At 44.2% G+C, this 68,190-nt stretch overlaps 7 protein-coding genes across 11 annotated transcripts in view; 5 read left to right on the top strand and 2 right to left on the bottom strand.

The window, feature by feature from the left end:
* Nucleotides 1-1,964, top strand: part of G6PC1 (glucose-6-phosphatase catalytic subunit 1) — a 49,594-nt gene extending 47,630 nt beyond the window's left edge. The window contains exon 5 of the transcript XR_006506068.1: nt 1,885-1,964. The gene's annotated coding sequence lies outside the window, so the exon portion shown is untranslated. The remainder of the gene's footprint in view (nt 1-1,884) is intronic.
* Nucleotides 1-17,150, bottom strand: part of LOC123244162 (alanyl-tRNA editing protein Aarsd1-like) — a 19,852-nt gene extending 2,702 nt beyond the window's left edge. The window contains exons 1-13 of one of the 2 annotated variants that reach the window (XM_044672478.1): nt 16,900-17,150; nt 16,734-16,800; nt 16,535-16,633; nt 11,505-11,594; nt 11,259-11,312; nt 5,785-5,922; nt 4,001-4,160; nt 3,753-3,810; nt 2,166-2,322; nt 1,958-2,074; nt 1,518-1,648; nt 852-918; nt 474-565 (exon numbers count right to left, since the gene is read on the bottom strand). In XM_044672478.1, the coding sequence (XP_044528413.1) occupies nt 474-565; nt 852-918; nt 1,518-1,648; nt 1,958-2,074; nt 2,166-2,322; nt 3,753-3,810; nt 4,001-4,160; nt 5,785-5,922; nt 11,259-11,312; nt 11,505-11,594; nt 16,535-16,633; nt 16,734-16,800; nt 16,900-16,967 (1,298 nt within the window). In that variant the 5' untranslated portion in view covers nt 16,968-17,150. Of the gene's footprint in view, nt 1-473; nt 566-851; nt 919-1,517; nt 1,649-1,957; nt 2,075-2,165; nt 2,323-3,752; nt 3,811-4,000; nt 4,161-5,784; nt 5,923-6,057; nt 6,178-11,258; nt 11,313-11,504; nt 11,595-16,534; nt 16,634-16,733; nt 16,801-16,899 lie in introns of those variants that run through there. The other variant, XM_044672479.1, reaches the window with a different exon arrangement.
* TAF9 (TATA-box binding protein associated factor 9) lies at nt 6,328-9,302 on the top strand. Its single transcript, XM_044672480.1, has 2 exons — nt 6,328-7,196; nt 8,827-9,302. The coding sequence occupies exon 1, from the start codon at nt 6,340-6,342 to the stop codon at nt 7,162-7,164; it is 825 nt and encodes a 274-aa protein (XP_044528415.1). The 5' UTR covers nt 6,328-6,339; the 3' UTR covers nt 7,165-7,196; nt 8,827-9,302.
* A 1,285-nt stretch (nt 17,151-18,435) lies between the features above and the next one.
* Nucleotides 18,436-27,535, top strand: RUNDC1 (RUN domain containing 1). Of its 3 annotated transcripts, none has more exons than XM_044673886.1 (6): nt 18,436-18,954; nt 21,496-21,501; nt 23,611-23,769; nt 25,622-25,820; nt 26,004-26,111; nt 26,190-27,535. In XM_044673886.1, the coding sequence occupies exons 1-6, from the start codon at nt 18,451-18,453 to the stop codon at nt 27,053-27,055; spliced, it is 1,842 nt and encodes a 613-aa protein (XP_044529821.1). In that variant the 5' UTR covers nt 18,436-18,450; the 3' UTR covers nt 27,056-27,535. The 3 variants fall into 3 exon arrangements, with proteins under 3 accessions (XP_044529821.1, XP_044529824.1, XP_044529823.1); XM_044673889.1 differs by lacking the exon at nt 21,496-21,501 and adding an exon at nt 22,067-22,078 and having other exon boundaries at nt 18,451-18,954; XM_044673888.1 differs by lacking the exon at nt 21,496-21,501 and having other exon boundaries at nt 18,451-18,954.
* A 5,170-nt stretch (nt 27,536-32,705) lies between these two features.
* On the top strand, nt 32,706-35,181 carry RPL27 (ribosomal protein L27). Its single transcript, XM_044672779.1, has 5 exons — nt 32,706-32,762; nt 32,996-33,078; nt 33,815-33,984; nt 34,875-34,985; nt 35,088-35,181. The coding sequence occupies exons 2-5, from the start codon at nt 32,998-33,000 to the stop codon at nt 35,134-35,136; spliced, it is 411 nt and encodes a 136-aa protein (XP_044528714.1). The 5' UTR covers nt 32,706-32,762; nt 32,996-32,997; the 3' UTR covers nt 35,137-35,181.
* Nucleotides 35,182-45,792: 10,611 nt separating this feature from the next.
* IFI35 (interferon induced protein 35) lies at nt 45,793-54,732 on the top strand. 2 transcript variants are annotated; one of them, XM_044672131.1, is made up of 8 exons: nt 45,793-45,906; nt 50,447-50,527; nt 50,831-50,929; nt 53,090-53,237; nt 53,333-53,439; nt 53,674-53,860; nt 53,974-54,080; nt 54,227-54,732. In XM_044672131.1, exons 1-8 carry the CDS (start codon nt 45,865-45,867, stop codon nt 54,416-54,418), a joined length of 963 nt encoding a protein of 320 aa, XP_044528066.1. In that variant the 5' UTR covers nt 45,793-45,864; the 3' UTR covers nt 54,419-54,732. The 2 variants fall into 2 exon arrangements, with proteins under 2 accessions (XP_044528066.1, XP_044528065.1); XM_044672130.1 differs by having other exon boundaries at nt 50,447-50,929.
* Nucleotides 54,733-54,827: 95 nt separating this feature from the next.
* Nucleotides 54,828-65,945, bottom strand: VAT1 (vesicle amine transport 1). The gene is made up of 6 exons (XM_044672132.1): nt 65,469-65,945; nt 61,725-61,932; nt 61,256-61,426; nt 61,081-61,170; nt 57,310-57,551; nt 54,828-56,617 (listed from the first exon to the last, which is right to left on the bottom strand). Exons 1-6 carry the CDS (start codon nt 65,880-65,882, stop codon nt 56,534-56,536), a joined length of 1,209 nt encoding a protein of 402 aa, XP_044528067.1. The 5' UTR covers nt 65,883-65,945; the 3' UTR covers nt 54,828-56,533.
* Between the last annotated feature and the right edge of the window lie 2,245 nt (nt 65,946-68,190).

Here is a 68,190-nt window from a genome sequence, read left to right as displayed (position 1 = left end):
GAGCCCATATGGGGCAGAAACTAGGGAGAGTAGGTTGTGTGCTATCTGTTCCCCAAAGGTAGCTGTCTATGAACCACAAAACCTCAGCCTTCCCCAAGAAAGAAAAGTATACTTGAAGTTGGAGAAAACATGATTCTTCCCCAGCCTCAGCCGTTAAAGTTTTGAGTTTACTTTTTCTTAAATGGGGCTCCCTGGGACAACTGGAGCTTTTCCAGACAGTGGTAGAAATTATGGGACCATGAAACGGAGGCTGGAAGAAGATTCCAGGAACATGTTTCTCATACTATCCAAACCAAGAAATCAGGCACTTGACACTTCTCCCTCCTCCCCTTAGATTTTATAATATCATAAAGAAATCGAATAAGCACAGACTTGTCTTTCTAATATCTCTAAGCAGACTATTGCCACAGCAGAAACGTTGGGGCACCAGTGTGCCTGGTCCTCACCTATGTTGCCAGTTTCTGAGTCCTCACCTGTGTAATGCAATCATTCCTCCCCTGTCTGGGCTGTCCCTAAGACTATGGGCAGTGAGAACGGCCAGGTCCCTGAGGAGATTCAGGTTATTCTGAAAAGGACATTATAACTTAGCAAAGTAGGAGGCAGGGAGTAAAGGTGACACAAAAGGGAGAGACTACACGCATTGGGTTCCCCCTACCTCACACCCCTGACTCCCTTCTCTCTTACCACTGATCCATATATCTAGGGAATCCACTTGGTAAAGCAGCTATGGAAATCAGGGCCAGACAGAGGTATTACTTATACTCTCCCAACCCTGGCCCCAGGGGAAGCCCACTGTAGGATAGTCTATTCCCAGCCCAGCCTCCCCTCCTTGTAGCTCTGGGATAAGTCACCTTCTGGAGCAGCTTGGTCGAGTTCTGCAATTTCTGAACAGCCTCTGCATGTTCTTCCACTCCACACCTGGAGAGACAAAGAAGTCTGGAGACCCATCCTCCAACTTCCCACCCTACTTCCTAGAAGAGTTGCCAGGAAATAGTGATGCCTGGGCTCAAAGAGTAGCTCCTCCCAAGACTGAGGACTACAGGTTATTGTTGGGGATAGTAGAGAGAGACAGTAACATTAGGAATAAAGCAGGAGGGTGGAAGGTCATTTATTCACAAGACACCTGGGGGCAAGGAGGGGCCATTTAAGAACAGCTGGCATTTGCAGATTATATTAAGGTTTGCAAAGAATTTGGCATTCACTGTCTCATTTGATCCTCATAAAAATATCTGAGTTTCAGAGAGGTTATATCATTTGCCCAGGGCCACAGGTCAGCAGTGGCAGGATTGGAACCCAGGTCTCCTGACTCTAATCCCAGCATTCCTCCCACCAGGCTGTTTTGCTTGGGTATATGTGAGAAATTCTGCCTTCAAGAAAACTTCCACCCCTCTGAGCTCATTTGATCCTTGACCTGAGAGAGAAAGTAAAGGGGTTTATTCCACGTATTGCTGATGGGGAAAATGAGTCACCTCCTAAATATCATTTAATAAATCCACCAGAAGAAGACAGTTGCCTACTTGAGTAATGAGGTCAGAGCCTTTTCTGATCCATGGCTTCTCTCCATCCACTTTAGTACCCGGTTGCCTGCTAGAAACACTAGGTTGGTCTTGTTCTTTTTCCCCTTCTCAGTACCTAGGATCTTAATGACCTGGATAGGGTTTGGAAGGAATGTACAATGAAGTAGGTTCTAAGAGCAAGTCAGATTCACATCATCCAGAATAAGTGACTGGTAGGGTCCTCTGGGGGTCCTATAAGGAATCCCTCATATAGAGACTCACTCAATGCACTTTGCCTACAAAGAAGAAATCCCCAGTAGAAGTGGTGGGGCTATCCCTTTGTCCATGGGATTTCAATATTTCTGAGCTTCTCCTCTCTTCTCCCCAGGTTCTCAGGCTCATATCACTGATAGGCCCTTTCTGGAACTCCAGCCTTTCCCTTCTCCCCCCACTCCACTCACCTGCAGATCACTGAGGTTTCCCACGTGGGTTCCACAGCACATATTGGAGTCAACACCCTCAATGGTAATGACGCGGATAGGTCCTGCATGGTCATCTGGCAAGCCCCGGCCCCTTACCTGGGATGGGTATGTATGTCTGAGCTCCTTGAATAGACCCCTTTAGACAACCTAGCATTATCACTGGCTAGCTCTCCCCAACAGATTTTACCTTCTCCACCTCAGGATCGTCTGGGCTCAGTTCCCTCACAATCACAGGCAGCCGACTGCGGATCTTCTCGTTGACGCTTTGCTCAATGGCAACTATCTGTTCTGGGAGGACCATGGGGCTATCCAGTTCTATTGTGCTCCGACATCGTCCTAACTCCCTAACCAGAGAAAGTGGGGTTCATGGGATGAGAATGCAATATAAGATTGGCAGCTTAAAGGAGTAGAGTTTGGAGGGTTCTTAACCTTTGTTGTATCCCAGATTCACTTTGGCAGTCCAGTGAAGCCTTTGACCTCCCCTGCAGAATAATGTTTTTAAATACATAGGATTACAAAGGGACCCAATTATATTGAAATGCAACTCACAATACTGAAAACAGAAAATCACAGACATGCTAAAAGACAAGGGAGTCCATCAGCCCTCAGTTAAGAATGCCTGGGTTAGAAGATCTCCTTCCCCTGTCCATCTTCAGAAACTGAGATATCACCATACTCTATCTTCTGGGCCAGGGGTCGGCAACCTTTTTGGCCGTGAGAGCCATAAACGCCACATTTTTTAAAATGTAATTTCGTGAGTGTCGTACAGTGCTCACAGTGCCGCTCCTGTAACAGCGCCTGAAAAAAATTTGACTTTATGGCTCCTGCAGAAAGAGCCATATCTGGCCCTCAAAAGAGCCAGATATGGCTCAAGAGCCATACATTGCCAACCCCTGTTTAGGAAAACAGAAGGGCACTGAGAAAATGATAGGCAGCATTCTATTCCGGGAAATTCCTCTTTCTCTAGCCTCCATTCCTAGGAATAGAGCTGGAGAAGTCAATGGTTCAGATCAAATAATCCATTATAAAACTACAAAATGAAAATGGAGCACACACTAAAAGTACAACTTTTTTGTTTGTTTGTACTTGTAATTTCATCAGAGTAATGGAACTCCTCCGAGAAAACTCCCTCCACCAATGCAGTCTGATAACTGTTCTGAAACTGACGGTCTTAGATCCTTGACTGGGATAATGGAAAGTTAATCAACTTTCCCAGGGCCACAGAGATAGTTTACATCAGAGACAGGACATGAATATAGACCTTTCTGACTTCAAGTCTCACCCTCTAACCATTCATGCTCTCTCTCTAATTAGGGACAGGGACTAGACTAGTGGTATAAAAAACTCAAGGATGAGGAAAATCTATCAACACAGATTCTTTGCAATTGAATCCTTGAAGAATTGCTAAGAGCACTAAGTGGTTAAGTGAATTGCCCAGCCAGGTTCCTACAGTGAGTATGTAACAAATGCAAAATTCAAACCCTGGTCCACCTTGATATGAAGTCGTCTCTCTAAACGATATATCATATGCCCTCATGATCTCTGTACAAATGACTCTATAAGAACAAAATTAATGAGAATAAATGAAAAAAGAATGCCAATGAGGATACCTTTGTAAAAGGGAGTGATTCGAAGTATTAAGACATCTGTGTTTAAATTAATTCAAATGTAAATATTTGCTAAGCTAGTTTAGTTGGTTGTACTGCTGATATTCAAAGTTAAGGTTTTAATAAAAATTTACATTTTAAGAGTTAGTACAATGCTTTTCACTCACCACGATGTGGTTTTCAACCCAAACAGGTGGTCAGCCACAGCTGTGATGAGATGCTGCCCTGGGAACAAAGAGGTAAGGAGAAAGAGAGACATGAGAAGAGTCTAACATACAAAGATACATGTTTCAGAGTCTAACACAGCTCTCCCTACATAAATGCTTGGCTCTAGGTAACCATGCTGTTATGATCATCTAGACTGATTTCCCAGAAATGAAGCTAAATTTCTTCTCCACTTCTATCCCCTAATTACCTGAATGCTGCTGCATGTGGTCAAATCTCCGTTCCCAGTCCAGCTGTACTTGGACTTGGCTTCCTGGTGCCAGAGGAGTAAGCAAGAAATGATCCGCTTCAGATCCCCGACGGGTCACTCTTAGCACTGGGATGTTGTCAATGGAACCTCGGTCATCCGGCTGGAAGAAAACAGTTTCTACTATAGATTTAGAGGACAGCTATGTGTCAAAGTGGATAAAGTGTAGGGCCTGGAGTCTGGAAGATCTGAGTTCAAATCTGTCTCCAGACACTTACTAGTTTTGTGACCCTGGAAAAATCACTTAGCCCTGTTTGTCAGTTTCCTCATCTGTAAAATGAGCTGGAGAAAGAAATGACAAACCACTATTCCAGTATTTTTGTCAAGAAACCCTACACGGATTCATGACAAGTTGGACATGACTGAAATGACTACATAACAAATATTTAGGAAGGGAAGAATGAAGCAGTAATCATACTTACAGAGCAATTTAGGAATTAAAAGTATACACTGACCTGTAAGATAGGAAGTAGCATTTGTCTAGGTTACAAATAAATTAGAAGGAAAGGTGCAGGAATGAATACTCCTAGGTTATTGTCAGTGGGCTTGAGCTCGAATAGTGTCTATGCCACATACTTGTATAATTTTAGACAAGGTCACCTAACGTTTCTGGGCCTCTGTTTCCTCTTTTGTAAAATGAACACATCAAATGAGATGATCTCAGGGGCAGCTGGGTAGCTCAGTGGATTGAGAGCCAGGCCTAGAGAAGGGAGGTCCTATGGTTAAATCTGGCCTCAGACACTTCCTAGCTGTATGACCCTGGGCAAGTCACTTGACCCCCATTGCCTACCCTTACCACTCTTCTGTCTTGGAGATACACAGTATTGACTCCAAGACAGAAGATAAGGGTTTAAATTTAAAAAAAAAAGAGAGAGACTCTTTAATCTATGATCCTTTGAAAAGTAATTGGTTCTTTGTTGGGGAGAGTGAAATAATGCCAGAATGCCAAATAGAAGTAGGGGAGGAATTAATTCCCTCTATCTTCCTTCTCTGCCAGATTTAAAAACATTATTATGAAAAGGGCTCTATTGACTTCAGACTGGCAAAGGGGTCCATAACACAAAAAAGGTTATGAACCCACAATCTAATCTAATGATTTCCTTTTACAGGTAAGGATAAGGAAATGTTAGATCCAGAGAAATGACCCAAGGTAGGAAAGGGAAGGAGTTGGTAAGTATTTCTCAGTCAATAAAATAAGTCATCTGAGACACCCCCAAAGGATTCTAGGAAAAAGTTAAAGGTTTAAAAATCTGGGTTTTCCAGTGGAATTTCTCATTGGCTAAGGGAGGGGGGAAGAAGAAGGGGAGGGAAAGAACATGAATCATGTAACGATGGAAAAATACCCTAAAATAATTAAATAAATGAATGAATATACGTTATAGGACTTTCTGAGACAATTTAAAACATAAATAAATAAAACGGGTTCTAAGTCTTGGCTCCGCCACCTACTGGATGTGTAACCTTGGGCAAGTCACTTCCCCCTCAGTAAAAAGAAGTGATCTCTAATGTCCCATTCAGCAGGAGCCTTCTCTCCTGCCCTCCAGGAGATAATCCCAAAGAAGTGGAGAATGAGCTTGAAGACAATATTGGGACACAAAGGGAGGAGCTGGGAAAGAAGTGTGACTCTGAGGGCGGGGCTATTGCAGGGGCGTGGTCTGGGCGAAGAACTGCGGGAGAGTGGCTAGAGCGCAAAGGCGTGGTCTAAACTAGGAGCGGGGCTTTCGCACCTGGCCCCCGCCCTCGGGGAAAAGTAATGTATCTTCCAAGACCACGAGGTAACCGCTTAGCTTTTCCTTGTTCTTGTGGTTGCTCGAACCATCGATCAGCAGCTCCGCAGGGCGGCAAGAAAGCACCGTGGTGCTGAACTGCGGAACAGAAGGAGGGCCGTAAGGAGGGGCTTGCTGGCCGAGCCTGCACGCTCCACCCCCGCCCCTGCCCCCTCTATCTCGAGCCCCACCCCCACCCCCACCCCAGCCTTCCTTCCCTGCCGCTGGTCTCACCTCTCGAGCATAGCTGTCCCGCTGGCACCGGAACGCCATGGTTGCTGGCTCTCTGGCCGCGCGGAATGCTAAACAGAAGGACCTGGCAAGGGCGGAGCTCAAGCCCTAGGCAAGACCTGCGTTTCCTCTGCGGCGGCAAACTATCCTAAAAGAGATTAGGGACGGTAGGCGGCGTGGGCCAAATTAGCGAAAACGGAAATCGGGGACTCTTCCTTCCCGGTCGTTTAATAACCTTTGGCGAAGCTTTCAGAGATCGGAAGTGAAGTGCGAACACCGGAAATCATGGAGCCGGGCAAGATGGCGTCCCCCAAGAGCACACCAAAAGACGCACAGGTGATGGCCCAAATCTTGAAGGATATGGGGATCACAGAGTACGAACCAAGGGTCATCAACCAAATGCTGGAGTTCGCCTTCCGTTACGTCACCACGATTTTGGACGATGCCAAGATTTATTCGAGCCACGCCAAGAAACCAGCCGTGGATGCTGATGATGTGCGGCTGGCCATCCAATGCCGGGCCGACCAGTCGTTCACGGCGCCACCGCCGAGGGACTTCCTGTTAGACATAGCCCGGCAGAAGAACCAGACCCCACTGCCGCTGATCAAGCCCTACTCGGGCCCTCGACTCCCGCCAGACCGCTACTGCTTAACGGCACCCAACTACCGGCTGAAGTCCCTGCCCAAAAAAGTGCCCTCCGCGGCGGGCAGAATCACCGTGCCCCGACTCAGCGTGGGCGCCGTCAGCAGCAGACCCGGCACCCCGACCCTAGGCGCGCCCTCTTCAGCGCCTGCAGTGGCCGTGGCCGCTGATGTCGCGACCCCGCTGTCCCTGGCCGGGCAGAGGTTCACCGTGCAGATCCCGGCCTCCCAGAGCCCCGCGGTCAAGGCCGCGATGCCCGCGGCGCCCTCGGTGCAGAATGTTCTGATCAACCCCTCCCTCATCGGGTCCAAGAATATCCTCATCACCACCAACATGGTGTCATCTTCGTCGTCGTCTTCTTCGTCGTCGTCGTCCTCCTCCTCCTCATCGTCGCAGAGCACCCCTGCTGAGTCCTCGAATTCATTGAAAAGGAAACACGAAGATGATGACGACTATGACAATTTGTAAAGGACAGAAGCCGACCTGGTGTCTTGTCAAAGGTAAGATGTAAGATTAGACTGGAGTGCCGGCTTTCCGACACTCTGGCTGTGGCAGGTGTCCCAAAAGTCTTACTATAGCTAGAAGGTACTAAATAATGCAGGAGCGTCCCAGGCGTCATAGGGTGACCTAAAAGTCTTGGTGCAGGTTTAAATTGATAAAGATAGAAGTCTCGTGCTATACAGGCAACAATAATATTCCTGGGCAAGTCAGCAACTAAAGCCTAAAATTTCACTAGGACTTTAAGAATATCATATATTATAAATCACAGTAGCTGGCTGCAAAATGTTTCCTCACCATAACCCTAGGAGGCAGGTGCTATTATTATTCGGGTTTTACAGGTGGGAAAATTGAGTCAGAGGTTAAGTGATTTGCCCAGGTAAGAGAGCTAGCAAATGTCTGAGACTGGATTTGAACCCAGGCTTTGCTGACTCCAGGACCAAAACCCTCTCTACTATACTACGTGGCTACAGCTAGTTCTTTAAAAAATAATAGTAATGAAGGAGAGGTGCTATGGCAACAGCATTCTTCGGGGGAAATTAAACTTGAATTTTCTTTAGAAGGATCAAAATTTTTTTTGTTGTAGAGTGAAGTTAGAAAATATAAATTAAGATGAAAATGAGGGAAACACTTTCAGTACTTAAGTGGACCTCTTAAGCCCTTTGTACCGAGTGTTCTTCAAAGAACTATTCTTAGCACTGGTTCACAGTATTTTAGAATTTAGAGCAGGAAAAGACTTTAGAAATAGTCTGGTATATTCTTTTCAATTTTTAGATGCAGACTGGCCCAGAGTAGTAAATCGCAGATAGTAAATAGATTAATTACAACTGAACCCAATTACTGTCTGAGCCAACATAGGACTGCCTAAGAATATTAATTCCCAAGCATGGGGAAAATTCCTGATTCTACCAACTTCACAGAATCTGTGTCAGAATTGAAATACTAATCATAATTAAAATAGTGATTAGCATTTGTGTAGCTTTTTAAGTTTGCACAGCCCTTTATGTATATTGTCTCATTTGATCCTCCTAGCACTATAACCTGGGTACTATTATTCCCATTTTATAGATGAGACTGACTAGGGTTAATTGACTTCCTTGGGGTCACAGCTAAGTATCTGAGGCAGGATTTTATTTATATGCAACATCTAGGGGCCTGACTTGAAGGGGACCTCAGTGGCCAGATAGTCCAACCTACTTCCAAAAAGGATTCTCCACATTAAAAAGTAACAAATGTGATTTTCCAGCCTCTATTTTTTTTTGAGACCTTATTTTCTGTCTTAGAATTGATACTAAAGCACAAGAACAGTAAAGGCTATGTAATTAGGTTGAAGTGATTGGCCCAGGGTCACACAGCTAGGAAGTGTCTGAGCCAGATTTGAATGTAGGTCCTCTGGTTCCAGGCCTGGCATTCTATCCACTGTTCTACCTAGGCCCCTGTCCAGCCTCTTCTTCCAGACGCTCCCTTCCCCCATTCCCACTCTATAACTTCTACCCATTGCTCCTGGTTCTGGCCCCTGGGTATAAACAGAAAATGCTAATCTGTCTTTCAAGTGATATTCTTCCAACATTTGAACTTGGCTATCATGTACCATTCTCTCTCCATTTCTCTCCCCTTTCTTCTCTTTTCCAGGCTAAACATCTCCAGTTCCTTCAATTATCCTCATATGACATAGACTCAAGACCCTTCACCGACATGCTTGCTCTTTGGAAGATCTCCTGCTTATCAATACCCTTCCTAAACTGTGGTGCCATGGAGGAATCAGCTTCCAGCAGAATTCTTGACATTATTGATGCTCCCCGAAATGTTGTTTCCTTTGAAAAATAAGTATTTCATTTTTTTTTGCTTATTTGAAAAAATAAGCATTCCTCTTCTCAGAACTAGATCACTATCTGGCTAATGCCAGTCATGAACCTCATCCAAATGAATGTCTTCAAATAGCATTTTTCACAGATAACCACATCATGTTCTGGGTAGAGTAAAATTAATACAAAATTATAGCAGCCCAGTTTTGAGAGAAATGCTTTGTGGTGGTATGGAGATGATCCTTGTTTGTTTGGGGGTTTTTGTTGTTGTTTTTGTTTTTTTACCTCTTCTGTCTTGATTCCAAGGCAGAAGAGTAGTAAGGCCTAGGCAACTGAGGTTAAATGACTGCCCATGGTCATCCAGCTAGGAAGTATCTGAGGATAGATTTGAACCCAAGACCTCCCAACTCTAGGCCACTTGGCTGCCCAACCCTTGTTTTTTTGGTTGTTATAGTTTTTGTTTTTAAGGGCAAATAAACATACATTCTGGCAGTCCTTCCAACCTGGAAAGGCTTCAAATATGTCCTCAGAGATAAATTATACCTGCTGTCTAAGGACCAGCCCAGCTAAGTACAAAAGAAGATCATCCTAAGTTTATAAAATGACCCTCTGCCCTGGGCAGCAGACATAACTTCCTTGGTTATGGTGACAGAATGGTAGGAAAGGGAAACTTTTAAGAATCAGTTCTTTGACTGTCTAGACAATTTAACTGTTGTTTAGGTCTGCAATCTTTGTTTGCCAACTGATAATATTGGAGGAACTGAGATATCCCAGAGCACATTGTCATTACAGATATAAACCAAAAGACATGAAGCTGTTAAGTGGAAGGCTGGTTTCCAGCTTGAGGGTGGAGTGTGTTTCATCATGTGCCCAAAGGCAACAAGGAAAGTTATTCTGTGGTATGTAACCTTAGAAATTTTGTCTCCTCCTCCCTCAACTTGGGAGAGAAGTCACTGCAGGTTCAGAACCTAAATTTAGGCCTAAAGGAGAAATGGATTGTTAAAAGCAAAAGCTATAAAATTGCACATATCTTGTGATCAAGTGATTCCACAAAAGAGAATATATTCCAAGGAAATAACTGGAAAAAATAGTTGTTTTACAAAAGTGGTTATAGCACTGTTTATAAAATTGGAAACAGCCCCAATAAGCAAGAATAGGGGAATGGCTCAATAAACTGTGGAAACTAATATACCAGTAGTTTGTATTTAGATAGCACTTTACAGAGCACTTTTTTCACAGCTTAGTGACAAAGGAAGTTTACTGTTACTCCATTTTGCAGATGATGAAACAGGTTTAGATATATTGAGTGGTCATACTGTTGGTAAATGTCAGATGTGGGACTTCACAATTTTTTGGCTTTAAATCCAATGTTCATTCCACTATATGATGATTATGAACTATGTACAGTATATTGAAACACGCAAATAGTATATGTGAAATCATGTTAAGTTAAGAAACAGACAAAAACAAAATATACAATGATTACAACTCTTCAAAAATGTACATGGATTTACAAAGGTGGGAAGGAAATATGGAGGGATGAAAATTGCATGTTCATTCTCTTCTGTAATGTTGCTTAAGTTCCTAATAAAAAAAAAAGTTACAAAAATTTTAGTGAAATATACCTGGCTCTTTGCCTTTTCCCTTGCCATTTACACATATATAAGAACTCTTAATGATTGGCCAAAATCCAGAAATTTAAAAGCTGATAATAAAAGTCACCAAAGGCCCTCAGCAGTCTCTTTACCATCCTGTTTAGAAACACTATCCAAAATCACATCCCTGGTGGAAGGCCTAAGAGAAGGGGCTCCCTGGGAGTAGAAATATTAAAGGTAGAGATAAACCCAGGACCCAGGATTGTTTCCCCTTAGGCCTATGATACAACCCAAAAGAGACAAGGCCCCAACATTTTGTAAAAAATGGTTTTCAGATCTCTCCCTCACCCATTCATCTTTTTCAGAGACATTACCTGTCGTGTCTTCACCATTGGAGTCATCCTAGAAAAGAAATGAGCCTAATGTTGGGTCAGAGAAGAGAAAAGGCATTTACATTTATATAACCAAATGGGGTGGGAAGGAAGAAGGCCCTGCTGGGAAAACCTATGGAAGGAAGGGGAAACTCCATTCAAGCAGCCTTTTCTGCTCTCAAGAAGGAAACTGGGAATTCAGGAAGCAGGCTTTGCTCTAAGGGCTATGACCAGAAAGAACCAATTTCACTGACTAGAGTCTCATAAATGAAGCTGTTAGCAGCTGCACTTACATCCAGGTCATCCATGGCAGGTGGAGGTCCCTTTGTACTGGCCTTCTTTAGGAGCTGGAGAAGAGACAGGAAGTCAGAGGGAGAAAGGAGAGAACAATGTCTAGATGTCACTGATCAAAGAGCCAACAAACCCCAGGGTGTTAGATGAGGCCAAACTCTACATAACAGCAAACCAGATAGAAATTGGAGAAAATGACAGGAAGGAGGTATAAACTCCAGGACATCTACGGAGCTCTGGCATCTTACCTCTGCATAATGTTCCACCTGAGCTAGCTCCACCTCTTCATCCCCTTCCCAATCTCTCCAGTTATCAAAGTCCACAGATAGCCACACTGGCTACAAGAGGAAAGAAACACTGAAAATCACTTAATAAGCATTTATTAAGTCTGCTATGTGGCAGGCAGTCTGAGAGGTCCTGAGAATTTGACTTCCCCCACCCCCCAAAAAAAATTGTGCAAGAGGCTTGTGTTCCATCATAAGAAATGACACATACATATAAGTAAATACAAAATATATAAAATGTAAATGCCCCTTTGCAGAGGTTGGAGACTATGGACCTGGAACTGGAACATTACATATTTTGTCAGATTTGGCTGATGGGTTGGATGGTTTTGCTGAACTACATTTTTTCTTTTATTCTTTGTTATAAGGGATAGCTCTGAAGAAAGGAAGAGACATATTTGGAAATGAAGATGTTAAAGAAAAGATAAATACAAAATTTAAAAAAGTAAACACAAGGTAATTTCCAGAAGAAGTAATAACAGGAATATTAGAGAAGGTCTCATGAAGATGACCCTTGAACTGAGTTTTGAAAGAAGATAAGGATTTTAAGAGACCAAGGTGAAGGGAAAGTTCATTCTACACACATAACAAAGTCATGTTGATGATAGGAGGAAGTCATAGTTATAGGAGCAACATTTACCTCTTTCAGGCTAGGTTTGTTTTTCCTTAAAAGGGTTGTGAGAGGGGCAGCTAGGTAGCTCAGTGGATAGAGAGCCAAATCCGAAGAGGAAGTCCTTGGTTAGAATGTGCCCTCAGATACTTCCTAGCTGAGTGACTGGGCAAGTCACTTAACCCCAGTTACCTACAGCCCAGAGCCCTTACTGCTTTTCTTACCTTGAACCAATATGTGGTATTGATTCTAAGAGAAGGTAAGATTCATTGGTTTTTGTTTTTTTTAAGTATTATGGGTGAGGGAAAATTTGGAACTCAAATTTTTTTTTATTTTTTTTTTTTTAACCCTTGTACTTCGGTGTATTGTCTCATAGGTGGAAGATTGGTAAGGGTGGGCAATGGGGGTCAAGTGACTTGCCCAGGGTCACACAGCTGGGAAGTGGCTGAGGCCGGGTTTGAACCTAGGACCTCCTGTCTCTAGGCCTGACTCTCACTCCACTGAGCTACCCAGCTGCCCAATGGAACTCAAATTTTTTTAAATGGATGTTAAAAAATTTTTTGCATGTAATTAGGAAATATTTAACAAAATAAAAATATTTTCTCAAAGAGGTATTGAAACCATCCTAGAAATGTAATTGGTCCGGAGAAGTAAGACTCAAACCATCAAAGTAGGTAGCTGGTGACTTAAAAATATAAAGAATTTAGAGGTCTTCCCTCAGGCAAGACATCTGGTGTTGCCACCATTGTAGATGGTGGACTTAGGAAAGCTGCACTCAAACTGAATCAAAGCAGTACCCTTGCTAAAGATCCTTTCCATACTAGACTAAGTGAACTTTCTTTTCTTTTCTTTTTTTGAACTTTCTTTTCTTAACTGTCAGATGAACTATAAAGTGTCTTATTTCCTTCTAATCTGGAATGTGAACCACTGGGCCAGACCTAATTCAGGCTAGTCAAAGGCTGCAGAGGACAGGAAGAATGAGGACTGAAAAAAGGCCACAGGATTTGTCACTAGAGAGATCATTGGTAACTATTAAGAACGCTGATGGCAAAGCATTGAGAATAAGAAGTAAGATGCGTCAAAAGAAATTAATATGATGAATTCAGAGAAGCATAGAAAGGCATTCTCTGATGCAAAGTGAAATCAGAAGAGTCAGGAAAGCAATATATAGTATGATTACATGAATATCAGTAGCCACAAAAGAATCTAGCAAAATTATAACAAACAAATTTGGCCTCAAAGATTTATAAAATACTAGAGGGAGAGGAGGGTTTGAGGGGACTGAAAGTACAGTCATGTGAAACATTGTTTCACATATTTTCACATAATCTCATATTTTTCTATGTATTATTAAATTTTGCTGATTTTTTTGCTTTTTTCTTGTTTTGAATTTCTCTTTTATAAAGAATGGATCTCTCTGTTAAAAGGAAAGAGGAGTTGAGATAGAGGGGGAAATCTAGGCTATGTTAAAAGACATCGATAAATTTTTTTTAAACGACAATAAGTTGATACAAGTATTGACAAATGTTTCCTGGTGTTTGGCTGTGAACTAGAAGAGAGACAGGATGTTTTTATTTTTGTTTTTTAGGGAAGGGGGAGACTTGGTAATGGCTTCAGGGAAGGAGCCAGTAGGTAAGGAGGCAGCAAAGAATGGTGGCTGGAAGATGATTCTGCCTTAAGGAGTGTAAGGGGATGGAATCCAGAGTATAAGTGAAGGGGGGAGAGGGGGTTGGCCTTATGGAGGAAAAAGGCCACTTCTTTAGAGACAGAAAAAAATAATGGGTGATGAAGCAAGATGTTTTGAGATACCAAGAAGAGGAGAACAGGGAGCTCAGAGTATGAGACTGAGATATCTGCTGAGAGGAGGATCTAGGGGTAATGTGGAAGACTTGGGTTGCACTTTGGAATAGCTGTTGTGGAAAATGCATTAAGAGTAAATGGTGTGTGGAGGGGATGCAGCTGGTGGCTGAGTGGATTGAGAGCCAGGCCTAGAGACAAGAGGTCCTGGGTTCCAATTTAGCCTCAGACACTTCCCAGCTATGTAACCTTGGGCAAGTCACTTAACCACCATTGCCTAGCCATTAACGCTCTTCTGCCTTGAAACCAATACAGAGTATTGATTCTAAGATGGAAGATGAGGGTTTAAAAAAAAAATTGATACAAACACAGAAGGTAAGGGATTGTTTTTCATTTTTTTTAAAGAACAAATTAAAAAAGTAAATTAGAGAGAAGCAAAAAGTTATCATGTGTAAAAGAGAGAGGAGCTACTTTAGACTTTGGGGAAGCTCCCTCCATATAGTCTACAAGATCATCAGTCAAATTTATTGAGCACATAGTCAAGTGCAGGGCCTTGCATTACACATGTCTCTCTCTCTATGTATATATATTTTTTATTTCCTCAAAGATGTGTAAGCCTGGTCTCTGCCCCCAACAAAGCTTAAGGTCTATTAGTGAAGATAAAGCACGAACACATGAAAGAGTGCATGTTGTAAGCCATAAAGAAACAGCATAATCTGTAAATCCCATCAGATCCAGGTATAGCTGATGATTATAACCACTCTCTGTGACTCCTCTCATTAATAAAGTTTTTAATGTTAATAAATCACTTCAATTTAAAAGAAAAGGGTGAATATGTAGGAGGCCAATAAGAAACAGAGTTTCAAATAGATATTTTTATCTGGACCCCATCAAAAGCTACTCTGCTAGTCAGAGCCAGACAGGATGGGCTATCTAAGATAAAAATCTTGACTCCTCTTTTGACCCCTTTTATGATCCACACCTTTTCTTATTGGAAAAGCATTATAGTCTTATTGGAAAAGTTTAAGCACTTAGCAAACCAACAGTCAAGAAAGAGGTTAACATTTTCACCCTTGGTCAAGAATGTAGTTGCTTGGGTCTCAAAAGCTGTTTCAGACAGTCAAGGTCAAAAAGTAGGACTTCCCAGGGGCAGCTGAGTAGCTCAGTGGAGTGAGAGTCAGGCCTAGAGACAGGAGGTCCTAGGTTCAAACCCGGCCTCAGCCACTTCCCAGCTGTGTGACCCTGGGCAAGTCACTTGACCCCCATTGCCCACCCTTACCAATCTTCTACCTATGAGACAATACATGGAAGTACAAGGGTTTAAAAAAAAAAAAAGTAGGACTTCCCGCCCTAACAAAATATTCCCAGACTTAGCTTTCTGATAACGAGGTGGCTACAATCCAACCTTGAAGCTACTGAACTTTCTTTGTATTGTCTAAGTTGAAACTGCAATTCTGCACAACTGTAAAACTCTCTCTGTTCTGGGTGAAAGGGATTTTGAATTTTCATATATAATAAACTTTTGACTCAATGGCACTTCAGAGAAGCAGCTATGAGTTGATAGTAAAGATCATCTCCCACCTCTTTATTAATTAAGCCAGCCTTATCAGATTATCTGGAGATGTTGGATAGCTTTCAACAAATGCAGACAGTACAAACTCCCTCAGATGAGACCTTCAAGACTGAGGAGCCTGGAGTGCTGACCCTGATGCTCAGCCTGGAAATCGACAACTCCTCTCTCACCTCCAAGTCTCCTCAAGCCTACTCCACAGCAGCGCTGTCCTCTTCACTCACTTATCGGCCACCCTCCTGTCTGTGCCCTCTCCATCTCTAGCCTAGACCAGTCTCTAGCCTCTCCCTCTAATCTCTCCCTCCTCCCATCCATGCTTCACACAGCTGCCAAACTGATACTCCTACATCGTGGGACACATTATTATTATTAGCTATGTGACCCTGAGCAAGTTAATTCCTGTCTGCCTCAATTGTAAAATGAGGGGTGATAATAGCATCTACCTCCCAGGGGTATGAGGATCAAATGAAATATCTATAAAGTGCTTGACACTTAGTAGGTGGTTAGTAAATGCTTCGTCCTTTTCCTTCTTTTCCCATAGGTAGAACAATGTCACTCCCCTACTCAGTAAACTCCAGTGGCTCCCAGTTACATACAGGAGCAAATACAAAGTGGTGTTTAGCATTGAAAGCCCTTCATAACCTAGTTTCCTCCTGCATTTTCAGTCTTCTTATAGCTTGCTCTTCAACATTTACTTTCTAGTGACCCTGGACAAGTCACTTAACCCCCATTGCCTAGCCTTTGCCTATCTTCTACATTGGAACGGATACATAGTATTGATTCTAAGGCAGAAGGTGAGAGTTGGGGGGGGGGAGGGGGAACCACATGGTCCTCCCAGCTGTTCCACAACTAAGCCACTCTGGCCTCCAGGCCTGGCTCTCTGTCCTCTGTGCTATCCAGCTGCTCTTGCCTATTTTCTTTTGAAAGGCTTTGTGTTCCGTACTGTACTAAAGGCTTCAGGAAGGAACTAGCAGCACTAAGGGGATCTCTGCGTGCTTAGGACGTGCTGCCACTCACCTTCACGTCTTCTTTGGTGAGCCGGGGCCAGGCTACCTTCTCCTTCCACTTTCTCACGAAGCAAGTTATGGAGCGGCTGGAGCGTTTATCCTGCGAGTCCTGGGGCGAGGCAGAGGACCCGAGACAGGAGACTTGGGGGGGCTGCACTGGTTGGACCCCACTGCCGCCCTTTCTGTCATTCCCCCCAAACCCCGCTTACCTTGGAGTTCACCTTGGCATAAAACTCGATCTCATTGTACATCTCCACCCCATCTGCGTTCTTGCAGCTGCGGAGACACGGGAAACGGGAGGGGAAGGGGCTGAGGGGAATAAGAGACCAGCAGCCGTAGGAGATGCGCTGGCCAGAAGGCAGGGGTGGCCATTACCTGAAAACAATACGGTGGTCCTCCAGAAGCACCTGGACGTCGGTGCTGTCCTCTACACAGAACTCCATGAACACATACTTGGGACGGTCATACCACAGAGTCCGGGCGTGCTGTCTGGGGAGGAGGTGGCAGGGGAAAGGGGATGGGTCAGTCTTGAGGAGGGGCTATGGGAGAGATCTGAATCCTGCCACCCAGAAAGGAGAGCAGATGAGAGACAATTGTGAGAAGTCCTGGAAACGCAGATTTCAGCTTCTGGCTAAACCACTCACCCCTCGACCCCCACATTCTGGTCTCCGGGGTCTTGGGCTCAGTGAAACCAGACTAACTCGAGGTGCTGAGTCCTGGGGTTCTGGGCTCCCCTGGGACATTGGGGGGGGCGCTGGATACACTTGGGAAGGCAGAGGTCTAAGGAAGAGAACCTGGCCGACTGGGCAGAGGACACTCACCGGGCCATGGCGCTTCTGGTCGCCGCGTGTTTTGTGCAGCTGAATGCAGCCCCTTCCCCCTCTCCCCAGCTATCTTTAGAGCCAGGTGCCGCCCCCAACAGCTGCTGCTCCTTATATGGCCCTGGGAAGAGCAGGCAAGGAAGCAAAGGACTTTAGCGTCCAGCCACCTAGGGGTAAGGGTTTTAGATATTGAGGAGAAAGGTAATGTCTCCCCACTGCCATCTGCGGAGCAGGAGTGCTCTCTCCTATCCCCTACCACGCCTTCCTGAATCACCAAGCACTGATTTTCTAAGATACAAATTTTTATTGGCATATTTTGTTTTAACATCACCTACATTTCCCACAGTATTACTCCCTCCCCTTTTCCAACAGAGTGAGTCCTAATAATGATTTTTAAAAAGAAGGGGGGGAAGGTTCCGCAAATTAATCAATTTATCAAAAAAATTTAACGGCATGTGCACTTGCATTATATACACCCATGAACACTCCTACTGCAAAGAATGTGGGAGGGGTGTGAGGTGTTCTTATTTTTTTTTTCTTTAAGCGCCTACTATGCGCACTCCAGAAAAAGGAAACAGAGAAAAGAAAGAAAGAAGAAAAGGAAAAATCTGCCTTTCGGGTCTTTATATCTAGGACTACGAATGGAACAAGAAAAAAATTCTATTTCTGGTAACTCGAGGCTCTTAGCATAGATTAAGGGCTAGAAGAACACATAACTATGAGAATCCCACAAAACTGAGCCTTAAAGGAAGGAAGCAAAGGATTCTAAGAGGATGTACATTCCACGTTTTGGGAAGTCTGTATACAAAGGCTCAGAGGCGGTAGATGGAATGTCTTTAGGACCTCTTCTAAAAGGCCAGAGTGGGTAGTAAAAGAAGGTTTTAGTGTGAAGTATATCTGCAAAAGGGGTCCTGAGAACTGCCCCATTGGTGCAATTCACAGCCCAGCTTCTCCAGAAGATCGACCTTCTGTACCCGGTTTTGGAAAGAACGCCCCGTTTCGATGACGCCACATGCCCAGGCTCCGCCCACTACCCTCAGGCTCTTGCGCGCGCCGTTGCCATGGCAGCGAGGGGGCGCGGTTGACGGGCAGCTCTTCCGGGAAGATGGCGGCTGTGGAGAGGATGGCTGCTGCTGAGGCAGCTGGAGCGGTGGCTGCGGAGATCAAGGCCGAGGCTGAAGGGGAGGAGGCGGAGGCTACGCCGCCGCCGTACGAGGCGGTGAGGTGGGGGCCAGTGGGCGCGGTGGCCGAGGCGCAAGCAGTGCTATGCGAAGAGGAAGACGGCTCGGAGGGGTGCGTGGGTCCCGGCCCAGCCTCACCCCCGGAGTCCCCGGGCCGGGCTCTACGGCGACTTCGGGCCGAGCGGCGGCGGCTGGACTCTGCGCTGCTCGCGCTGTCCTCGCACTTCGCCCAGGTTCAGTTTCGTCTGCGGCAGGTGGTGCGCGGGGCCCCGACGGAGCAGCAGCGCTTGCTGCGCGAACTCGAGGACTTCGCCTTCCGCGGCTGCCCCCACGTCCTGGGCTGGGGTGCCCCCGGGGACTCCTCCACCGACGAGGTCGAAGGAGACCGGCCGCGTGAGGGTCTGCCGGGGCTGCGGCCCAACGAGCCGGTGAGGCGCTCCCGCGTGCTGGGAGGTGGGCTAGGGAGCCGCTGCTGGTAGACGATGGAGAAAGACACTGGTATTCTTGGAGGTGGCTCTTTTGAAGACCTGGCCGCGGGACAGTGGGGGAGTTAGTGGGGGACCAGGATGGCGAGAGATCTGTGTGCATGGAGGTGGCCCTGCCAAAAGAGACAGGCCTGGCAGCAGGAGAGGGCCACCCCACTTATAACTGCTAGAGATCCGTGTTCTTGGAGGCGCCTAGCTGAAAGGGAATAGCCCCAGGCACCTTAATGGGAGATGGAGTCTCATGGAATGAGACCAGTATTCCTGGAGGCACATTGCCGTAGAGAACTGGTCGGACAGCAGATCTAGCTTCCATTCCCTTCTGCTGACCTTAGGAATCCCATAGGATACACTTTTACATCTCGAGGGGATTTTAGATGCCATCTAGCCCAACCCCCTCCCTTTACGAGGAAGCTGAGGTGTATCCAGAATCTCCTGAATCCAGTACCACTCCACTCAGCCCCTCTATGCCTCAGGCAACTCCCTGCCCTTGTCTAATGAGTCATAGGTAGTTGCATTTACCTTGGTGCAGAGAACCCACACACCTGCAGTTACCCAGGCTGATGAAATCCTGAGTGACCGAATGCAGGGAACAAAACATTAAAAAGTGTTGGAGGGGGCAGCACAGTATATTGGAAGGAGTAACACTGGGACCTGGAAAGAGCTGGGTTTTGTCCCAGCCCTGCTGCTAATTAGTTGCCCCCTTGGGCAGGGCTCCTTACCTTTCTGGTCTTGTTCTCATCCCTAATAGGAAGGGAATCTTTAAAGGTCTCAAGTTCTTTCTGATTCTGTGAGTGGTTGTATGAAAGTGAATCCTGTGACTTGGTCAGGCAAGCCTGCTGCTCTCATCCCTCCAAAAGTGTTGATTACCCTCCAAGCCAATTTGACCTTGGCTTGGTGCAAAGAGAAAAATTTATAAAAGCTTTGGAGTAACAGTCCATGGAATCAGGATGAGGGCTGCCATGATTTCCTAGAAAGATCTGGAAGACATTTAATCCTAAACTCTGTCTCTGGGTTAGGATTTTATGTAAAATAATCTGACCACTAAAACTCATATCCTGACTGAATGTTTTAGGCATTTTTATCCTCCATTTCCCCTTCCCCATACAAGCATTCACAGCTTAAACTGAAGTCCTATTAGTTAACAATTAGTTAATTCCTGTAATAATCTAACCTTGTGTTCTTTACTACAGGAAATTTCCTTTCTAGGTTGACTCTGGGATGACCCAGATGTACACATCTTGATATGTTGAGGACTCTGTATCTCTTAGACATTCTTTTAGTTTGATGTTAAGTTTGTTAAGTCACATATACACTTCCACATATGGCTTCCTTCCCACCAGAAAGTGAAGTCCTAGAAGCTTCTTATCAGCAAGGAATGTTGACCTACTTCTTTTAATCTGAAATTTGCCCAGTTTAATCCCTATTGTTTGCTCTCCCACTCTCCCTTTCTCCACGGCCTCTGGAGGAAAAAGGGCTAAATGAATCCATTCTCTCCTCTCACCCAAGCTTGTTTAGCCTCAATCAACAAACTCCAAGAAGGCCTTCCTTCCTGGAATAGAAGTGGTTACTGTGATCAGGCCACTTGTTCCGGGGGCATTAGCAACAAATGTCCCACTTGCATTTGATAGAGTTTTTGATATTTGTTTGTATTGTATTTAAGAACAATGAGAACTTTTAAAAATCAACACTCTATCACTACCACGTAGTTTCTCAAATCCTTTTAAGTGGTTTTGAGCTTGTGAACAAAGGAGCTTATAAAAGGATATGGGAAGGCCAGTGGACAGAGCCAGAGAACCTGTGATTGAAACCCTGCCTTTGCCACTTAGGTCTCTTCACTTTGCTGGACCTGAGTTTCCTTTTATATTAAATGATCTAGATGACCTCTGAGCTTATTTCCAGCTCTAAATATGTGATCATGAGACCTGGTGATTGAGAGTGCATTGACTGCTTTACAAGATATTATTTAGAATTCTTTCTACAAGAGTTTTCTATGTCTTCATATTAGTGGTGAGGAGGTCTCAACATTGTTTTCTGCCTTGCCACATTTTTCTGATGTTCATTATAACTTATTCTCTGGTTAACCTTGTCATGTTGATCCCCATTCCAGTAAGTGCCATATTGTTCTTGCCCTGGAGGAGACAGTTTTCTTCAAACTGTCCTACAAGCTATTTTTGTTTTGTTTTGTTTTTGTTTTTATCTGCAAAGAGTTAGGACACTGGGAAAAAGAAACTTCCCCCTTCTCTCCTGTGACTGGTTAGACAACTTTTCATGGCCAGGGTTCAAGACTAACAGAAATTTGTGGTCATATTTACAGTTAACATTGCTGTGATTCCCCTAGGCTGTGGTCATTATTTCTAGAGAAGAGGAGATTACAGCATTTTATTTAGAGCAAAGTAAAAGTAAATATAGTGTTTATAAAAATCATGACAAAATCATTAATTTACTGTTTTTACCTTTGTTCTTTCTCATGCCTTACAACTGCAGGGATTGGTAAGTGCCATTTTAGGGCTAAATCCTATATTCATATGACAAACTAAAAATAAAGGCTTAGAATTCTAATTTTCATGTGTTTTTTAAAACATACATAGCTTTCTTATTGAAAAACAAGGAAGATTTGTTGTCCTCCAGAATAAGTCTGAAGTCTTAAGTGTGTGTGTGTTTGGGGTTTTTTTAATAATTCCATTGCATAAATTGGGGGTCTCTGTAGACAAGCTATAGTTGGATGAATACTGGATAAATTGGAGAAAATATTAGAGGAAATGTACTAAGATTCAGGAAGACTGAGAAAAGCTTATAGCAAAAGGGGAGTTAAAAAAAAAGCCACAGAGTTTAGAAGAATGGAAGAAGTGGTGAAACAATATCTGTGTATCTGCTGATATGTATTTTTCTATTAATATTTCCCTCAAAGAAGTATAGTAATTTCATTCTGACTCATGATGGGCCATTAATGCCATAACTACCCATTGCCACATGTAAACAGGAATGACCTTCTATTCTTTCCTCCTCCCCAAGACAGAAGTTAATGGGAGTTAGAACAGCCCAGGAACTAAACAAGGGGGAAACCAGGGTGTTGTCTCCAGAAAAGGTTTGTGGAGGGAGAAGGAACAAGTAATGTACCACCTCAGATACTTGTGCCAATCCTTCAGTGACTGGATTATAGTTTGACTAGGATGAGATAACCTGTGCTCTGTAAACTCAATTTTTTTTCTTTTGCATTTTGTTTTATTTTGTTTTTCTTTTAGTTCCCTAGAAAATTCCTTTAGAAATATTAAACCTTCCAGGACAATTGTGTAGGACATACTATTTTTCACTTTAGTTTATTTAGATTTTTATTTGGGGGTTTCGATTTTATTTGAATGTTCTCTTACAACAATAACATGAAAATGGATTTTGCATGATAATACATATATAACCCAGATCAAATTGCTTATCAGCTCCAGGAAGGGAGAAGGAGGGAGACAATTTGGATCTTATAATTTCAGAAAACTTATGTGGAAAATTGTTATTACAGGTAATTGGTAAAAATAATTTCAAAACATTTATTAATAAGATACAGAAAAAACAGAGGAAAGGTTTGTATATTCATCAAAGGTCTTGAAATATGGTTAAAATATCTTTTAGGGGGCAGCTGGGTAGCTCAGTGGATTGAGAGCCAGGCCTAGAGACAGGAGGTCCTAGGTTCAAATCCGGCCTCAGACACTTCCCAGCTGTGTGACCCTGGGCAGGTCACTTGACCCCCATTGCCTACCCTTGCCAATCTTCCACCTATAAATCAATACACAGAAGTTAAGGGTTTAAAATTTAAAAAAAAAATCTTTTAAAAAAATGAAAGCCATCAAGGAGTTTTATATATATGATACATATTTTTTATATAATATATATATATATCATGGAGTTATACTTATTGTGGTATGTTATTGGCTAATGGAATGAAAGGTTACCAACCACAGCACTGTGTTCTGTATCCTGAGCACTGATTGACTCAGTTACTGTAGGTTAATAAGAGTGTGGAAAAGGTTTATAGGAGAGTGGGAAGGCTTTGTAAAGCCTTAAAGTAGATATAAATAATAAAATAAATTTTCACTTATTTGGGGCGGGGTCTCTGTAACTTAACTCCCATGATAGATAAGGGATCACTGTAATCAAATTTTAGCTAGGATGAATAAGGGGCAAAGGAATGGTTCATGCTCTTCCCTAGAAAACTAGGATAAACAGTGCATACCTCTAGAAACTAGGTATGGTGGCAGCCTGAGATAGAACCCATTAGAGGTGATAAGGAATCAAATTAAAACCATTTTCCCTACTAGCTTGTTACTATTTTTCCCCCCAGGCATCCCAGAAGTGTGAGTATGAGCTGGAAAGCACACAAATGGTAACATTGCCTGAGGAAATTTTGGAGAGGATAATCATGTCTAAGACCCAGGAAACCTTGGCAGCTATATCCAGCTAGTTAGTTTAGCCCCAACGGTCCAGTTTGAATGAAGTAATTCTAATAAAAGACTCCACTGTGTCTCTAGACTTTTTTGCCACAAAGAGGACACTCGGTGTCCTCTGCACTAGTCCTTTTCTTATTCAACATAAGAATATTTCTTATTTTAGAGCGAACAGGAAAAACAGGAACGTGTAGAAGCCCAGAGAGAGAAGCAGCGTGAGCTCATCATTCAGCTCAAGACCCAGCTAGATGATCTGGAAACCTTTGCCTACCAGGAGGGCAGCTATGATTCCCTGCCACAGTCCATGGTCTTGGAAAGGCAGCGGGTAAGTATATCCTGTCATCCTGGGTGTTCCGCTAGCAATGACCCTGATTGACATGTTAAATCCCTCCCACCCCATGAAGCTTATCAGGCATTGTTTTAACTGGCTCTTTGATATGATTCTAGCACCAGAGAAATTCTGGGCTTTATTTGGAACTTGTGGTTTTTACATTGATTAACAAAATTTTGCAGTATAATGATTTTTTTTTTTCCTGGATAAATATTTTTACTTGGAAATTAGAAAATGCCTACATCACCTGTGACACTCTTAAAATTAAAATCCTAAATTGAGTTTCTCCCCAGAATTCTTTTGGGCTACTTTCCTATCCCAATTACCTGTTGGTTAAGGAGAGAACAGATTTTGTTACAGCATTAGTTTAAGCACCATAGACATGATAATTTTGCTGTATTCTTCTTTATACATACACACATGTTCATAGAACTCTAGTTCAAACTATATAATATATGAGTATGTAACTTATCAATCAGCAGGTTTATCTTCCTACCTATATCTTCTTTAATGTACTACTGTATTAAAATATTTTGCAACTTTACATGTATTTACATTTGCACACACATGTGGGAAATAGTAATTTTCTCTTGGAATACTCCTGCTCCAGAAATATGGTAGGAGTTGGTCACACTACGGCTACACAACTGACCCAAAGTTTCAGAAGCCTGGAGTACATTTCTCAGGTCCTCATAAACACCTTAGAGGGAAAGCTCTACGATCAAAGAGGACTGGGAAAAGCTTACAATAAAAGGGTAGTTTTTAAAAAAAAAAAAGCAGTAAGGTTTAGAACAGGGGTCGGCAACGTATGGCTCTCGAGCCATATCTGGCTCTTTTGAGGGCCAGATATGGCTCTTTGTGCAGGAGCCATAAAGTCAATTTTTTTTTCAGGCGCTGTTAACAGGAGCGTGCACTGTGAGCACTGTACAGCTCTCACGAAATTACATTTTAAAAAATGTGGCCTTTATGGCTCTCATGGCCAAAAAGGTTGCCGACCCCTGATTTAGAAAAATGGAAGAGATAGTGAAAGGATATTTGTGTATCTGCTGCTATATATTTTTCTATCAATATTTCCAGATTGTTTTTCTCTCAGACTTGCCACAGTATTCCTCAGTGTTAATGAATTTTTTTTCTCTAGTTACATGGAAAGGAGTTGGTGAGAAAATTGAAGAAATCAGAATAAGTCTATGCTGGGGCATTTGGGAAGCAATAGATGCTGCCTAACCTGATTACCCGATGTTATAAAAAAAATATATTAGGAAAAACACAAAGAGGCAGATAACTTATTCTCATACGAACATCATCTAAATGAGTGATTTTCCCAATGGAAGTAAAGGACATGTCTTGGCTTTATGATAGCATTCAAGTATATTTACATTGTTATTGTTTTTGTTTTGTTTTTTAACCCTTACCTTCTGTCTTAGAATCAATACTAAGCATTGGATCTGAGGCAGAAGAACAGTAAGGGCTAGGCAGTGGGGGTTAAGTGCCTTGCCCAGGGTCACACAGCTAGGAAATATCTGAGATCACATTTGAACTCAGGACCTCCCCTCTTCAAACCTGGAGCCCTATCTATTGGGGCTACCTAATTGCCCCCACAGTGTTATTGTGTAACCTCACAAGCAGCCTCATGCAGGGTACATATAGGCTTATAGAATGACCCTCTCTCATAGAGACCACAAGAGAGATGAGGTCTGGAGACTTTGGTTAATTAGCTGTAGTGTCATTTCCACTGGTCATGGATTTGTGAATGTGTATGTCTCCCCCTTGTGGAACTCCATTTCAAGTGGAAAGCATGCCAGGCTTCCCCTGTGGTGAGCAGTCTGTCATTTGTGGCCTCATGCAGGTGATCATAGATGAACTAATAAAGAAGCTGGATATGAATCTGAACGAAGACATCAGTTCACTGTCTCCTGAAGAGCTACGGCAGCGTGTGGACGCAGCCGTGGCCCAGATAGTCAATCCTGCCCGAGTAAAGGAGCAGTTGGTGGAACAACTAAAAACCCAGATCCGAGACCTGGAAATGTTCATTAATTTCATTCAAGGTCAGTGGGTCTGCTGAGGCAGGGGGCAAAGATCTCAGAATCACAATTCCAGTACTTGGAGCACCAGTGACCAGTCCTTATAACTTCATAAGTGATCATAATAAACAAAAAATGATCTATCCTCATCCCCAGCCTCTTCCTCAGAGAAGCTAAGTGCTCTCTCCTTGTGGCTTTGTTTTCTAGATGAAGTAGGAAGCCCTTTTCAGACAGAAGGTGGACACTGTGAGTGTAGGACTTCAGGGAATGGTTCCTCTAGGGTTGGTACCCGATTGCCTTCTGGAAATAAAAAAGGTGAGTGTTGCTTCATTATGTCTCCCTGTTATGGATGATATGTACCTCTTGCTGACAGAAGCCTGTTTCTTTCCCCAGTGAACCCTGAAGAGGCAAAGAAGATCCGTGATACAGGGCTTCATTTAATGCGGCGAGCACTAGCTGTGCTCCAGATGTTTGCAGTGAGTCAGTTTGGTTGCACCGCTGGTCAAATCCCCCATACCCTATGGCAGAGGGACCAGGCTGATAGGGACTATTCTCCTCTGTTGAAAAGGTTGGAGGCCTCAGTGGACAGGGTAAGACAGCTGGCTTTGAGGAACCAAATGAATGATCATGTCATCAGCAGCACTAGCCTTCAGGACATCCCCCTTGGGGGCAAAGATGAGCTAACGATGGCGGTACGAAAGGAGCTCACTGTGGCCATGCGAGACTTGCTAGCCCATGGATTGTACACGTCCTCCCCAGGGATGAGTCTGGTGATGGCACCCATTGCTTGCTTGCTCCCTTCCTTCTCTTCTACCCCCCAGACCATGCACCCCTGGGAACTCTTTGTGAAATACTACAATACCAAGAATGGCCGAGCTTTTGTGGAATCCCCAGCACGAAAGCTCTCCCAGTCCTTTGCACTGCCTGTGACAGGGGGTGCTGTTGTGACGCCCAAACAAAGCTTGCTCAGCGCCATCCATGTAGTATTGACAGAACATGATCCCTTTAAGCGCAGCGCAGACTCAGAGTTGAAGGCTCTGGTATGCATGGCGCTGAATGAACAGCGTTTGGTGTCTTGGGTCAACCTGATCTGCAAATCTGGGGCACTCATTGAACCACACTACCAGCCTTGGAGTTACATGGCACACACTGGCTTTGAAAGTGCCCTCAATCTGCTCAGCCGCCTGAGCAGCCTCAAATTCAGCCTCCCTGTGGACTTGGCTGTCCGACAGCTCAAGAATATCAAAGACGCCTTTTGATGACCAGGCTTTTGCCCCCGACTAGTGCCTCTCCATAGGGATGAGTTACCACTTTACCATGTGAGGCTGAGGGGGTTGGAGGAAGAAGCTTCTGGGTTACAGGTTATCCCTAGGCCTTGCACAGGTGGCCAGTCCTAGTGCCTCTAAAGTCTGTTACCCACATTTAGCACCTTAGAAATTCACACTGGAAAACCCCTGGCTAAAAATGTCCTGCCCTGTTGTGTGACTGCCTGTGTGCACATGTGGATGTGCATGGGCTTTCTTCCAGAGGCCTCTTTACCTTCCCAATTGCTCTATTGACCCATAGGGGCTTTTCAAAAACTTAGCAAGTCTAGGTGTATGTTAGTCCAGTGGTAATGAAAATATGGGTTGATAAAGATGTCTTTCCTCTCAGGTGGGGAGAAGCCCAACATTTTGTTGCTTAAATGAGAAGCTCCTCCTTTTTTTAAATTTTAGATTTGACCAATCAGCAATAAGATGAACACTTCCCACATACATAATAGAACAGAATAAAGAATTGTACATGAATTCCTAGATCACTATGTTATAGCTTGCTTTTACATTTAATCTTTTCTTTCTTTTTGAGGCCAAAGGCAGCTAGGAAATACATATAATACTAGATTAGAAGTCAAGAAGACTTGAACTCAAAACTTTCCATTTACATTCTGTGATTCTGAGCTAGTACCTTAACCTCTCTCTGCCTCAGTTTCCTCTTCTATAAAAATGGGGATAACAGCACCTACCTCCCTGGAGGTGGTTATTGTGAGGGTCCAATGAGAGATTGTTAAGGGCTTTGTCAGACTAAATCACTATATAAATGTTGGTCATTTTATCATTGGGGGTGGTGGTGTTCTTAAAGCAGGTTTGAGTGATCCAGGGCCAGGTCATCTTACAACCATCATTTCTACTTTGTACCTAAAGATGCTCTTTGTGCCAGAGGTTTCTGTACTTTTCCTGTGTTCTAAGTCAGTGAAAAATTAAGAAAAATTGCATTATCTGGAACCCTTTGGCAGAAACCCAGGCAGGGCTGTAAGGGAGTTAGCCATATGTCTCATTTCTTTGTTTTTATTTTAAATGAAAGTTTGAAAGCATCTTTTCTTGCAGAGATCAGAGCCTAAATTTTGGTGGGCAAACATTTTGCTAGTGTGTGCCATAACAAATATTTTCCAGCCCTGTGTGTTTTCTTCTACCTACTTGCCTTCCTTTCAGCAAGACTCTTTTATCCTTAGGGATTTGAACCCAGTATTGCAGAGGCAGTGCTGTTACTGATCTATTCTGTCAGAAGCCCCCATGCCAGGGCAGACTCATACATATGAAAATACAACATTCATAATCAATATCAACTTTTCCTTAATTCAGGAGCTACTTTGATACAGCCTGTCTTGTGGAATGAAGGAGAAACAGTCAGAACTGACACTAGCCTAGTCTCCCTCCAGGGAAAGCTTTAGGTTGACTGAAAGCAGTAAGTCAGAGGTGTTGATGTTCATCTGCTGATTGTTCCTAAGAGTGAAATAGAAGGAGCTGAATATCTTAATTCTAGAATATTCCTATTTAAGCTTTGGTATCTTTAAGTCTTTTTATTTCACTTTTTTTTTTTAAAGTTGGCTTGTGGTAAATGCCAGTATATAACCTAAAGCTGTGAATGTACAACTTTCTGGACAAGCCTCTGAGGTTTTTTTTTGTTTTTTTTTTTTTAAACCTTTACCTTCCCTCTTGGAGTCAATACTGTGTATTGGCTCCAAGGCAGAAGAGTGGTGAGGGCTAGGCAATGGGGGTCAAGTGACTTGCCCAGGGTCACACAGCTGGGAAGTGTCTGAAGCCAGATTTGAACCTAGGACCTCCCATCTCTAGATCTGGCTCTCAATTCACTGAGCTACCCAGCTGCCCCCAAGCCTCTGAGGTTTAAAAAAGCTTTTGTCTTCATTTACATGTGTTCAATTGTGGGATGATCTTGTGTCTGCTGGGATAGATAGACAGTGTGTTTTAACTTAATTTTTTCAGCAAATGTCTCTTATTTAAAATTATGTTGATTTTTATCCTAATTTATCCAGTGTGTGTGACAATAAATGTAAATGTTGTGGATGAAACCTTTTGTTGTTAACAAAATCATAGTGTTTTGTGAAAACTTTCACAAAGTCTTTAGTGGAAAGTGTGGCCTTGAAAGCTAGCGTTTCCATTTCAGATTTGAAAAAGTCTCATTTTTGACAAGAATTAGGCATTCTAATCCCTGCAGCAAGCAGCTTCATCCTTCGGTAAGCTCTGCCTTTTGTAGATAGAATGTCCAGATAAGTAGGGCCATGTTGTATACTGGAGTAATGTTGATTAGAAATAAATTGTGCTTGTGGCATCTAGGTGGCATAGTGGAGAAAGCACCAGGCCTAGAGACATAAGATCATGGGTTCACATGTGGAGTCATATACTTCATTAGCTTTGTAACCCTGGTCAAGTCATTTAACTCCTATTGCCTAGCCCTTGCCCCCTTCTATCTTAGAGTTGTTATTAAAACAGTAAGGGGTTTAAGAAAAACTAAATAACAAATTGTGTTTCTACTCCATAGTAGGGCCCCCAAACAATAGGCTCTCTTAAGGGGAGTCTACCACTTGCTGCCCAAGTTAATTTTTTACTGCTATCATCAGGAAATAGGGGACAGATTTCCCCAGTGGCCCAGGAAGGATACCATGGTATTTAGATTCTTCTCTAGCAAGACCTCTTCCACCATTCTCCCTCTCCTACAATCCAGTCCCTGTAGTATGTATCAACTCTTAGCTGATATGCACAGCTCTTGGTGACACACCAAAAAAATCTGGAGTACAAAAACTATAGAGAGGATTTAACAGGCATTCATTCAACAAACATTAAGCATTTGTTATGTACTGTCCCAGACACAGGACAACATGTACAGATAAAGTAGGGGCAGGCCCCTGCCTTGTCTTTGTATATATATTAAATGATAATAAACTTCAACTAGGCATAGGTTTAAAGTATTTAGCATTGTTGGTTTTAGCTTCTACTGTTATTACTTCCAATGTGTAGGTCCCCTCCTCTAGACTTTTTTCATCAGTGTTGCCATTTAGCTGTTGCTTCTTACAAAGGGCTGAGCCCTCTTTCAGTCCTCTAAATCCATTTTTTTTGCTTTCAGGAAAAAATTTTTGCAGTAGCCACTTGGCCTGACATAGCTGGCTTTCTCTGGATTCTACCTACTTACCTTTGATTAGCCTTTTAGCTGAGCCTTCATCTAAACAAAAACATTGTAGGATGAGTTTTTTAGCTTTGTTCTTTCTCTTTCCTTTGTTTACCCCCAGCTCCTCCAACTCTGGATCAGCTTATTTCCCTCCCCCGCCAAAAAAAACCTTAAATTTCACCCAAAAGCCACTATAGTTCTTTATAATTTTATTCTTTAGCACCACCAGCTGTACCCACTGGTTTTATTTGCCCTGTCTCAATTAAGGCTTGCCACACAACCCTCCCCACAATCTCAGACAAATGAACACCACTGAATTTTATTGGGCTAACCACAGTTCTAGGTACCCATCCCACATAGCAAAAGGTCGCTATATTGCTCTGAGAAGAACTGACACTACAATCTTTAAACTATTTTGGTTAGACCTATCACTTCATCCATATAGAGGAATTCTCAGCATGGAAGCTCCCAAGAGAGGCAGCTTGGCACACTGTTACAATCTGTCTTCTAGTATGCATCAAAGGCAGGACTGAAGCATGTCTTGCTGACTCCAAGGTTGTTTTACTTTACCCACTATGGTTTTCTACCTTCTTTGTAGTCCTTTGCAACATGTAAAACATTAAATCTCTGTCTCCTCCTTAAGTCCATAGCTGCTATTTTCAGACGGGTGTTTTTGCTTCCTACCTGTGGAAAAATACAGGTTCCAGGCATTAGGCATTGTTTGCCTGTTTCCTAGATCTCTTCCCAGGGCACATTCTCAGAACCACTTATTACCAGACACAGTACTTTTCTGTCAATAATGTGGCCTTCCTGAAAGGTACAGAGGAGGTGGGGTGGGCCAGGAGTTAAAAACAAGCATTAAGCATTTGCTGTGTACTTAAGCTCTGCACTAGGCACTTTACAAACATTATCTTCTTTGATCTTTACAACAGCCCTGAGAGGTATCTCCATTTTATTTTATTTTTAAACCCTTAATTTTCCATTCTAGAATCAGACAATGTATTGGTTCCAAGGGTGGTAAGAGTTAGGTAATGGGGGTTAAATGACTTGTTGCCCAGGATCACACAGCTAGGAAGTGTCTGAGACCAAATTTGAACCCAGGGCCACCCAGCTGCCCCTTTTCCATTTTGTAATTGAGGAAATTGGGAGGTTTTGAATGACTTCACCAGGCTCACAACTAATATATGTGAGGCTAGATTTGAACTAAAGTCTACATCAGTGGTTCCCAAACTTTTTTGGCCTACTGTCCCCTTTTCGGAAAAAATATTACTTAGCCCCCTGGAAATTAATTTTTAAAAATTTTAATAGCAATTAATAGGAAAGATAAATGCACCTGTGGCCATCACTGCCTCCCTATATCGCTGCAGCACCCACCAGGGGGCGGTAGCACCCACTTTGGGAATCACTGGTCTACATGCTGAGACACCCAGAAGACAATGTTTTCTCCTTAAATAATAGATACTCCTTTAGAGCATTGAATGAAGTAGTTTTAGAACAATCATTTGTTGCCAGGCACCACGCCAAGTGCTGGGAATACAAAGTCTGAGACAACTTGCAAATAGCTATGTACAGAAAAGGTCTATAATGGATAACTTGAGGATCATCCCAGAAGGGACTTAAGATAAAGGAGAAACAATGGGAAAGGCTTCTGTCCAAAGGCGAGACCTTAGCTGAGACCTAAAAGGAAACAGGGAAGAAGCCAGGAGGCCGAGATGATGGAAGACTTTCCAGGCAAGAGACAGCCAGAGAAAACACGTGGGAGTGTGGAGATGGAGTGCCGTGTGCAAGTTACAGCCGGGAGGGGCCAGGTGATGAGCTCTGAGAGCCAAACGGGGTTTTATATTTGATCCTGATAGTGATCAGAGGCCACAAGAATTTAGGAAAGGGAGAAAAGGGGGGCGGTCACGTGGTCAAACCTGTACCAATGTCAGAAGAGTGATGAATGGACAGGAGTTGGGGAAGGACTAAAACAGAGGAAGGTGGGACTGGACCCCGCTTCTGGTCATTCTTCTTCGAGGCCATAGATTGTCTTCTCTTCACATCCACACGTTTAGCACAGTCCCTGGCACATAGTAGGAACTTAATAAGCGTTTGTTAACTAACTGCCTGACCTCCGTGAAGGGGCTAGTTGCAATAAAGAAAAAAACAAGTGGAGGGATGGAGGTCTTCAGATTCTACACTCCCCCAGTCCTATCTGTTCTCCTGGGTAAGGGAGGATGTCCCTTCATTGCCTCTAAATCCTGAATCCGGCCCTAACTCCAAATCCCAGGGACAGGGTAGCAGTTCCGTGTCCCTGTCCGCGAACTGGGCTGCTAATAAAGCCTAATTTGATCAGATAACTCGCCAGGCCCCGCCACCAACCCAAAAAGTTTCTTCCGCCCACAACCGGTCGGATTCGTCGGGCGCAACTCGAAAGCCTAGGCTCGGAGGAGTGGCCTAAGGCGGAAGTGACGTTAACCTGGTGTGAAAGGTCAGCGGAAGCGTGCAGTCTTCCTTTTGGCTCCAGCAGCTACCCGCTTCGTGTCGGTAAGTGCCAGGCTCCTGACTACGGTAGGATCCGATGCCATCCGCGCCCTACAGGATGCCAGGGGCCCTGGAGGCCCCTTCAACCAGAACCCGGAGGCCTCCGGGCCTGCAGGCTGGGAGGGGGATGTGGACCCGAGGGGAAGCTGAAGGAGCAGGGGCTGGTTTTGAGGCCGGCGGTGCCCAAGGCCTCCTCCGCGCTTAGGAGTCTGTCTATTGCCACTTTCTCTCCACAGAAATGGGCAAGTTCATGAAACCTGGGAAGGTGGTGTTGGTCCTGGCCGGGCGGTACTCCGGGCGCAAAGCTGTCATCGTGAAGGTATCGGCAGAACCGGGGCTGGCGCGGGGAGCCCGGGGAGGCTGGCTGGCCCGGTCTCAATCAATGCCTCAAGCATGCATTAAGCATTTTATGTGTGCTTGACCCGGTGCTAAGCTCTGGGGAGACTAGAGAAGGCCGAAAACAGCTCTTGCCCTCAAGAATGCTCAAGACACTTATAAGGCAGACAGCGTGCAAACAGTCCGATATTTACAAGTTCGAGACCGAACTATAGCATTAAGGAGGAAGTGGAATTTCAGCTGGGATTTAAGGAACAGAGGGAGAAACTTCTTTTATGGCATGGGGGACAGCCGGGTAAAATGCACAGAGTTTGGCTATAAAAGTGGCTTGTGAGAGGAAGAGAAGAGAGTCCTGTTTCACAGAATGTTAAAATAGTAAGTGGAGTCAGAAAGTGAGGTCTGAAAGGCCAGATTATAAAGGCTGTGGAAATATACAGTCTTAACATAGATCTTCATTTTTCTTGGCCACACAATGTTTTTCTTTTAGAAAGAGAACTGGGTTCTAGGTGAAGCTGATCTGAAGGGTTGTTGAGTTTGGGGCCAAAATCTCAGCAGTCAGTGGATGGGAAACACCCTTAAGCATTCTTCCTGCTGAGGTCTTCCAACCCTTATTATTAATTTAAGCAGCCTTCAGGGGAGCCAGGTCACCAAAACCTATGTATAAAGTAAGTTCCAGTAGTAGCATATTTCAACCTTCTGTTTTTTCTTGTTTCTCTCAGAACATTGATGATGGGACTTCGGACAGGCCTTACAGCCATGCCCTGGTGGCAGGTATTGATAGATACCCTCGAAAAGTGACCGCAGCAATGGGCAAAAAGAAGATTGCCAAAAGATCAAAAATCAAGTCATTTGTAAAAGTTTATAACTACAACCACCTCATGCCTACCAGGTAAGCCTCTGTAAAAGGAGAGGGGAGGGTATAGTTATTCTAAAGTTAATTCCCTTGTCAGTTTGACTTGGTATAAATTACAACGTGCAAGTTAGCTAAGAAATATAAATATTGTACTCTTCAGGTGAAGGTCTGCCAAAAATGCTTGATTTTAAATTAATGTATTAAAAACTTATTAATGGAACATTCTATGTCCAAGCCTTTCTGTTTAGAGAAATATCCAAGGGGTCATAATCCTTCCCATGTCCTCTGATATCTTTCTATCCCAGGACAATTTGAGGTGGCATCAATAGGAATTTAAAACAAGGAAAAGGTAGTTTAGTCTTCCATTAGAGCTATTCCTTGGCTGCTCTTTTAAGATTAGAAGGTTCATTCTCCCATCAAGATCTTAATTCTTTCTAAATAAAAGTAAAAAAACATTTACTAAGCCCCTACTGTAGACTACCTTTTATGCTAATAAAACACTTTACAAATATTAATCTGCAACAATTCTAAAGAAATAGGTGCTGTTCCATTTTATAGTTGAGAAAACTGAGATAGGTTATATGGCTTACCCAAGATCACACAGCTAGTAAAGTGCCACAAGCCAAATTTGAACACTTGTAATTGACTTATATCAAAACTTGCACCCTACTGCCATTATTTATACTTTATTCAGCAATGAGTAATTAATTAGTAATAAATTAAGCTAATTTTCTCTGGCTTGTATGGAACTCATGTGGTACTAGCAATTCAAAAATAGGTTTGGTGGACTCTAGATAGGCTACCTATGTTATAAAAGTACAGAGTAGCCTTCTTAGTTTTGGGGGGTTGTGGGAGGGGCTGGGTCCCAGTTGTTGGTGTGACCAATTCCTCTACTAGCATTCATGCCAACTTTTTCATATCTCCAGATACTCTGTGGATATCCCATTGGACAAAACAGTTGTCAACAAGGATGTGTTCCGTGACCCTGTGCTAAAACGTAAGGCGAGGAGGGAAGCCAAGGTCAAGTTTGAGGAGAGGTAAGTAATATCAAGTAGTATGATACTAAATGATCTTCCTTGATTTGAGGGCTGCTTCTCTCTTGCTTATATTCTCTTCATCATTACCCTTTTTCTCTCCAGGTACAAGACAGGCAAAAACAAGTGGTTCTTCCAGAAGCTACGGTTTTAGAACTACTCTTCCTGCTCAGTGAATAAAATGTTTATTAAAAATAAACATTTCTGCGTCTCATTCTTAGAGTACATTGAGATCAAAATCATCTTTTCTAGATAGAAGAGAATGAATTTGATTACTTGTTTCATTAAGTGAGAAAGGGAGCAGAGAGGAGTAGAGTGGGATAGGACATGTATGTGCATATACACATGTAGCCCTTTATTGAACACTTGCTTTGTACCTGTCGCTGTGCTAATCCCTGCACATGTACAGAAAACTGAAACCTCTCTTCTCAGGGGGCTTACATTCCAATTGGAATCATGGACATAGATATACAGAGAGGTGGTTCTGAGGAGGAAATACACTAGTAGCTGAGGAGACTGGGAAAGGTTTCATGCAGAACCAGAGGTTCATAATTTGCAGTCCATATGAACTTGTTATTTAAAATATTTTTATGACTTCATTTCAGTATACAGGTATTCCATCCACATGGCAACTCTTCCCCGTTATGATTTTGTTATATACAGGTTGGCATTAAAAAAAAATCGGAATTTGGGGGAGTTTTGTGGAAGCTGCAGATGACACAAAAAGTTTAGGAATTCATTTTTACTTAACATTAACCTACATATATAGCCTTTGACCAAATACTTAAACCCAAACCCAAATTTTACAATAAGGTATTGTAAACATCCCATAAAAGAAAAGGGAAAAAATTAAGCCTTCTTTGATCCCAAGAGAGGGCTAAAATTTTTTTTGAAGATTTTCTAGATTGAGGGGGTGCCTGCCCCTATTCCCCTCAGTGTGGGAGGGATACTTGTGCATAGTGTCCTTTGTAATTGTGGCTCCTATATTTTAAAGCATTCTGAGAATGATTCTGTAGGTTTCACCATAAGAACCCATGACCCATAAAAGAGTAAGAAGAACTCTTAGTAAAGGAGGTAATTTAGCTAAGTTTTGAAGGAAATCGGGAATTCCAAGAAGTGTAGGAGTTTATTCCAGATGTGCTGCTTTTTCACATTTGGGGTTTTCTTGGCAAAGATACTGGAGTGGTTTGCCATTTCCTTCGGCTAATTTTACAGTTGGGAAGACTGAAGCAGACCGGGTTAAGTGACTTACCTTGGATCTCATTGCTATTAAGTGCCTTGAAGCTGAATTTGAATTGAGGTTTTCCTGATTTAGGCTGGGTGCTCTAATCTTAGTAGCTGTCCCATTCCAGCCAATATGAAGGTATAAGGAAGTAGTGTTAAGTGTAGGCAACAGTAAGTAGGTTAGTGGTGCATACTGTAGGAGGCAGTAAAGGTATAATATATAAGAAGACTTCACAGATAGGGTAGAAGCCAATTTGAGGTACATTTATTTTAGAGCTTCCTGTTACCTTAGGAACCCCATTCTCTTCTCATGTACCTAAAAAAATGCCTCTGTAAAAAAAGGAATCACTTAACACCTTAGTCCAGCTTTAATGAACTTTTTTAAAAAACCCTTCTGTGTATTGGCTCCTAGGTGGAAGAGTGGGAAGTGTCTGAGGCCAGATTTGAACCTAGGACCTGTCTCTAGGCCTGACTTAATCTTACCCAGCTGCCCCCCTGAATGTGTTCTCAAACTGAAACTTAAAGCTGCCTTTGAGGCAAGCCCTAACTCCCCTCCTCTATCCCCCATTACCTCAGACAGTGGAGGGAGAGAGGGAGTGCTTGCATTGGGCTGCTGGGCTTTCTGTTTGCTGATTTATATATGACAATTGAAAATCATTTTTTATGAGTTGAGTGACTTCCAGCTTGGTCGACTCTGATAAAAACTTTTAAATAAGAAGTGACTACCAGGCTTGGAGACAGGAAATCTAGGTTCTTAAGAGGGGAGAATAGGAATTATTATGGTTGGACTAGACATTTAAGGTTTGGTCACCAGAAATCGATTAACTCAATTTCGAAATAAAAGAAACCCAAGTCAGGATGATTTTTATGGTGGTTTATTTACAATTAGGAAGGTTGAAGGTAAGGAAATTGAGAAACTCTGGCCTGGACAAGACGCCCAAACCAGGTAGGGATTCAGAGGCCCCAGCAGAGGGGTACAGAAGTTAATTAAACAAGGCTTCTAGCCACAAGGCCTCCTCTAAGAAGAGAGGCCTCCTTGAGGCTAGAGCCTTCAGAAACACCAAGGGAAGAGAAAGTTGCTTAACTTACCCACGTGACAATTCAAAGGGAAGCAGCCTGAGGTCTCACCAGAGCTCCTTCAACTCCCAGTTCAAAGTGATAACAGGCTCTACACAGGAAGTTTCCATCATATTTAAAAGATAGCATCTAGAGAAGGGAGGTCCTAGGTTCAAATCAGGCCTCAGACACTTCCCAGCTGTGTGACTGGGCAAGTCACTTGACCCCCATTGCCTACGATTACCACTCTTCTGCCTTGGAGCCAATACACAGTATTGACTACCAAGACTGAAGGCTAGGGCCTTAAATAAATTAATTAATTTAAATAAAAGCATCTTTCTTCACTTCCTGAGTCCACATCCAGTTTCACTTGGACAAATAGTCTACTCAGTACTGTTTTGGACTGCCCCGCCTGGGCAGTCCCTTGTTTTTGATTTATCACTATCACATGTGGGTCACAGACCTCCCCACTTAATTCTAAGTTGGGTGGGGTGACATTTCTGGTGGCTAAAATCTAAAGAATGAATGAGGGTAAGCTAATTTAATTTACACAATTCAAATGTGGCCTTAGCTGCAGGACCTTGAGTAAGTCACAACGCCAATTATCTAGCACTCGGTACCCTTTTGCTATGGAACCAATATTTAACATAACTCAGCCAAAAGGTAAAAATTTTAAAATTCTTTTAACTTTAGACAAAAATTGCATTTAAAGAAGTAGTTTTGTTCCAAAATCATTGGAACCCTGTAAAGAGATTTAAATACCAAATAGGAGTTTGTGATCAGACTTACTTTTAGAAAAATAACTGGTGGCTATGTGGAGGATAGATTGGAATGGGTTGGATGTTTAAAAAATAGGCTCTTTTATGAGAACCCGAACCAGAACAATAGCTATGTAAATGGATATTGTATTTTTTTAACAAGAAAAATATGGTATTTCCTGATAAAAGAGGGTCCCCTGCACAGAAGAAAATGCACAGAAGGGGTTCTCCCACATAACATTTATTCTCATTAATTCTATGACTTAAATTATTGATTAAAAATTGACTCACAGAGTGGGGAAGATGGTACTCTTCCCACAAAATTCTACCAGAATTAGGCTATTTTATTCCATTTCTTAATTAGTGAAATAAAAATCCAAGCATTGACAAACTAGAGATATAATCTTAACCATACATTCAAAGCTTTGAAAGGTATTAAGAGGAAAGATGAGTCATTTCAGACATCAGTAGCTGGCAGTCTAGTTCAAAGTGCCCAGGAGACAGTAGGGGATATAAGACTAGAGGGATATCAGGAGGATGTATAGATCTGATCAAAGGTAATTGGACTCATGAAACTGATGAGGCCACCAAGAAAAGGGGTCTAGGAAAGCCTTGGAAGTGTACGATCAGTGTGATATTGATGAGTGGTTATACAGGGAGAATCATAGTCATGAAAGTCACCTGCTGCAGAGAAGTTTAGGAAGATGAGGATGGATAAGTCACAGATTTGGTCAGTAAGAGATCATTAATAAGGAAAAGAACAAAAAAATTTGTGGGGGGAGGGAATATGAAAAAGAAAGGACATACACTGTCATGGAATTGCAAATTGATCCAATCATTCTGGAGACCAATTTGGAACCTTGTCCAAAACGTTATAAAACTGCAAGGCTTTTGACCCAGCAAAACCGCTGCTAGGTCTGTAGAACAGCTCTTTTTGTGGTGGCAAAGAATTGGAAATTGAAAGGATGCCCATCAGTTGAGGAATGGCTGAACAGGATTGTAATGGAATCCTATTGAGGTATAAGAAATAATGAACAGGATGATTTCAGAACCTCTTTAAGATTTACATGAACTGATGAAAAGTAAAAAGGAGCAAAACTAGGAGAATATTGTACACAACGGTATTATTGTAATGATGAACTGTGAATGGCTTAGCTATTGTCAGCAGTACAATGATCCAAGATAATTCTAGATAAAAAATACTATCCACCACCAAAGAAAGAACTGATGGAGTTTGGATGCAGAGTGAAGCATAATTTATTTTTTTTTTAAAACCCTTGTACTTCAGTGTATTGTCTCATAGGTGGAAGATTGGTAAGGGTGGGCAATGGGGGTCAAGTGACTTGCCCAGGGTCACACAGCTGGGAAGTGGCTGAGGCCGGGTTTGAACCTAGGACCTCCTGTCTCTAAGCCTGACTCTCACTCCACTGAGCTACCCAGCTGCCCCCCATAATTTATTCTTAAAACATTTTTTTTTTGGTTTGTGTTTTCGTTTGTAACAGCAAATATGGAAATGTCTTGCATGACTGCATATATAATCTTTTATCAAATTGCTCACCTTCTCAAGGAAAGAGGGAGATAATTTAGAACACAAAATTTTAAAAAAATTAGTGTCAACTTTTTATTTACATGTAATTGAGAAAAAAAAATTTAAATTAGTAACTTTGGAGAGAACCATTTCTGTGTAGCAATGGGGTAGGAAACCTGATTGTTGGCAGGGAGGTGGGTACATGGTTAAGGAAAGAGAATAAGTGGTTGCACCAAATCTATTTGACTTTTTTTTTTCTTAAACCCTAACAGTACTGTATTGGTGTCAAGGCAGAAGAGCAGTAAGGGCTAGGCAATGGGGGTTAAGTGACTTGCCCAAGGTCACACAGATAGAAAGTGTCTTAAGGTCAGATTTGAACAAAGGACCTCCTGTCTCTAGCCTACTGAAACACCTAGCTGCTCCCTATTTGACTTTTTCAAAGAGTCTGCATGAGAAAGGGGAGATTAGATCTTTGTTAGCAGCCATAATAAGATCCAAGGTGTTTTTATAGATGGGGTTAAAGATTTGATAAAGGGAATTATAGTGAGAGTAGTCTATGGTAGATGAAAGATGTATTTGATAAGGAGTATCTTTACTTACCTTGGTAAGAAGGACCCTTCTCTTCATCAGGAACCAGGAGAAAGGAGGAAATGTTCAATAATATCTAGAGGATTATGAGAAAAGGAAGGGAAGAGAACTTTTGATAAATAGCCTCAGTTTCTTTGGTAAAGGATGAGGCAAGACCTCAGTTAAGAGGGTCATAGGGGACCTTGAGAGAAGAATTTTGGGGAATAGAATAAAAAACTAAGTAGGTGTAGAAGGAGAGCCTGACTTCAATGAGATTTCAATTGATGTTCATGAATTTGTAGTGGATCTCAGCAGCAGCAGCAGAGAAATCTATACAGCCTGGTTAAAGGGCCAGCAGGCCTCTAAGATATACTGGACATGTGATCCCAATTCAAATCGCCAGACCTCTTGATTCTTTAGGAAATCCTTAAGTTTCAGGTAAGGTTCCAACCTGTATTTGGTTGAAGGAGTTTCCTTACCAGAGAGTTACTTAGACCAGTGAAATCACAAATCCAGTTGAAAGATTTCATCCATCAGCAACATTCGGTTAAGAGCAGAGGAGGTAAATAATAGTTCTAATTCTAGGTTTGGCAAGGCTTGAGTGGTGCTGGGGTAAGGGCCTGGAGAGGGAGAAATAGTGTCGAGTTCTACTGGTGCACCAAGGAGTTAAAAGTGAGAAGGCAGGAAAGCATACACAGCCAGAGCAGATGGCCAAGCAAAATACTGAGAAAAGGATGAAGAACGGATATAATGTTTCTAAGGTAAAGCACTCCTCTGCTCAGAAACCAGCAGGGGTTTTCTGTACAGAATAAAGTCCAGGCTTCTTAAACAGATACTCTCTATGTGGTGAAATTATAAAGATCAGGATTGGCCCCACAAGTTCTCCTCCCAGTACTTTGTGAAGGTGAGAGTAGGGTGGTCAATGGGTTAGGAACAGACAAAGCAGAACTGTCAGATTTTTTTTTTTATGTATTCGTTGATATATGTGATTTTTTTCTCTTTATTCCTTTTGTTTTTTTAATTTCTTGTTATAAGGATAGCTACGGGAGGAATGTGAGAGTAAATCTTGCTAACATAAAAACAAATCATGGGTGGGGGTAGCAGCTAGATGGCTCAGTGGATCGAGAACCAGGCCTACAGCCAGGGAACCTGGATTCAAATTTGCCCTCAGATACTTCCTAGCTGTGTGACCCCAGGAAAGTCACTTAACCCCCATTGCTTAGGCCTTACTGCTTTTCTGCCTTGGAACCAATATATAATATTAATTCTAAGATGGAAGATAAGGATTTTTTTAAAAATACATTAATAAAATTTATTTAATCAAATGGGAACAAAAAATCAATTGAATGAATAAACTGCTATTCTAGGCCTCCTCCAACCTGGCCCCTTTTGCCTTTCCAGGTTTTTACTATTCTCTGTATAATATCCTGGGTGCCTGGCCCAAACTTAATTGCTCTTGGCCATGTCCAGTACTTTTATTGGGTCAATAAACATCAAATACTTGCTATGTTCCTCCTAATGGGCCAAAAATTGTGGATGCAGTTGCTGCCCTGGAGGAGCTCACAAACCTAATGGATTTGCCCACTTGCCTCTTTTTTTGCCCCATTCTTTAAGGTCTTTAATGCTCTCCTCAGCCCTACCTCAACACTCCTGTGCCCCACCCCAATTTGGAAAGGATCTCTCATCAAAATATGTCCTTTCTTTTCTACCTCTTCTATACCCTGATCAAGTTAAATATTTTTAATGTAATTCTATCACCTAATAAATCTCTCAACTCTTAGACTGTTTTCCCTCTGAGCTAGCTGGTTTGTACTCACTCAGGTGTGGGGATTTGGTTTTGAAGATGACACTCTATTGTCAGTCAACAAGCTTACTACCTAGCAACACCGGTCATCTTGGTCTCACAGGAGACTGTCCACTCGGCCAATGTCTTTCTTTCACCTGATGTCCCACATGCCTGAAATGTTCTCCCTCCTCACCTGTACCTACTGACTTCTTACAAGACACAATTGAGATCCCATCGTGTGCAGCAGGCCATTCTCAGGGCCCTGTACTGTACTCCCCTCCCCCCCAACCCTACACACATGCTTTGGTCCCTTCCCTCCAAGTTTACCTCTAATTTAACCCTGTATGGATCTTGTATGACAGTAAGGTGGCTCAGTGGATAGAGTGCTAGGACTGAAGGCAGGAAGTTTCATTTTCTTGAGATCAAATCTGACCTGACACTTCCTAACTGTGTGACCCTGGGGAAGTCACTTAACCCTCATTGCTTAGCTCTTACCAGTCTTCTTCCTTGGAACCAATACACAGTATTGATTCCAAGGTGGAAGGTAAGGGTTTAGGGAAAAAAAAACACCCTTACTTCTGTCTTAGTTTCAATTATAAGAGGGAAGAATGGTAAGGGCTAGACATTTGGGATTAAGTGACTTGCCCAAGGTCACCCAGCTAGGAAGTGCCAGGGGTCAGACTTGAACCCAGGACCTCCTGACTTCAGGTCTGGCCCTCTAACCACTGTGCTACCTAACTGTCCCCATGGCTAAGTTTGTCAGCGACTGTTGGATGGATGCTGGTCAGGGATGCCTAAGAGCCTGAGATCTCCAAACTCCATGCCAGCATCAATACAGAAATGAAAGGAAATAATCCTTTAGGAGCAGCCAGCTATTTTTCTTCTGGGCTCATGCAGGCCACTCAAGGGTTTTTGTGTATGACTAACAAAATGCTTTAATAAGAGTTAATTGGCGATGAATCACAAGGTTGCAAAACAGAAAAAGGAGGCAATAGAATTTCTAATAAATGTCAGGATTGTTTGTAAAGGAGACATCTGGACATTCTGGAAAATGGAATAATTTCAGCATAAGAAAAAGGACTTGCGTCAATATTATATCAACAAGAGAACAATGTTTGGGAAAGAGAAGCCAGAGTTGTTTGATCAAGTGTTCAAAAATCAGGGTGATTTAGGAGAATCTAGCCTCTCTGGGGGCTAGCTACTTGTGTGCATGTTTCAGCCTACATGTCTGCACTCTGGCTATTGCCTGTGACAATAAACTCATTAATTTGAGATAATTTATGCCTCCTGATTTTTATGACCCAAAACCACCTACACACACAAGATAAACAACAGAAACAAATGCCTCACAAGCCAGAAACTAAAACAGGAAGGGTAAACAAAGCATGTTTCAAGTGTCTCATGTTTTGTCAAATTCTATTCCCTTCTGAATCAATAGGATTTCCTAAAGCAAAACCAGGAGCCAGTGCCCAGCTGGAAGTCAACTAGAGCCTGCCTTGCTCTGACTCATCATTAGAGATTCACTGGATTAAAAAACCTTTGGTTTATCTAGGACCTTGGGAAGGAGTTTTGCACAAAACTCTGCCTGGCCATGCTTTTGTCATACTGCAGCTCCCTGCCACTTCCTGAAAAAAAGTAATAATACACAATACCCATCACTTTAAATTTGTTTGAAACAGAGTCAGAGAAGGAGAGAACAAAGAACCTGCTCTCCAGAAGGAAGCTTCTGGAGAGCAGGTTTTTTGTTCTTAACCAATTAAACCAGTCAGTAGCATATTTAGTTCTTTTTATGTTCTCTATGGCTTCCCCCAATTCTCCCATTTCTTTAATTTCTCTTCTCTGTCCTTTATTAACTGCCATTTTCTAAATGAATTTTTTCAATAAAAGGAAAGGAGAAATGCAAAAAGGCTTTAAACTGTTATGTAAATATTAGCTGCTATTATTATTATTGGTTGTGTGTTGACTCTGAAAAAACACAGAACTATTAGTCAGGAAAGCCTCTCTTTAATTAAGGAAAAGGGGGACAGGGCTGATTAGGCCTCCACTCCGAGCCTGGAGACACATGCCACACGCCACACACCCTATGCAGAGTCTGAGGATTGAACACTGCTTGCTCTTGTCCTGACCCCAAGGGAGTGCCACTGAGCTAGATGAGGAATCCTGGGAACAAAAGAAATTGGGGAACCTATATACCTTTTGGGAAGATCCTGGGGCAGGGAAAGGTGATTGATTACATCCTACTGACTGGATTCAATCAATCTTGGGAAAGGAATCCTAGCCAAAGGCTAGGGTGTAAAGGAAGGGCTACTTACCATGGATATTAAAGGATGGTCCCTGCCCAGGTGTGTCTTCCTGGGAAAGGGTCTCTGACTATGGGCACGACTACCTAAGACAAAAGGGTATTTAGCATTTACCCAAAGGTCCATTATTCAGTCTGCAACTGCTAGCCAGAGATTCCCTTCTGGATGGATTCTTAGGGGAACAGGGAACGAGTCCAAGTTTTGAGGTCTCCAACTTACAAGCTATTCCTAAAACTTGGGGTTCATCAGATCCCACCAGGCCACAAGTTTGGGGTCTCTAGATTCCAGGTCAACACACCTGAAAAACAACTGAACAATTTTAAAAAAGCAGTAATCAGTCACCATTTCTGTGCCAGGATCTGTGCTAAGTACTGGCAGTAGAAAGATATAAGAGAGCCCCTGAGGGGCAGCAAAGTGGCTCTGTAGCTGGAGACTGGAGGTCCTGGGTTCAGATCTAGCCTCACCGTGTGACCCTGGGCAAGCCATTTATTTAACCTTGATTGCCTAGCCCTTACTGTTATGGAGATGGGGAGCCCCTGGGTTCGGGAAGGAAACCTTTCTCAAGAATGAGAGGACTCCAAACTTAGCTTAAAAGTAAAAAGAAAGATTTATTAGTAAGATAGGATCAATGGCCAGCAAGACAAGCATGAGTGGAGTAACCCTGAGGGGGCAGGGCTTGCTCCCAAGACACGGCAGGGCAGCATGAGTGGAACAACTCTAGCAGTTGCCTAGATATTCTTTACAACCATGAGCATGTGTATGTGACTTCTAGCACTCTTGGCACTGGGTGGGTGGGGGTCTGCCTGGGGAGTCACCAGGACGGGGAGGGGGAAGGGAATTTCCCTGTTCACAGCCAGCCTGAGTTTAGGAGTACAAGGTCCCTGCCATCTCTGCACAATGCCCATGTCACTTGCCACTCTTCTGTCTTAATTGATATGAAGACAAAAGTAAGGGTTAAAAAAATTGTTTTTAAAGAAGGATCGTGTCTCTGTTAGAACATGCTGTTCTCTGTATTCCCAGTGCTTAGCACAATGGCCTGTTCAGTGTAAACACTCAGCAAATGCTTGTTTTATTTTTTAAACCCTTACCTTTTGTCTTAAAATGGATACAAATATCAGTTCCAAGGCAGAAGAGTAGTAAGGGCTAGGAAATAGGGGTTAAGTGACTTGCTCAGAGTCACACAGCTGGTCTGAAGTCAAATTTAAACCCATGACCTGGGGTCTCCAAGGCTGCCTCAGGAAATGCTTGTTGACAGCCTGCTTAAGAGGCACTTCTTATTTCTTATGGAATTGAGCGAAGTTGCAATGGTGGGAGAGGGGATTCCCAGTCCTGGGTGAGGCAGGGTCTCCTAGCCAAGGAAGGGGAGACAGTCACAGCTCTGAGGTGCCAGGGCATGGGGTATCTGGCTCCTTCCAGGGGCTGGGCCAGGGCCCGGACCGGCCCCCTCCCAGGACAGGGAAACCAGCCCCGAGGGAGGCGTGGCCACGTCGAGGCGGGTATTTCTGGGAAACGAAAGTGGAAGCACCCTTGGGAAGAAGCCGGCATCCTGCAGAGAGCATTTTCTGAGAGTATTGTGATCCAGGGAGTCATCCTGGGCAGCCCCTTCCCAGAATCCTCACCTCCAGGTGGGCCCCTGGGCCTTGGCACTGCCCCAAGTCAGGACATGGCCGAGAAATTCAATTTTCCCGTAGACGACCAGAGCCAGGTAAGTGGTGGAGAGGGAGATTGTCATCCCAGGGACGCCCACCACCCCCAGCCTATCAGGATTAGGGGTTGAGGGAGTGGAAAGGGGTCATGTGGTGTCTGAGATCAGAAACCGGGCTGCTGTTTTCTACCATCACCCCACTTTGGTTTCCTCCAAAAGGAAAGAGAAAACAGATGAAGCTCTTGCAGTTGGCCTGGGGAACACTCACTCCCATTCTCAGACTCTGAAGGTGTCTGCCTTACCCACACTGTAGGCTGGGGCTGGGCTGAGGTGGGGAATCCAAGGACAAGGACTATTTCAGGATAATCCACATAGAGTTCTATTCTCCTGTCCCAGCTGTTCTTTCCTAAAACTAACTGGTTAAAAACATTTTTGTAAGATATTTTATCCACTAGTCGTAATAACAAAATTTCACATGTTTTCTTTAGTGATAGGATCCAAATGGTCCTCCTCCTTCCCTCCCCACTTCCTGAGCTGGTAAATCATTTGATCAAGAGTCATATACATTGTTAACTTGGAAAAAACACGAACTATTAGTCAGAAAAACCAAGTCTTTAATCAGGATAGGGACAGGTCCGATACTGGGCCACCACACAGGGCCTACACCCTGGGGACTCTGGGGACCGATCCCTGGGAGAAGGCACCTCCTAAGAGGGCCAGAACTTGGGAGTCTTTTATACCCTCTGGAGACATAGACAAAACTGCTTGCAGGCTGCAAAGAGGTCTGCAGCCAGCCTCCAGGGCACCTTGGAGGGGTCAACTATAACAATTACAAAGGAAAGGGTCAAACTAAGAGCTGGGCTTCCTGAGAGGACTGTAATACTATGGGAGAAGCTTCCAAAACAAAGGCAGGCAACCCACACTAGGACTCCCAAACAGTTTAAAGTCTATAGTTCTGTATATGTACATGGAATCTAGAGACCCCAAACTTGTGGCTTAGTGAGGTATGATGAACCCCAGGTTTAGAAATAGCTTGTAGGTTGGAGACCCCCAAAGCTTGTGCTTGTTCCCTGTTCCCCTGAGAATCCACCCTGAAGGGAATCTTGGGCTAGCAGTTGCAGACTGAATTATGGACCCCAGGGTAAATGCTAAATACCCTTTTCCTTTTATCTTAGGTAGTCTTGTCCATAGTATCTGAGACCCTTCCCAGGAAGACACACCTGGGCAGGGACCATCCTTTAGTATCCATTGAGTAAGCAGCCCCTTCCCTTACACCCTGGCCTCTAGCTATGATTCCTTTCTCTAGCTTGATTGTATCCTGTCAGTATAAGGTCGATCATCTCTCCCAGCCCCTGAATCTTCCCAAATAGTATATAAGTTCCCCAATTTCCTTTGTTCCTTGGAGTCTTCATCTAGCGGGGTGTCACTCCCAGGGGGGTTGGGGATCAGAGTGAAGCAGTGTTCAATTCTTGGACTCTGCACCAGGCGCAGCTCTGCCAAAGAGGTCAAGTAGCCCTGTTCCCCCTTTCCCTTGATTAAAGAGTGGCTTTATGACTATTTAATAGTTCTGTGTTTTTTCTAAATTAACAGTCTAACCCCAAACTTGTGTGCCTGGTATTGGGGTTTCTCAAAGGGCAGGAGTAAAACAGGTGTCCATGTATTACCATGTGAAACATTTCCATATGGATCATTTTTGTAAGAGAATAATCATATAAAACCAAAACCTCTAAATAAAAACTCCATTAAAAAAAAAATCATATGCTTTGCTCTGCATTTCCACTCTGGAGGTGGATAACATTCTTTGTCCCTCAGACTTATATGATTTTTTGCTTGTTTATTTGGGTTTATGATTTGGAGTTTTGGTTTTTAAAAGGTTTTCCTCTTACAGAAATGAACACTATGGAAATGTGTTTTGCGTGATAACATATATATATAACCCAGAATGAATTGCCTGCCACACCGGGATGGGGAAGGGAAAGGGAAAGGAGGGAGGGAGAAAACAGCCATATAACTTGGAAAAATTTGTCTGGAAATTTGTTATTACATGTAATTGGTAAAAATAAAATTAAAATAAGCTGACAAAATGAGGAGCAGTATAGATGATTTCGAAAGTATCTGCTAGATAAATATTTGTTTAAAACAGAGGTATCAAACAAGCTGCCTGAAAGCTCACAACTCTAAAGTTCAGCCTGATCCAGGTTAAAATGCAATTGGGAAATATTTAACAAAATGTAATAAAATATTTGTTATAGTCTCTCAGAATTGGTCTGGATCCCTGTGTTGCTGATAGTAGCTAAGTCTATTATAGTTGATCATTCCACAATATTGCTGTTAATTGTGTTCAATGTTCTCCAGGTTCTGCTTATTTCACTCTGCATCAGTTCATGTAGGTCTTTCCAGTTCTTTCTGAAATCATTCTGTTCATCATTCCGTACAGCACAATAGTATTCTGTCATCAACATGTATCACAATTTGTTCAGCTATTCCCCAATCGACGGACATCCCCTCAATTTCCAATTCTTTGCCACCACAAAAAAAGCTGCTAAAATATTTTTGTTAAAGTAGGTCCTTTCCCTTTTTTTTTTTTTTAAATCTCTTCGGGATACAGACCTAGTAGTGGTATTGCTGGTTCAAAGGTGTGCATTCTTTTCTAGCCCTTTGGACATAATTCCAAATTGTCTTCCACAATGGTTGGATCCGTTTACAAATCCACCAAGGATGTCCCAGTCCCCAATTTTGCCATATCCTCTCCCACATTTATTATTTTCCTTTCCTGTCATATTAGCCAATCTGATAAGTGTGAGGTTGTTTTAGTGTTTCAGAGTTGTTTTGATTTGCATTTCTCTTATCAGGAGGGATTTAGAACATTTTTTCCTATGATTATTGAAGCTGTTCAGCTGCTCCAAAAGATTCCTAGGGGGTGTTAGGGTCCGAATGGATCGCCACCCAAGGAGCACACAATGGAATCCAAGCAAAGGGAAGTCTTTATTTCTAGTGCATGCTAGGGGAGCTCAGCAAAGGAGTTCGGGGGGGAGGGGGGCATAGTCAGAGTAAAGATTATATATATTTGGGGTGGCGGGAAAGGTGGGGGTATTGGCAGACTCAGGGGTGCCCTGTAGTTCTTGAAGTAGCCTTTGTAGTTAGTGGTTTTTGGCTGTCTCCCCAAGCAAGTAGGGTCTTTATGCTACATTTGGGAGCCTAATAACACCCTATTGTTAGTGACCATGGATTTCTCTAAGACATCCTGACCTGTTAGTAACTTTAGGTTTCCTGGAGCCATCCTGATCGGGGAGTCCCTAGCTTGTGTTTCTTGTGGTTGCTTAGTTTCTATGTCATAACTTTGGGGTTCTACATGGGTAGGACAATCAGAAAGGGGAACCAGGGACTGAGAGTTACGAGTTAAGGAATAATGGAAAGATAACATAAGGCGAAAATGAAGACACACAAAGTTCTGGAATCGAGTAAGCTCTGGTGGATAAGAGCTTCCTTGGTTCAGAGCTTCACCCTTAGTTGACATATAGCTGTTTACTCTGACTATGCCCCCCCCCCCATATACATAGGTCTTTTCTCCTTTTTTTCCCCATCTCCTTAGGGCATAGACCTGGCAGAAGTATTCCTGGGTCAACAAGTAGATATGGTTTATATAATTTTTTGCACCTAGTTTATATCACTAAGCCAAAATAGTTGGACCAATTCAACCAATACTATTTCCAACTTACTACTTGGGTAAAGGGGCAAGACAGTTATCGTCTTTGGTCCTCATTTTCCTCATCTACAAAATGGAGGGGTGATGTCTAGATCACAAGCTCATAGATTTAAGGCTGGAAGGGACATTGGGAAGCCAGGTCCAATCTCTTTATTTTACAAATGAGAAATCAAGAGTCTCAGAGAGCTTAAGTGACATTCCCAGGGTCACAGGCAGGATTCAAACCTGTGTCTTCAGAATTCCATGCCCAGTAATCTGTCAACTATGGCACACTATCTTGGAGGTCCATTCCAGCTCTGACTGTGACAAATCTCTGTGTAAATTTTAACATGGCATGAAATCACCAGATCATAAACTTCTCGAGGGATCATTTTTTAAAAAACCCTTAAGGGGGCAGCTGGGTAGCTCAGTGGATGAGAGCCAGGCCTAGAGACAGGAGGTCCTAGGTTCAAATCTGACTTCAGACACTTCCCAGCTGTGTGACCCTGGGCAAGTCACTTGACCCCCATTGCCTACCCTTACCACTCTTCTGCCTTAGAGCCAATACACAGTATTGACTTCAAGACCGAAGGTAAGGGTTTTTAAAAAAACAAACAAACAAACCCATAACTTCTGTCTTAGAATTGATAGTAAGTAGAGATTCCAAGGCAGAAAAGCAGTAAGAGCTAGGCAATTAGGGTCAAATGACTTGCCTAGCTGTGGTCACATAGCTAGGAAGTGTCTTGAGCACATTTGAATGCAGGACCTCCAATCTTCAGACCTGGATTGCTTTCTACTTAGCTACCCAGCTGCCCCAGGACCATTCTTTATGTATTGCCTAAGTCCTACAGAGTACCTTATGGGGTGTTTAGTGGTTTTAGGCTCTTAATACCTACTTGTTTCTTGATTGACAAGGATCAACTGACATGTGAGAATGTTTCAAGTGCAGAGATTCCTGGACCACAGGAGAAGGAACTATGGAGAAAAAAGCTTCACGTAAGTCACAGTGAGAAGCAGGGCCCTCTCCAGGAAGATGGAGGAGATTGTGTTTCAGGTGGGACCAACCAGAATGAGAGTCTCCTTTCCTTGGATAGGTACATTCTTTGGAAAGACAAGTATTATTTGCTTTTTTCTTTTGTTTGTTTGAGAGAGGCTGGAGGGAAGATGGGAAGAAGAAAGAAAAAAGGGAAGAAGGGGAAAAAGGAAGGGAGAGAGGGAGGGAATAAAGGAGGGAGGGAGGAAGGGAAACAAGTAGTTATTTCATCATTACTTCTCCCCCTCCCCCCTCTACCTGAACAGAAGCTCTGCTACCTGAAAGAAGAACAGAAAAGACTGAAACTGAGAAAGGAAGAGCTACAGCGACTCCAGACAGAACAAAATGTCCCAAATAAGGAGGAGGTAAGGGCAGGAACAGACAGCAGGTGGGGGGGGGGGGGGAGAGGGAGAAGGAGACTTTTTTGCTCTCCCTCATATTCAGTCAGGGGCCCAAGCTTGTCGGGTCTATGTCTGTAAAATCTCTCATCCACCTTCTTTCTTTCTTTCTTCCATCTTAGAATTGATACTAAGTATAGGTTCTAAGGCAGAAGAGTGGTAAGGACTAGGCAATGGGGGTTAAGTAACTTGTCCAGGGTCATACAGCTAGGACATGTCTGAGGTTGGATTTGAACTCAGGACCTTCTGTCTCTAGGCGTGCCTCTCAATTCACTGAGCCACCCAGCTGCCCTCTAACTATCAATTTTAAGACAGAAGGGTAAAGTCTAGACAATGGGGGTTAAGCGACTTGGTCGGTCGGGATCACACAGCTAGGAAGTGTCTAAGGCCAGATTTGAACCAAGGACCTCCCATTTTCAGGCCTGACTCCACACTAGTTCTATGATCTCCTGGCATTCAAGGCCTTCTACAGTCTGGATCCAACCTCCTGCTCTAGCTTTACTTGACAGAACACACTATATCACCTTCTCTATGTTGTAGCCAACTGATCAACTTATCAGTCTTATATTGAGGGTTCATTAATCCGAGGTTCATGAGTTTTTTATATTTCAATCCCTGGATTTTAACTTAATTGATACCCTTTGTAGTTCTATGTATTTTATTTTATGCATTTAGGAATATTATTCTGAGAAGTCTCTAGACTTTACTAAACCACCCAAGGGCTCCATGATACTGAGAGGTTCAGGTCCACATTATCCTACTTTTCTCTTTGTCTTTTCATTGGTCATTTCTAGAGTGGTCTCTTCTCTCATTCGTTCTCTCTCCTTTTCCCTCTCTGTCTCTGTCTCTCCTCCATCTCTCTCTCTCTCTAAACCATTACCTTCTATCTTAGAATCAATATTTATTGAATAATAAGGAAATAGGTATCAAGTGAACATTTGCAATTGCTTGTTGGCTCTGGGAGGGGGAAGGGAAGAGGGGCTGCTGAGCAGAGGGATGGGGCATGTGAAAAATGGTGTGGTGGAGATGGGGAAAGGAGCAGCCCTCTCCGGCATGCCGGGGCACACATGCCACATCTTTGCCAATGCTCGTCTAAATGGTTCCTGAGGGCCCTTCTGACCCTGAAATTCTGTGCCTCAGTGGAAGCTCTTCCATCCTTATGCAGTAGACTGGAAGTCTTATAATCAGACCATCAAGTATGAGTTTTACTTACTAGCTTTGTGACCTTGGTAACATTTCTTCAAAAAAATTATATATATAAACACACATACAAAATTGATATATTTCTTTCTTCCTGTATCTCACCTCCCCTCCAAAATATAATTATAATGTATATGAGTTTAAACCCTTACCTTCCACCTTGGAATCAATAGTATGTATAGGTTCCAAGACCTAATACTCTAACCACTGTGCCACTTAGCTACCCCTCAGGCCTTTTCAATACTAACACCTTATTGGTGTTTCCCTGTGTCAATAAGACAGCACACCAGTGCTTCTAGAAAACTAAAGGTGAGCATCATGATGGAGAGGCCCTTGGGAGTAGGTGCAACAGAACAAGTAGGGAGCTCTGAAGAACAGGAGAAAAGGAAGTCATCAATACATATATGATGGGGGCAGCTAGGTAACACAGTGGATAGAGCTGGGCTTAAAGAAGAGATGTCCTGGATTCAAATGTGACCTCAGACATTTCCCAGCTGTGTGACCCTGGGCAAGTCACTTAACCCCCATTGCCTAGCCCTTACCACTCTTCTGCCTTAGAACCAATATACGGTATTGATGTGGATGGAAGGTAAAGGGTTTTTATATATATATATATTCTCTTCCTAGCATATATGTGCTAGGAAGAGAAGATGATATGGCTATGTGACAAAAGAGGGGCACCATGATTCCCCACCAGTAGTACCCCACCAGTACCCTCTGGTGTTAGGAGCAAGCAAGGAAGTCTACACTGGGTAGATCCACAATGGGGAACTTTTGGGAAAACATGGACCCAAGCTGCACTGGGATTTATACATAGTTGGAACTCTTGAACTTCAGCTGCCTGGGATGAGGCCTCTTGGAGGTGCCTGGCGAAGTAGCCAGGTCTAGACTCCCTTGTGTCTGTCTCTACCCCCTTCTCATCTTCAGGTTCCCTTTCCAGTGCCTCAGGCAGTCCTGGTGTTCCGAGGACTGATCAAGGAGGGAGAGGAAGCGCATGAGACCGTGATTTCTGATCTCCAGGTCCATTATCCGCTGCCTGGGAGTTCAGCTTTGGTCAGCTTTGAGGACCCTAAAGGTGAAAATGAGGAACACAGGAGAGGTCTTGGGTTGGTGAGGGTCAGGGGGTTATTTTACAAGCTCTGATTCTGTCCTTCTTTGACTGCTCTTCAGTGGCAGCTGATCTCCTCCAGGACCAAGAACATGTTATCTTCTTGGAGGATTGCCGGCTTCCTGTCCTCATCCAGCCTGTGGAGTTGCCCGTTCCAACCTCCATCAAGGTTTTTTTTTTTTTTTAAAACCTTTACTTTCTGTCTTAGCAACAACTCTGACAGAAGAGCAAGAGCTAGGTTAAATGGCTTGTCCCAGGTCACACAAGGTTAAGGCCAGATTTGAACCCAAGGCCCACTGTGCCACCTAGCTGCCCTACCATCAAGGTTCTAAGAGCTTGGGGTCGGTGGGTTCTAAGACACAAATAGGATCAATGACCCCATTCTCTGCTGTCCTGTTCCCAGGTGCTCACTTGGTTATGCAACCAGAAAGTGCTGGTGGTTGGGCTGCCCACTGACCTCGATTTGAGTGAAGATATCCTATTGGACAAGCTGGAACTTTTCTTTGGCAAGCCCTCCAATGGAGGTGGGGAGGTGACAACTCGAGAGCTGCTTCCAGGGGCTGCTGTTCTGGGCTTTGTTGATGACAAAGGTAATAGGAGAGGTCTGGGCCATCACTGTATACCTTAGGGAAGTATGGATTTGGGGATCTTGGAGCTAAGGAGCCTCCCCTTCACATTACCTGTTGCTTGCCCCCCTACCCAGTGATTGAGAACCTGATCCAGACCCGTTGCTTCAGGGTGCCCCTGGGCAGTAAAAAAGTTTCTTTGAGAGTTTTCCCCTATGTTGATGGCAAGATCCAGGAAATGGAGGTAAGATGGTGGAGACAGGTGGCCAGAGAATGGGACATTTTTGAGGGTGGCCTAGGGATCTATCTCTCTGTTTTAGTGCTGGGGGAGGGCGGCAGTGCCCAGTCACCCCCAACCACTCCTAATTATCTGTTGTACATATTTTCCAGATAAGTCACTGCCCAGTCCCCAACTCAGTGCTGGTACCTAATATCCCAGACATTCTCGATGGCCCAGAATTCCAGGACGTACTTGAAATCCATTTCCAAAAGCCATCTGAAGGTGGGGGTGAGGTAGAATCGTTGATATATGTAGACCCTAGGAAACAGAGTCTGGCCCTTTTCACCCAGGAGAGAGCTTAATCAGCTGCACAACCCTCCCTAGATGCTTCTCTTTGCATCATTGTCCCAGATTTTGTTATCTGTACTTAAAGGGTGGTAGGCAGGTTTCATTCCCTTCTCTCTAGCCATCTCCCCTTTAAGACATTAAAGCAAGGAAAGCATGTACTGCCATCACTATCATGGATTTTTTTTATAGCATTTCACTCCAACCTGACTGGGGAGTAGAGAGAGGGATTTTATACCTGGCACAGAGCAGGTGCTTAATAAATGCTTTTGACTGTATGATTGAGTAGGAGAAAAACGGAGGGCTGGGCTAGGCTAGGGGGTCAAGAAACCTTGGGCCTATTTGCACCCATCTGAAGCTTTCTCCATAGTGTCATTTATCTTCCGTCCTCCACCCAAAACCCACACAAGATGCAGTGGAGCCCAGTGATAGGGACAGCGCTTTATTGACACAAACACAAAGGCAGCTTCGGCAGTGGGGAAGGAGGGGGGGGAGACAAACACACAAGCAAAAATCACATTTCACTTTAAGCCTTGCTTAGAAAATGAAGGAGAGATAGGATATGTCTACCCTTTTCCCCCACACTGGTCATTTGGCAGTGGCCAGGACAGCGAGCCACCAGCTTCTCATCCCCCAATTCAAAATTTAGAGATGGGAGAAGAGAAGGGCAACAGTCCTCAGCTTCAAAATCCTGACATTTGGCCTCCAGTTCAGGAACCCACTGGCAGGTGCCCAAATCTGCCTCCCGTTCTCTTCCCTCCCCCCTCCCCAACCAATCCCCAATGTAAACAAGAAATCCAGGGCCACCTCTAAGAAACTTGCCTCCCACTGTAGGGGTGGAAGTCAGTTGGGGCCTTATAAGGACTCAAGATGGAATGTGCTTCAAATTTTCCTTTGGTCCCAGAGTTTGGAAATGGACACAATTGTCTCTAAAAGAGCCTGGGCTAGTAAATTCCACAGTTATCTGCAAGGCTGAAAAAAAGGATCTCCCCAACCAGAAACTGACAGATAAAGATAGGCTGGTAAAAGGGTGGGGCCATCTCTTTCTCAGGAGCCTCAGAGCCTTTGGGCTGTCTGGATCCTCACCCCCTTGGACACAGATTTTTGGCAGCACAGTGGGACTGGAGACCCCAGCTCCATCAGAACAAGGCACTGGGGAGTATTGGGGGTGAGAACCTGGGTGAAGAAGCAGTTATACTCCCCATGAGCACAAGACCTTTCAGATGTTAAGGCACTGAGAACAGATCTAAGGAACTCAGTGGAAGAGGGGAGGTCAGAGGGACTCCTGCCAGGCTCCCTCAGTACCTAAGGGGGTGAGGACAGTCCAGTCCCTTCCTAGGGTGTAAGACACAAACTAGGTTAAGACTGCGGAAGAGCCCTGTGTTTGGAAAGGCTCACTTGTGCTTATAAAGTCAGGAGTATGAGGAGGGCACACTGATGGGGCTTAACCACTAAGGTAGCTTCTATTTACACAAGGTATCCCAGAAATCCCCAGTGTTGCCTGAAGGTGCTAAGCCTTAAAATGGCACTGAGACTTCTGTGACACCCTGTATATCACTCCAGAGAGCAGTCAGCTCGGGGCTTGATGGAATGGAGTGGAAATCTGGAGCACAGCTGAGATGGGACAAATGCTACTCATGGGGACTGCCTCCCTTACCCCCACCCTGAGCTGGCCTTTCAGTTTCTTTGGGGGAAGCTAGGGGTAGGACTGGGGAAGAGTAAGCAGAGACCAACTCATACACAATAGGGCAGGCAGGGTGGGAGCAGGGTAGAAGTTAACTTGGCACAAGCAGGGCAGAAAGCCCGGGGCAACAAGAGAAGGGGAGGGAAAGAAGCAGCTGGGCCCCTGGTTGGGCCCATACATCCAAGTGGTCACTTCCTAACCTTCTGGGGGAAAAGGAAGGGAGGGGAGGCAGCCATGACCAAGAGGAAATAAACTAGCCTGGAGAAAGGTCATCACGCCATCCCTGACCCTTGGAAGGACAGTGTATTTGGGAGAGCCAAAGAAAGAAGAAGTTAGAGATAATCAGTAGTAACCCAAAAGAATACGACTTACTGACCTCTCCATCCCAAGGTCCCCCAAACCCTTCTCTCTCCCTCAATCTTTTCCCCCCCTGCCAGGACCCTTCCCCCTAGTAGTTCTTCTCTGAGCTGGGCACCAGGATGACTTTGCCCACATTCTTCTTCTCTTGGATTTGCTTCATGGCATCAGCCACCTGTAGGGGAAAGGAGGTGGGAAAAATCTACTGAAGCTTAATTGTGGAGAAGACAGAATCACCAGTTCTTGTCCCCTTACATTCTGGTCCATCTATCCCCCTGCCAGAACCCCCCACCACCCCTCACCCCAGCAATCCAACCCCAAGGGGCTTGGAGGCCAGCTCAGCTTCTTCTGAGAAAGGAGGAAAATAGCCTTAGAGAGCTTGGGATGGTCACAGGGAGTGACTGGCAGAGCCAGACCTAGACCCCACCTCTCCTCACTCCATATGTTCTTTCCCTTCCAGCACAGTTATGGCGAGTGCCATAGCTATAAAGCATATTATGATGGCAAGAGTACCAAACTTGGGAATAAAGGGGACGAGTATTTGTATGGTCTGTGTACCTTTTTAATTTTACAAATATGATCTCAATTTGAGGTAATTTACATGTCAAATTGAGGCAAAGTCTCCCTATAGCATACTTAATAGCTAGTGCCTGAGATAGATTTGAACTTGGGTCTTCCTGACTCCAGGTCCAGTGCTCTACCTGCTGGGCCACCTAGCTACCCTAGCCTCTGACCTGGAGCACAGGCAGGTCCCTCTGAGCCTTGGTGTCCCAAGTCTATAAAACAGGAGAAACCTATGGCACGCCCTCAAAGCGATGCTGGCTGTCACCCCGTAAAGCCTTCTCAGTCAGCCAGTCCCCAACTCACCTTCTCAAAGGGCCAGACGGAGTCAATATGGGGCTTGATATGGCCCTGGCTATAAAGGCTCATCAGGTGCAGCACCACCCTGCTCACCAGCTCCACCTCGTTCTCCAGATAGCTAAGGTTGAAGCCACAGATGCCACGATTCGCCTGCAGCAGCTGCAAGGCAGACACGCTGAACTGATTCCACCAGGTTTTGGCCATGGCCATCAGGTTCCGTTTTGGGCCGGTTAGCATGTTGGACACCCCTGCAGAAAAGCAGAGATGGGACACATCCATCAAAAAATAACCCACTGTGTGACCCTGGGCAAGTCACTGGAAAAAAAAGATGCCTAGCCCTTACAGCTCTTCTGTTTTGGAACCAATATTTAGTATCCATTCTAAGATGGAAGAAAAGGATTAAAAAAAAAAGGGGAGGCAGCTGGGTGGCTTGGTGGAGAGAAAACCCTGCCTAGAGATGAGAGGTCCTGGGTTCAAATCCGAACTCGGACACTTCCTAGCTGTGTGACAAGTCACTTCACCCCATTACCTAGCCCTTACTACTCTTCTGCCTTAGAACCAACACTTACTATTGAATCTAAGGCAGAAGGTAAGGGTGTAAAAAAGCAAATATTCATACAAACATGAACCCCAAAACATATATGTGCACATATGTATGCTTACATGCAAGTTATCTTCATAAATGTCTGTATCATCTATTATGTCTATTAAAGACATTTAAAATCTGCTCTCTATAGTATATTTAATCATGTCTGACTGATCTCATTTGGGGTTTTTCTTGGCAAAGGTCCTGGGGTGGCTTTCTTCTTGGCTCATTTGACAGATGAGGAAACTGAGGCCAAGAGTGGTTAAGGGCCTCACCCAGGGTCATGAGGTCGGCGAGCGTGAGGCCGGCTTGGGGCCTCTCCAGGCTGTGGGCTCTCAGATACCAGATCACTTTCAGATACTTGTCAATTTCTCCTTTGACAATCTGTCTAGACCCACCCATACCTGCACAGGAATCCTCTCCTACCACATTCCTCACAAGCAGCCATCTCAAAGGCCTCCTTTTGGGCCAGCACTGTGTCATCTTGGGGATTTTATACTTTAAGCAATCCCAGATTTTGTCTCCGTAGACATGACTGCCAAATTGGCAGATGGTCGTTAACAGTTGCTTTGGCTGGAAAATCAACAAGCAAAGGCACCATTCTTTGTTGCACTTAGGCTGTTGGTTTTAAAGGAAAAAAAACAACAAACCTCTTACCTTCTGTCTTAATTCTTTTATTTTTTAACCCTTACCCTCCATCTTAAGAGTCAATACTGTGTATGGGTTCCAAGGCAGAAGAGCGGTAAGGGCTAGAAAATGAAGGTGAAATGACTTGCCCAGGGTCACACAGCCAGGAAATGTCTGAGGCCATATTTGAATCCAGGTCCTCTCATCTCGAGCCCTGACTCTCAATGCACTGAGCCACTCAGCTACCCTCTTAGTATTAATGCTAAGACAAGACGGGCAAGGATGGACAGCTAGGTAGCACAGTAGACAGAGAGCCAGGTTCTGGGTTCAAACTGTATGACTGGACAAGTCACTTAACTCCAAATGCCAAGCCCTTACTCTCTCCCTTCTGCCTCAGAACTAAGTACCAATTAAGAAAGGACAAGCTTTAAAAAAAAAAGTATTTTATATTGGGTTCAGATCTGGCTTTAGATCCATGTGACTCCGAGCACTTACCACTGTAAAGGTTAATAATAAACTTTATTGATAAACTAAACTTTCAGTTATTGAACTAATTACTAACAACACTTAACCCTCATTGCTTAGTATCGATTCTAAGACAGTAAGGGATTTTTAAATTTTTTTTAATGTGAAAGGGGCAGCTGAGTGGCTCAGTGGATGGAGAATTGGACCTATTGACTCAGTATTGATTCCAAGATGGAATTCTGGTAAGGGCTTTCTTTCTAAAAAATAAATAAATAAATGAAGTGTGAAGTTTAACAAGGGCTAGGCAACTGGGGTTAAATGACTTGCTCAGGGTCACATAGCTAGGACGTGTTTGAGGCCCTGGACTCCAGGTCCATTGCTCTAAGCACTCTATTACCTTAAGGTTGGTTCTTAAACAGCAGACAGACCCATGGCTAGGCTGAGACAGCTGCCTCCCTTCCAGCTCCAGTGGGCTTGTTGGAGACTTGGAGGCACAACACCTTCTGGCAAGAGAAGGCACCTCCAGGAGAATTTCAGCTCTATCTAATCTCCCAAACACATGACCCCGTGTGGGCAGAGTCCACACACCTATCATTCCCTCTGGGTTATTTCTTCGTGGGACAGTCATCAAAGTGGAATCGGCAAGTGGGTCAAGGGGCGATTGTTTTTATCCTTCTTGTTACACATTACCAGACTCCTTCTCTGAAAAATGGTGGCAACAGGAGATTCAGGGATCGCATTAAGGTGAGTTTGTATTCCCCAGGCAGCACTGGGAGCATGCTGGTGGATGGAGGGGAAGGAGATAAACATTTGGTAAGTATTTTCTTTTATGTGCCAGGCATTGTGTTATAAGCACTTTACAAATATCTCATTTGATTCTGGAGGAAATGTTTTTTTTTAAGCGAGCTTCAAAAGCCCCTTGTCTCTCCTCCTCTTACCAGTAATTCGAGGCAAGACACTTTGCCTATTTCTTCACCTGCAAAATGAGACATTTGGGTCTTGACCTTTGAGATTCTCTCTCTTTTTTTTTTAAACCCTTATCTTTCTTTCTTACACTAGGTATTGCTTCCAAGGCATTAGAGCAGTTCACATAGCTGGGTGGTGTCTGAGGCCACATTTGAACCCAGGACCTCCTGCCTCCAGGCCTGGCTCTCTATCCATTGGACCATCTACCTGCCCCACTAAGGTTCTTTCCATCTCAAAACCTATGATCTTATGAAAGAGAGGAAAAGGGACCAATTCCCTTTCCTTAGCATTTCAAGAATTATCTGTCCAATTCCCCCCCCCCCCCCCCGCCCTTACTCACTTCATCTACAGATTCTTACCCTACTTGGCCATTTTCTTCTTAATCCATTTGTTAAAAATCAAATTTACTTAATTTATTTAATTTTTTATTTAAAAAACAACAACAAAAAAAAAACCCTTACCTTCCATCTCAGAATCAATACTGTGTATTGGTTCTAAGGTAGGAGAGTCATAAGGGCTGGGCAATGGGGGTGAAATGACTTGTCCAGGGTCCCACAGCTGGGATGTGTCTGAGACCAGATTTGAACACAGGACCTCCTATCTCTAGACCTGGCTCTCTATCCACTGAGCCACCTAGTTGCTCTCCTAAAAATCAAATTTAAATAAAACAAGTTTAAAATTAATCAGTAATGGGGCAGCTAGCTCAGTGAACAGTCAGACCTGGAGATGGGAGGTCCTGGGTTCAAATGTGGCCTCAGACACTTCCTAGCTATGTGACCACGGATGAGTCACTATTTCATCCATCCATCTATCTATCTATCTATCTATCTATCTATCTATCTATCTATCTATCTATCACCCCATTGCCTAACCCTTACCACTTTTCTACCTTGGACCCAATATAGACTATTGATTCTAAGATGGAAGGTAAGTGTTTAGAAATCAATCAATAAGTAAAAAAAAAAGAAAGAAAAATCAAATCAAATCAAATCAATAAAAATGTACGTCAGTTAATCCCCAAGAAGGCAAATAGAGCCAGCGAGACCAAACAATCACCTAGGACCTGCCAGCACGGCAAGGCATTCTGACTCCCTCAGCGATTCCCCACCTCCTGGCCCCCCAAAGCTACTCACCATAGGTGACGACTTTACCCATTGGTTTCAGAAGGTTGTAAGCTTTGTAGGTATCTGCTCCACCCAGGGGATCCAAGACGATGTCCACCCCTGAAGGGAAGGGTGTAAGAGGTCAGTGGGGAGGAGATGGGGAAATGGAGCCCCCTCCTCTGACCCACGCCCATGGGCTCCTCACCTTTGGGGGAGATCTTTTTGACCTCATCCACATAGTTGGATGTGTGGTAGTCGATGGGGTGGCTGACCCCCTTCTCCTTCAGCACATCGTGCTTGCTGGCCGAGGCTGTCCCAAACACCGTCACGTTCTCCACTGTCTGGCACAGCTGGATGGCTGCCATCCCTACCCCTCCTAGAGCCAAGGGATGTAAGAGGGACGGTCACAAAACCTCACCTCCAACCCCACGTCCACCCATACCTCCCTCAGCCAGATTTCCATAGGAAAAGGGGCAGGGGTGAGTTGCCATGGAAACCACACTGCCAAGCCCAACCTGGAGCCTGGGCGTTGCCATGGCAACAGCGCTGCCAGGGCTTCTGGGAGGCTCCTGGGCAGTCCAGGCCAAGGTCTCCCTGGGGTTGCCATGACAACAGCCAGCTTGGTGGCTGGGGGAGGGGGAGGGGACAGACAGAGGGGGAGAGCCTGACATTACCGGCCGCCATGTGCACCAGGACGCTGTGGCCAGGCCGAAGATTGCCACAATCGAAGAGGACCATGTAGGCAGTGATGTAATTGACAGGCAAGGCAGCTGCCTCTTCAAAGGACATCGCTTCCGGCATTGGGAACGTCTGGATGGCTGGCACGGTCACCTCCTCCTGCCACATCCCAGCCCTCACCAGCACCATCACCCGGTCACCTACCTTGGGGGGTGGAAAGAGAAAAAAGACTTTTGCATTTGACAGACAGAATTCTAGGGTATTGGAGTGGAGAGAAGCCAGGCTCGGAGCATCTAGATGGTCCGGGGCACCTTTTCTTGCATCATGGACCACTCCATCCCTGGTGAAGTCTAAGGACCCCTTCTCAGAAAAATGTTTTTTTAAATTTCAGGAAATCAAACAGAGAGGATTACAAAGGAAACAAATCCTACTGAAATAGTTATCAAAACAGTTTAAAACAATTTTTTAACCCTTATTTTCTGTTTTAGTAACAACTCTAAGATGAAAGGCAAAGGGCGATTGGGGTTAAGTGACTTGCCACATTTGAACCCAGGGCCTCCCAAATTCAGGCCTGCCTCTCTATCTACTATGCCACCTAACTGCCCCACAAAACAGTTTTTAAAACAAGTCCATGGACTTACGAAAAAGAATGCTATCCACCTCTAGAGAAAGAACTGTGGGAGTAGAAATGCAGAAGAAAACCTATGATTGATCACTTGTTTATATGAGTATATGATTTGGGGTTTTGGTTTTAAAAGATTAATCTATTACAAAAATGAATACCATGGAGAAAGATTTTGGGCGATAAGACACGTAAAACCCAGTGGAATTGCTCCTCAGCTCTGGGAGAGGGGAGACAACATGATTCATGTAACCATGGGAAAAAACTTTAAATAAAATTAAAAAATAAACGAGTCCAGGTTAAGAACCTCTAATCTATCTGGTACCACCCACTCCTTTTATACAGATATAAACTAAGGCCCAAAACAAGTTCATGATCCCAGGTTAAGAACCCCTGATCTGATACAAACTACAAATTCTATATAGCAACAAACAAAAAAAGATTCAGAAAAGAAAGCGATTTACCTAAGGTCACACAGCTAGTATCATGGAGGCCCAAGGTTTTGTAAGTCTCAAGTCTTGTTCTCTTGTTTAACTATTATTCAAGGTTTACCCATCCTGTCAGAGGAGGGGGCAGAATATGGAGATGAATTAAAACCGGCCCTTCTCCCAAGCTTACAGTGGAACAGGGGGGACAAAACGTATAAGAATATCTGGAATATGAGGCACGATGTGATCGGTGCTACAGGAATTCAAAGAAGTAGAGTTCCAACTCTTGAGGGTGAGGTGGAAGTGAGAATTGGGGGCAGCTTTTCTGGAAAAGGAAGCCTTTCCGTTCCTAAAGATAGAACACAAGGTACTCAAAAGTTGTCTCGTAGTTTTAAACTACATGCAAGAAGCCTTCGGGAATACCCTGTAACCACAGAGAAGTTATTGGCTATTCAGGGAGGTCTCATACCAGCTCTCCCCCATCTCCCCACTCCAAGATGGAGACACACTCCCCCTTCCACCCTTCCACACCCAGAACGCAGAAAACACAAGGACTGGAGTGAAAGCAGAACAGATGATTATTTGATCTTCTCCTCCTGCTAAACAGCATTTTTGGGGGGGAGGGGAGTTCCTCTTTGGGGGGGAGGGGGGAAGGTTTATTGCCCCCCCATACAGAGATGTGGGTGGGGGTGAGATCCCTAGACAATCAGGGTCTGTCTCAGTCCCTGCCAGGAATGATGGGACTCCCGCATGGTAATGAGAAGCAACCAGGGAGCTGAGAAGGGGGAAGGGGGAAAGACTCCCACACATAACCCCCTTTCCATCATAGTCTTCCCTTCCCAAAGCCTCCATTCCCTTAACTCTAAAACACGTATTTCCCTTTCTTCTCACAGTCCAGAGCATAGCAGGGTCAAACAGGAGACTCCCAAAATCCTAGCCTGGGTTCAAAAGGCTGGCGGTTATTGATTCAATAGAATTATAGACTATGAACTGAAAGGGACCTTAGAGGCCAACTCCCTTACATTTTAGAAATAAAGAAATGGAGGCTATTGTAAGTAACCTGCCCATGGTCACACGAGGAGGATACCGGCTCTCTGAAGGAGGATTTGAATTCGGGTCTTTGGGACTCCCAAGCCTCCTTTCTTTCCCCCACTCCGACCATCCATGTTATAGGCCCTTCCTGGATGTTCGAGGTCTAATGGTTCCGCAAGGCCCAGATCCCAGGATCTCAGGGGCGTGGTCCATTCAAAGCCCAATTCTTGACCCTCACCGCAGATTCTTCCCCTGGACAGGATATCCGTCGGAAGGCCTGTGTATATGGGTTGGGGAAGATAGGAGGAAGGGCCTTGTGGCTGGTCCCCACCCCGGGCAGCCCCGAATCCTCCCGTCCCTTCCCTCCCCCTCTTCAGCTGGGAGGAAGAGGAGTCTGGCAGCGAATTGGGGTTAACCGAAGGTTGGGGAGAAGGAGAGGCTCAGGGATGGTTCTTAAAGGAGAATCTCCGGCTCTGGGGAAAAGATCTCGAATGGAAATGGGCTCGTTAGGACAGTCGCGGTTAATCTATCCCTAGGCAGCTGGATTTCTCTAAAAGTAGTATTTGTGTTTCCTTGAAGGAGCCCAAGTGCTGTGCCTGAGCTTAAAGATAAATTAAAACAAGATGATGTGAGCGGTGGCGGCGTGGGGACAACCTGCTCCTTAGGGCCAACCCCACCTCCAAAGCTCTGAAAAGAAGAGCCGGGGTCCCCGGGGTCCCGGTGTGGGGGTGGAGCAGCGGCTTTTGTCTGATTTCTCCCTGGGGAGGTTTCTGCCCGAGGCCTAGCCAGCAGCAGCAGCAGCAGCAGCAGCAGCGGAGAGCCAGGCCGGTAGTGTGAGTCACAGGGGGGGGGGAGAGATAGCAGGATGGTCACATTAGAAGGAGCCTTTCTGAACGCCCCCTCCCCCTTTTGTGGCTTCCTCCCAAGACCCCTGCCCCCCCAAATCCTAAGCTAATTGACCAGATAGAAAACGCCCCTGAAAAGAGGGGAGGGGGCAACGCGTGGAGTAAGAGTTCTAACCCTCCCTCCGCCAGGGGGTGGGCGTGTCCGTCCCTCAACTCTAGCTTAGGGAGAGGTAGTCCCCTCCCTCCGCCCCCGCCAGCCACGGGGGTGCATGTGACTCTGGCCCTAGGCTCTCCCCCGTCCCCCCTCCTCCCGCTAACCCTCCCCAAACCCACTGGTTTATCACCAACGTAGATCCCCACCGCACCCCTTCGCCCTCTAGGAGAAGGGGGCTCAATAAACCTAGCCTAAGGATTTGCGCAGTCCAGGCCCGACTGTTTGTTTAAAGGGAGGGGGGCGTATTCAAGGAGATGGGGTGCTAATCCTTTTGGGGGGGGGCTGGATGTGTAGTGCACTCTCCGCATGCGCAAGGCCACCCTATTGTTTTTCTGCCACGGGCGAAGGGCGGCGGCTGCAGCTGGACAGACATACGGGGTGGAGTCCCCCTCCCCACAATCACCCCCAAATTCCTTATCCGCAAGGGCTACTGAGGAGTCCCAAGACAGGAAGAGCTCCTCGGCAGGTTCTACCCTAGTCACTTCCCCAAACACACCCACACACCCCACCTCTGGGGAGTTTTACCCTTGGTGCCACACCCCCGGCCCAATCATACCTGTAAGCTCCACACCTCCCCCGGACCCCAACAGCTCACTCACCTTGCGCTCGTTGACTCCCTCTCCCACCGCGATAACAACGCCCGCACCCTCCATCCCGGGGGTGAAGGGCACTTGGGGCAGGCGGTCGTACACTCCCTGGCGAATCAAAAGGTCAGCGAAGTTGAGGCCGCAGGCTCGGACCCGAACGGTCAGCTGTCCAGGGCCCGGAGCTGGAGGGGAAGCTGGCCGGTTCTGCAGCTTCACTTTGTCGTAGCCTCCGAAGCCCGTGAGCACCAAGCAGCGCAAAGGGGGCCGCTCCGGGGGAACCTCATCCTTGGCCGCCTCCGACGGCGGGGGCGTTGGCGGAGACACGATCTCTTCGGCTTTGGAGGGCGGCTGAGGGGCATCGCCCCCCTCGCCGGCCGTGGCCGCGGCTGCAATGGCCACCTCCGCTGTCTCCACCTCTGCGGACATGGCTCTCTCCAACTCCGTCCGTTCGCCGCCGGGTCCCGGGTGCACAGCTACCAGGAGCGAGCGAGCTCCGGGCGCAGGGGAAAGCAAGGCGAGAGGCGCGGGGCGGGGCCGAAGGAGGGAAGAATCGCGCGGCGCGGGGCGGAGTCCGGGCGGCGGCCGAGTTAAAGGGACGCTTGGAGTCTGCTCGCCCCTAGTCTATTTGAGTCCGCTCTAGCTGGTGTGCGCCCCAGCGCGGGCGGGAACCAAGTGATCTCTGCCCTCGAAGCGCTTACGTTCTAAGGGCGCTAACGTTCTACTGCAGATTTCTGGTGAGAGCGGAAGGCGAGGCATTGTTAGCGTCTGTCGGGGAAGTGGAGGGCAGCGGGCGGAGAGACGAGGATCTATTTGGTTAGGAATGTCACAACAAATGAAGAACCCTCACGGACGACAATGTAACAAATCTATCCCCAAGCATTTATGTTTTTATCTTTTTTATTAAATGCATTTCATTAATTCGTTCATTATATAAAGTTTATATACATTATACATCTATATGTATACATATATACAAACATTTATAGGTATGTATAAAATAAATATATATATCCATATGTAGTATATAATCTCCAAGCATTTATTAGGTGCCTGCTATACGCCCTGTTCTGGGGATAAAAATAGGAAGAATGAAGCAATCTTTTCCCTACATTTTTATACATCTTGAGAGTTTTTCTTTAAAACGGAGGTTCTTGGGAAGGATGATCAACTGTGAAAGACTTAGCTCCTCTGATCTAAGACGATTGCTCGGGTCCCAAGATGAAAAATGAAGCCTAATTTTTTCACTTTATTTTCTTCGTGTGTGTTTTCTTTTGCAATATGGCTAATATGGAAATGTGTCACATATATGACTTTACACATATATTCGATATCATATTGCTTACCTTAGCCAGGATTGGGAGTGGGGCAGGGGCAGGAGGGAGTGAGAGAGAATTAAATTTGGATCTCAACATTTTTTAAGTTGAATATTAACATTTTTTTCATGTAAGAGCAGCTAGATGGCACAATGGCCTGAGAGCCAGGCTAAGAGGTAGGAAGTCCTGGGTTCAAATCTTAACTCAGACATTTAGCTGTGTGACTCTGGGCAAGTCACTTAGCCTCCATTGCCCAGCCCTTACCACTCTTCTGCCTTAGAACCAATACATAGCATTGACCCTAAGACAAGTAAGTGTTTTTTAAAAATTACATGTAATTGGGAAATAGTTAATGAAATAAATAAAAATATATTCAGAAAAAACACCTGATTCTTTACCTTTCTTGTGTCACAGACCCCTTTGGCAGTTTGGTGACACCAGTTGAGCTCTTATTAAAATAATATATTTAAAAGCATAAAATGAAATAAGTATGGATTACAAAGTATATTAAAATGCAGTTATCTAAATATATTACAAAATACAAGTTCCTTGACCCCAAATTAAGAACTGCAGGCTTCAAAAGACCCTATTTTAATTTCTACCACAGACTTTTCTGATCCCATCAGGTGTTAGTGCCTGCCTCCAAATTACCTTGTAATTAGAATATATATTTTTTGTATTTACTTTACTGAGTATTTGTTCTTCAGCCCCAAATTAAACTCTAGGGCAGTCACTTTTTTATTTAGGCATTTGTATCTATAGTGCCTAGCATAGTGCTTGGTTTAATTGAAGGGACTTAAAAGCCTGTTAATGATCACATACATAATTTTAGGCTATTTAGGGGCCTGAGAGGATTTGCCAAATCCTGCCAAGGACATCCTGAAGAAAGAAAATCTCAGGCTCTAGAACTGAACTCAGACCTTCCCCCCACTGAGGCCCCAACCCAGCAAAGATGTGACCGATTTTTCCCCAGGATAGAATCCAGGCACATTTCAGTGGGGTCTAGTAGAAAAATTATGAGGGTAATATTATTTAGGGGGTTTTATTTTAGACAAATGAGTCATCCTCCTATCTGTTATTCCTTGATTTTCTTGTCTCAAAAATGGAGATTCATTTATCAGGCATTGGTTAATTCAACAAGCTTGTGTGGGGTGTTTGGAGAGGACGGGCTCCTCTGATGTGAGGGCTTGCAGAGCTCATCCACCTTTGGTGTCTGTCTGCCCCCCAACTCTCACCTGTGACTCCAAGAAACTATAGCAAGAACAACTGCTACACTGAGATGAAACTATATCCACTAACAAGGTTGACAGGTTTTGGCAACTCTGCCTTCTTAAATCCAAGTCACTCAGGGGTTCTCTTTAAAAAGGAAGGACAAATAAGAACAGATACAAAGACACACACACACACAAACCAGTCTGTGC

Source organism: Gracilinanus agilis, chromosome 4, assembly GCF_016433145.1.
Source record: "Gracilinanus agilis isolate LMUSP501 chromosome 4, AgileGrace, whole genome shotgun sequence".
NCBI classification, from domain to species: domain Eukaryota; kingdom Metazoa; phylum Chordata; class Mammalia; order Didelphimorphia; family Didelphidae; genus Gracilinanus; species Gracilinanus agilis.
The sequence above is the reverse complement of the archived record's forward strand: the minus strand, read 5'-3'. Positions and strand labels throughout refer to the sequence as shown.

Excerpts from the sequence above, each read along its gene's own strand:
- TAF9 (XM_044672480.1), top strand. The coding sequence starts at position 6,340 with ATGGAGCCGGGCAAGATGGCGTCCCCCAAGAGCACACCAAAAGACGCA.
- RUNDC1 (XM_044673889.1), top strand. The coding sequence starts at position 18,451 with ATGGCGGCTGTGGAGAGGATGGCTGCTGCTGAGGCAGCTGGAGCGGTG. Across the intron at positions 23,770-25,621 it reads TGGTCTTGGAAAGGCAGCGG|GTGATCATAGATGAACTAAT; the intron begins GTAAGTATATCC and ends GGCCTCATGCAG. Across the intron at positions 25,821-26,003 it reads GTTCATTAATTTCATTCAAG|ATGAAGTAGGAAGCCCTTTT; the intron begins GTCAGTGGGTCT and ends TTTGTTTTCTAG.
- RPL27 (XM_044672779.1), top strand. The coding sequence starts at position 32,998 with ATGGGCAAGTTCATGAAACCTGGGAAGGTGGTGTTGGTCCTGGCCGGG. Across the intron at positions 33,079-33,814 it reads GCAAAGCTGTCATCGTGAAG|AACATTGATGATGGGACTTC; the intron begins GTATCGGCAGAA and ends TGTTTCTCTCAG. Across the intron at positions 33,985-34,874 it reads AACCACCTCATGCCTACCAG|ATACTCTGTGGATATCCCAT; the intron begins GTAAGCCTCTGT and ends TCATATCTCCAG.
- IFI35 (XM_044672130.1), top strand. The coding sequence starts at position 45,865 with ATGGCCGAGAAATTCAATTTTCCCGTAGACGACCAGAGCCAG. Across the intron at positions 53,238-53,332 it reads CAGCTTTGAGGACCCTAAAG|TGGCAGCTGATCTCCTCCAG; the intron begins GTGAAAATGAGG and ends ACTGCTCTTCAG. Across the intron at positions 53,440-53,673 it reads CCGTTCCAACCTCCATCAAG|GTGCTCACTTGGTTATGCAA; the intron begins GTTTTTTTTTTT and ends TCCTGTTCCCAG.
- VAT1 (XM_044672132.1), bottom strand. The coding sequence starts at position 65,882 with ATGTCCGCAGAGGTGGAGACAGCGGAGGTGGCCATTGCAGCCGCGGCC. Across the intron at positions 61,427-61,724 it reads CCTGGTGCACATGGCGGCCG|GAGGGGTAGGGATGGCAGCC; the intron begins GTAATGTCAGGC and ends CCTTGGCTCTAG. Across the intron at positions 57,552-61,080 it reads GGGTAAAGTCGTCACCTATG|GGGTGTCCAACATGCTAACC; the intron begins GTGAGTAGCTTT and ends GCTTTTCTGCAG.